The sequence below is a fragment of the Apium graveolens genome, chromosome 5, assembly GCF_009905375.1.
Source record: "Apium graveolens cultivar Ventura chromosome 5, ASM990537v1, whole genome shotgun sequence".
Taxonomy (NCBI): Eukaryota; Viridiplantae; Streptophyta; class Magnoliopsida; order Apiales; family Apiaceae; genus Apium; species Apium graveolens.
This window is the reverse complement of record NC_133651.1, coordinates 167,967,690-168,039,778: the sequence shown is the minus strand read 5'-3', so window position 1 is coordinate 168,039,778 and position 72,089 is coordinate 167,967,690.

Sequence of the window (72,089 nt, the reverse complement as noted above, 5' to 3'; positions counted from 1 at the left end):
ACTTGGGGCATGCATTTTGTCATCCTCTATTAACATTTAATCCTTGTTTCTTTGATCAATGAGTAAACTACTAAACAAATCAGTATTTGAGCACGACCATGCATTTTATAGTCTTACTCAATCAAGAGGCCTATAATATCACTCCTTTAAATATAGGAGGGCTAAATACTATTTAGATCATTCATATTTCTCATACGATTCATATTATAACAAATGTCTATTTTTATTATTACCCGGTCAAGGATAACTTTCAATATTATCAAAGTATATTAATTCTCGTATAGAAATATAATGATTTCAGGTCTATAGACCAATATAGCCATATCACTGTGAAATTAACTTATGACACTATAAACATGTAGTATCTCACAACGGGTCAATTCAGCATCATGTATCTAATACATGTTCCTGTGTTGTGATTTTAGTATCACCTTACTTATGATCAATGAGATGTGATCATCAGTCAACAAACACACTAGTCTCAACGTATTTATTATCTTCCCTTAACAATAGTACTTGATTAGGGACCTTTAGGAATTATCAATACTATTCTCATAATCTCATTTCTAAGTCGCGTACTTAGAGATATAGATTTACATATCATATTCCAAGGACATTTATTAATCTAACATTTTATCACTGAAAATAATGATATAATAAATTAGTAAAGAATAATCCATAGAATCATAATTAATAATCCAAATGTCTCGTAACATAAACATAATAGTGTTGTCTCTAGGGCACACACACTAACAATCTCCCACTTGCACTAGAGCCAATTACCCATGTATCTAATATCCATGGAACTAGTATGACCTTCGAGCTTTTTCTACGACAAAGCCTTAGTCAGTGGGTCTGCAACATTATCATCAATATACACTTTACATATATATATATATATATACCCTCTTTCGTTAATCTCTCGATGAAGGTGATATCTCTTAAGTATATGCTTTGTCCGGGAATGGGACCTTGGTTCTTTAGTCTGCGCGATGGCTCCATTATTACCACAATAAATATCAACTGGATCTATAATCGATTGAACTACACCAAGTCCCGTTATGAATTTATGCATCCAAACAGCCTCCTTGGCTGCTTCACTGGTAGCAATATACTCAGCTTCCATTATAGAATCTGTTAGTGTGTGTGTCCTAGAGATAAAACTATTATGTTTATGTTACGAGATATTTGGATTATTAATTATGATTCTATGGATTATTCTTTATTAATTTATTATATCTTTATTTTCTGCTATAAAATATTAGACTAATAAATGTCCTTGGAATATGCTATGTAAATCTATATCTCTAAGTACGTGACTTAGAAATGAGATTATGAGAATAATATTGATATTCTTAATGGTCCCTAGTCAAGTATTATTGTTAAGGGACGTTAATAAATTCATTGAGACTAGTGTGTTTGTTGACTGATGATCACATCTCATTAGTCAGAGGTATGGTGATACTAAAGTCAAAAAATAGGCACATGTATTAGATACATGGTGCTGGATTGACCCGTTGTGAGATACTACATGTTAATAGTGTCATAAGTTAATCTCACAGTGATAATGATGTATTGATCCTTAGACCTGAAGTCATTATATTTGTATACGAGAATTAATATACTTTGATACTATTGAAAGTTATCCTTGACCGGGTAATAATAAAAGTAGACATTGGGTATATTATGAATCGTATGAGAAATATGAACGATCTAGATGGCATTTAGCCCTCTTATATTAAAAGAGTGATATTATTGGCCTTCTGATTGAGTAAGACTATAAAATGCATGGTCATGCTCAAATACTAATTTATTTAATAGTTTACCCATTGATCAAGGAAACAAGAATTAAACGCTAACAGAGGATGACACAATGCATGCCTCAAGTTTGATCTATAATATAAGGCTAACGGGATTATATTACATTATACATTATTCACGAATGGTTTAATTGAATCGCAAATTATTATTACTTGGGTAGCATAGATGTATTACTAGATGCCACTCGTTTATAATTTTATTATTGCCAATGCAATAATAACCTAAAGGGTCACATACAAAAAATGTTTAAACGGAGTGTTATTTAAATTATGAATTTAAATATTTTATTATTATTAATTCAAATTTAAATATTAAATTAATTAAGTGAGAATTGATTAATTATATTAGAATTCAAATTTAATAGTAATAAATAAAACCCGAAAATAGAATGGGTTATTTTCAGAAGCCCATTAGGTTTAGGGTTATGCCTTAATCCTCTCTCCCCTATATATACATTAAGATGTATATTTTTAGGGTTAGAAGTTATGTAACATTTTTTAAAAATCCCTAGCAGCTCTACATCTTAGAGAGGCTAGAGAGAATGAGAGAGAGGAAGAGGCAACAAAAATTGGCTAGTATCGGCTCGGGTGATTGTTGGACGATTGGACGTTCGTGTGGATACCTTGGAGAGCAAATCTTTGCAAGGAGGGCTGCGGTGATTCATCAAGATCAGAACTTCCATTACATTCATACAGAAAGCTTTATTTAATGTTAAAATCTAATCTCCGAATTAAATGTCTTATTTCGCATGGATCCTGTGTTTGGGGTTTCATTTTACATATTTATTTTTTATTTTTCCGTTGCATTTGTGCCATGAATCCCAACGGAATCAACTACTGTCTCTTGCTTTGAACTCTTCCGGCTTACAGCACCTCCATTAAGGCAAAATACAAAACCTGACAGAGATACTGAATCATCTCTATCTGACTGGAAGCTAGCATCAGTGTAACCTTTTACAACCAGCTTTTGATTGGCATTTATGACACTTTATAATGCTCCATTAAGCTTTGCATTGGTATATTTGTACTGAAGTTATTGGTATTTTAATGTGTTTTCTGGTTTTTTGTATTTCAGGCATTAATTCGGAAATCAAGTGAATTAGCATTGTTTTTATGCTAATATGGTGTTAGGATGGTGTCCATAGAATAAAGCTCGGGAAACCAACTCATTGCAGCATGAATTGAAGAAAAGCAGAATTTTCTCCAGGAGCACGGCGCGCCCGCGCTGATGAAGCGTGCGGCCGCGCTAGGTCGGACGCGCAGGGTCGGCCGCGCTGGGTCGGTCGTGCTTATAAGATGTTTTTCAAGAGAGATCCATAACAGAGCTTAAGGAGAAGATGACAAGAAGACCTATAGCACAATTCAACGAAGGCGAAAAAGATCTAGTTTATTCTTGTGATTCTTTGTTCTAAGTTGTAATCTTGGATGCTCGTTTCTTGTTTTGTTGAACCTAATACTCTGGATTTCGTACTTTGTTTATTATTCGTTTATGAAGACTACATTTATTATACCATGCTTTCATCAGAACCCACGTTGATGATGAGTCTGATTATGGGCTAATCGTTATCGTGGGGTTCTAGCGGATTTATTTATGGATTTCTTTAGTTGATTTATCTCGATGCCTTAGTGTGTGGTGATTGTATGATAACCTGGTATTGGTTGTGCTTATTCGTCTTATGAGAATCATGAACTTATAAGATATCGTGTTAATTCTTAATGAAGTGAAAGTGAATTTAAGTATTTAGAACTTGCCATGCTAGCATAGGTTCATGTGTTATTGTTATGCATGATTCGTACGTAATTTTAACCATCTTACTTGCCCTATGTAATCACGATAGATAACTCGTGCATTAAACGTTGTGTTGTCAAATTCTATAGACATATAGGGTCTCAATATAATTTGTTTCTATTCAGCTTCTATCTCTTTTGTGAATGTCTGGTAGTATGGTATTCGTGCAACGAAAGTTGGTATTTATCAGTTTCGTGTTATCTGATTAGTGTCATCACCATTAAATGTTAAGGTTGAGAACGAAAAGGCTATTGAATGAAGTACTTAATGAAGTTAGAATCCCATATTTGTGTCATATATTATTCAACTCTCTTTACTCTCTTTAGTTAATGTTCTCTAGTATAATTCTCAATAGTTAATTATAGTATAATCAAACCCCAAATTGTTATTCGTCTTAGCATTGAATAATAGCCATATCATGGTTGCATAAGTGCATAAATCACAAAGTTAATCTTAGCCTGTCCCTGTGGGAACGAACTAGAAATAATTCTATATTACTTGCAAACGTGTATACTTACGTGAATTTTAGAGCGTGTTTAGCGACTAACAAGTTTTTGGTGCCGCTGCCGGGGACTGCAGTGTTAACTTTTAGCTTATGTGTTTCTCATCAGTGATCGGTAAAGGTCATTGACTCCGACATTGTTACTTACTTACTTTTTTCCTTGTCGTGTTTCAGGTACTCTAGCGAGCGTGTATGCATACGCGTTCGCGGGCTCGTAAAAGAAATCTGGATGAAGCCGAGGAAGAAGATGTAGTGATTCGAAGGGAAGTTTTTGAGGATGAAGAGAAAGTAGAAGAAGAAGAGAAAATCGAGGAACCAGCTTTAGTATTGATGGGAGATCAAGCAGAAAATCCTAAGTCTCTGATGGACTATTCTCAGTCTAAGATCAATGATATTCAGTCGAGCATCATCAGACCATCCATCTCGGCTAACACTTTTGAGATCAAGTCGAGCACGATTCAGATGATATAGAACTCAGTTCAGTTTGGGGGTTCTCCTACAGAAGACCCCAACATGCACATCAGGGATTTCATCAAGATCTGCGACACTTTCAAGTTCTATGGGGTAACTGAAGATGCTATCAAGCTACGGCTCTTCCCATTCTCTCTAAGGGATAAAGAAAAGTGCTGGTTACATTCTCTACCACCAGGGTCTATCACCAAATGGGAGGATCTAGCTCAAAAGTTTCTCACTAAATTCTTTCCTATGGTGAAGACTGCTGTGATTAGGAATGGTCTTACTCAGTTTGCTCTCATGAAGCTTATAAGTTGATTGAGCTCATGAGTTGATTGAGCTCATGGCATCTAATGAATACCAGAATCCTACGCAAAGAATGTTGCAAGGGAAGGTCGTAGGAATTCTGGAAATGGATACAACTACTACTATAGTTGCTCGACTTCAAGCTTTGATGATGAAAGTGGACTCTTTGGTGAATTATGGAGTTAATCAAATCACTAGTGTTTGTGAGCTTTGTACGAGGGTGCATGAATCTGAGCAGTGCGCTATTTCTAGCGAATCGGCTCAATTTGTGAGCAACTTTCAGAGATCACAGCAACAAGCTCCAGCCACTTATCATCCAAATAACTTCAATCATCCTAACTTCAGCTGGAGTAACAATCGGAATGCGGTGCATCAATCTTATTAGCCATACACAGCAAAGCAGTATAACCCTCCTGGTTTTCAGCAACCAAAATATACCCCTAGGAAATAACTTCAACTTCACCAGTTATCGCAAGCTAATGAAAAATCTGAATTGGAGTTATTGAGCTCATGTGCAAGAGCCAGGCTGTGTCTATCAAGACCTTGGAAAATCAGATTGGGCAAATTGCTAATGCATTACTGAATCGTCAACCTGGCATGCTTCCGAGCAATATTGAAGTGCCAGGCAAGAAGGAAGCTAAGGAGCATGTGAAGGCAATTACATTGAGGTCTGGTAAGGTTGCAAATCCTGAAAAAGCTAAGTCTTCACAATCTGAAGTTGAGGCTAAAGAAGAAGAAGTGTAGAAGGAAGCAAAAGTGGAATCAAGGAAGACTACTGTTGAGCACACTCCTCCTGAGGGTAATACAGGGGAGAAACAGATATATCCTGCACCTCATTTTTCTAAGAGACTGTAGAAGAAAAAGCTGGATAAGCAGTTTGAGAAGTTTCTGGAGGTGTTCAAGAAACTTCACATCAACATACCTTTCACTGAAGCTCTTGAAGAAATGCCTAGTTACGCGAAGTTCATGAAAGGTATTCTCTCTAAGAAGGTGAAGCTTGATGACTTAAAGACCATTGCTCTCACGGAGGAATGCAATGCTGTGCTGCAACAGAAGTTGCCTCCGAAGCTTAAAGATCCTGGAAGCTTCACTATTCCTTGCACCATTAGAAATGTGTCATTTGACATGTGTCTATGTGACTTGGGAGCTAGCATCAATCTGATGCCCTTGTCAATCTTCAAGAAGTTGAACTTTCCTGATCCAAAGCCTACTTATATGACTTTGCAGTTGGCCGGCCTTTCTATTACATATCCGCGAGGTATTTTGGAGAATGTCTTGGTCAAGGTGGATAAACTCATCTTCCCAACTGATTTTGTTATTCTTGATTTCGAGGAGGATAAGAAGATTCCATAATCTTGGGAAGACCTTTGTTGGCTACAGGCTGAACCTTGATAGATGTGCCAAAAAGGTGAGCTCACCATGCGAGTGATGGATCAGGATGTAACTTTTAATGTGTTCAATTCCATGAAGTTCCCTACTAAATGAGGAGTGCTTAAAAGTGGAGTTGGTTGATTCTGTGGTTACTTCAGAACTTGATTAATTGCTAAGGTCTGATGCCTTAGAGAAGGCCTTATTTAGGAATTCCGATAGTGAAGATGGTGAAGGGAATGAGCATTTGCAATTTCTGAATGCTTCTCCCTGGAAGAAGAAGATTGATATGCCTTTTGAATCTCTGGGAATGGAGGAGTTGAACAAAGCTCCTAAGCACCTCAAGCCATCTATTGAGGAAGCTCCTACTCTTGAGCTTAAGCCTTTACCTAAACATTTGAGGTATGCGTTTTTCGGTGATGCATCTACTTTTCCTGTTATTATTGCATCTGACCTTTCAGGTAGCGACGAGTAGAAGCTTTTGAGAATTCTTAGAGAATTCAAATCGGCAATTGATTGAACTATAGCAGATATCAAGGGAATCAGCCCCTCTTATTGTATGCCTAAAATTCTGCTAGAGGAAGGTAGCAAGCCTACTGTTGAGCAATAAAGAAGGTTAAACCCTATCATGAAGAAAGTTGCAAAGAAGGAAATCCTTAAGTGGATGGATTCAGGAATCATCTATCCAATTTCTAACAATTATTGGGTGAGTCCGGTTCAGTGTGTACCATAGAAGGGAGGTATCACAGTCGTTGCTAATGAGTTGAATAAGCTCATTCCTACTTGAACAGTCACGGAGTGGAGAGTTTGCATGGATTACAGGAAGCTGAACAAGGCCATAAGAAAAGATCACTTCCCTCTGCCGTTTATTGATCAGATGCTCGACAGATTGGCTGGGCATGAGTACTACCATCTTCTGGATGGTTATTATGGCTATAATCAAATTTGCATTACTCCAGAAGATAAGGAGAAGAATACTTTCACGTGTCATTTTGGTACTTTCACCTTTCGAAGAGTTTCTTTTGGGTTATGTGGAGCACCGGCCACATTTCAGAGATGCATGATGGCTATCTTCTCTAATATGATTGGTCAGAATGTGGAGGCGTTCATGGATGATTTCTCTGTGTTTGGTGATTCATTTGATGAGTGCTTGCAGAATCTAGGCGACATTCTCAAGAGGTCTATTGAGACCAATCTGGTTCTCAATTGGGAGAAATATCATTTTATGGTGCGACGGGGCATTATTCTTGGGCACAAGGTCTCTAGCAAGGGTCTTGAGTTGGACAAAGACAAAGTGGGGGTCATCAAAAATCTTCCCCGACCAATTTCTGTTAAGGGAGTTCACGGTTTTCTTGTCCATGCGAGCTTCTACAGGCGGTTCATCAAGGACTTCTTAAAGACTTCTAAACCTTTGTGCAATCTTCTGGAGAAGGATGGCCCGTTTCAGTTTGATGACGAGTGTGTGGCTACTTTCAAGTTCTTAAAGAAGAGTTTATGTAATAAACCAAATATGGGGTCAAGATTTGGTGTCACGAAACAATCTTTACATAAAATAAAAGAATATTCAATTAACCCCTTGAATCCGGATCATTTACAGGTTATGGTATGAAACAAGAATCTAACCTTCTACAACTTACAATAATTAGAATACAAGTGGAAATACCTTTGACCTAATGCTCTTGCCATATTCTTCTAACTTCTTCAACCTCCCGCAGCGGAGATTTCTCTAACTTCTGCTGTCTATCAAAGCTATTCACTTTTATCCTTATCTGTTTCTGGCAGAAATAAGAATTTACAAAGCAAGAGTGAGCCAAAAATGCCCAGCAAGTATATAATTTGAGTTTCAAGTATTTCAAACGATTTCAAACAATTATATTTATTTGAGTGAGTTGAGCGAATAAACGTTGGTTGTCATCAGCCTTTGATTATAAATCCAAAAGTGACAAGCGATTCCCAGATTCATCTCCTGAATCAGGGTTTTTCCTGGTTTTGGAATCATAAAACCTTTCGAGAGAGAATTCCGTTAATGGCGATCAACAACAAATTAGACTGGACACTAGTTCACACTTATATCCTGCTGATCAGTCAGGATACAGTGTAGATCTATACCCAACCGTATAGATCCATTCAGGTACCTAGGCTCTATTGCCCAAGGGTCCGGTCCATCCCCGACCCATAGGATCCAGCTCATCACTGGCATTTACAGTAAACATCCAGCCCGTAGAGTGTTTTGATGTCAAATCATTTTGAATTCAAAACATCCCAATTAAGGGTTCGCAAATAACCCGAAAGAATGGATATTTTCTCAAGAGAGCAATCGAATTATAGGAACAATAATGAAAGGAACATGCATAATAAGAGTAATTGTAGCGAAATATAAAACAGTTAACTATTCTGAACTTGGAATAGGAACGAAGAAATAATTGCAGTATTTTAAAAGAAGGTTCAGGAATACTTGCCTCAATAAGCTTTAATCGCTATTACTAGTTGACTTTGGTTCGACTTGAACGTTCAGCCTTATTGTCAAACTATTATCCCATTCTGGATACAATCCCAACACTCAGGCCCTTTGATTGGGACTTCGTTAATCTCGACATCAAATCGCTAGATCACTCCTAGTCCAACGTCAAATCTCGGGTCTTCTGACTAGGACCTACAGGGTTAAAATACCCTAATTCAGATAATAGCTTCGCTTAACATCACATCACTATCCCATTCTACTCGTACGATTTCATAATCCAACTTATATTTATATGTATTATTTAAATACACATAACACTTATGGTTCACATCTTCGAAACTCGGTTCGGTGTTTGTTTTCGGAAAGTACGTATATTCGTTGTTTGAAAATAATAGGGTAATGGATTATAAAATATTTTTATAACAACACACAACTAGGTTCGTATGATATAATTATTTACTTTCGTTCGACGTCTCCGATAATTATAAGTTACATTCCCGTATTTTCGGAATTAATTTCCCGAAAATCGGGCAGCGTCACCTTTGTTTATCGGCCTAGCCGTCGAAACAATTCGACGTCAATCCACAACAACAATCCAATCACAACAACAACAATCAACCACCATTCGCAATCCCAATCAATGATACAATTCAGTTATTAATTATTTTTATTCATATTTTTATTCGTATTTTTTATGTTTTTATTCGTATTTTTCATTTTGCATTTCATTTTATCAACTAATTATATTTAATTATAATTTAGGACTCATAATTAATCATCATTGTCCACCGTCGGCTCGACGAGGCTGATCGCCGACGGCGGTAAAATTCACGGGTACCCGATTAAATTCAGGTTTCCTGGCGCGAATTCCACCAATTAATTAAAAATCTAACCGCACGGAAACATTTATTTCATAAGTATTTATCAATCCAGCAATAACCAGGTCAAATAAACAACAATACAGTACAAGACAACATAGGAGCATGCGCGAACGTGCAGCACAAAGCTCCGGCCGCCTCATCGGAAAAAGGACCGGCGGCAACCAGAAATGTAATAAGCCAGAAAAATAAAAGAGGGCAGCAAGACAGGAAACAACACCATCTAACCCCAACTGACATACACAAATATATGCGTGTATATATATATATATATCTATATTAAACCAGTAAAAAAATATAATCGAGACAAGTCACCGGCAACGAACCGGAGGCCGGCGCGGTGGCGATACAGCAGAGAAAAGGAGGCGAGGAAGCAGGGGAGAGAGAGTAAAGAGGGAAAGAAAGAGATAGAGGGATAAGAGAAAATCAAAGGGCAGAGAGAGTCGGTGGGGAGAGATGAGCGCAGAGAGGAAGAGATCGAGAGAGAGAGGAGGTGGGGGGTGCAGGGGTGTGGTGTGTGTTTTTATTATAATTTTTTTCTTTTTTATTCGATCCCGCTCCCGTTATTATCAAATCTCAACAAATTGATATATGTTGCGTGCGAGAACTCGTCAAATAATATCAAAATAATTTTTAAATCTTATAAATATTCTGAAGCAATTAAATCATTAATTTCAAACTTTTTGTTTAAAATATTTTTGAAATACGTAACATTTTTGCAATTAATGATTTAACGAATGAACTCGCGTGTACTTAAAGGTTATAAAATTGCCGGAATAATTTTAAAATCTCAGAAATAATTAAAAAGTAATAAAATAAATTTTCATAATTTTGAAGAATTCTGAAATTAAATACTCAATTAAATGCAATCAGAAATTCATTTAAAGATAAATAATTAATAAAATATTAATTTATGAATTTTATAAACTATTAAAAATAAACATTGAAATTATAAAAGCATAAATATAATTTTTGAAACAATTTTAACATTTATGAGAATAATTATTCAATAAAATCACTTTAAAATGAATTAAATTCATACAGCTCGATAATTAATTAAAAATTAATCTCCGCATTCAACAAATCACAAACAATTAATATTACAACGACACATTGCTGACAGAACCATTACATATTTTATTTGCTTAATAATTGCATAATTACATTTACATATCGGATCCGAAAATAGGTTACTTAGCCGCTAAGTAACTACAAAGAAGATATGATTTTAATACCAAACTTGGGTAATTATCAAAAGGGAACTTCCTATAAAACATTTTATACGAAAACAAGGTAGTAATATCTCGCCTTCTGAGGATACGAATTTTTATCGGGCTATAAAATGATTTGCGTATCGAAAATTTCACGCCGGGACTCGTACAGGTCAAACCGTACCCCGGATCGAAAAAGTCAAAACATGAAAAGTGTTCAGAATTACCAGATTAGGTTAGGAAGGAGTTTTCGGAAGAGTTTCGGGTTGTAAAAACGCAAAAACGATTGAAGTGGGACGATTTCTGGTTCTAAAAAGTAATTTTACAATTACGTGAAATAATCATTATTAATTCTATAAATCCTTATAAAATCATATGATAATCTAAAAATTACCAGAAAAATATCAAAACACTCTATATTTTATTCTGGATAATTAAAGATTAAAATATCTAAATTTTATCAGAAATAAACAACCAAAATATTAATATCAATCATCAAATAATTCACCAAAATTCAAATAAATCACATAGTAATTATTTATTGATAATATAATTACATAATATTTTTCAGACGTTACATCCTCCCCCCCCCCAAAAGGATTCTGTCCTCAGAATCATGCTAAGGAACATACCATGATGTTTTCCAAGTATCTTTCTTATAATTTCTCAGTTCTAATCACCTTAATCACAACTCAATGGCCTCTTACCGTCATCAATTCTATCAGTTACTCACGCAATCTGACTTAAACCTTCATTTTATACATATGGAGCTAAATTACTCTTTTTAGTCATATACATTTAAACATCTTATGAACTCGTTATGCACGTAACAACAAGGCCAACTCATTCACAATCACTCTATTTATCTCACTGTTTCAAAGGGACTAACTTAATTTACACTAACCTTCTTTTCTTTCCAATTTTAATAGTTCGTGTTCATGAAATTTTTATTTTCACTGACTGTTCTACTTTACTTTTCATGTCTCCCTCTGTTCGAATAATATGGCCTATGCTCATTTTCTAATCAAATTCGAGAATCTTTAATCGGTCTCTTGCACTTTCCATCCGTCTGCGCCCGATATACTGAGCTCGTGGCGTCTGACGCTTCAAAATGTTCTAAATCTATTCAAAAACTAAAAATAAAGGAAAATCTTGGCAATTGAATTTAACTCATCAGTTTGTAGTATATCTCAATTTTTTTTAATCACTGTCAAGTTTATTCATCAAGCGAGAATCTTTTACTATCTGAAAGGAAAGATATTAATTTGGAACGGAATGAACCAGAACTTTATTTAAAATCCAGTCTCTTGGTACTAATACTTATTTTGTTGTCATATCAAATTAGATATCAATACGAACTTTGATGCTCACAAGGTCCCATACTGAAGTCAACATCAATCATCTGTATTAATACCACCTTTGATATTTAACAACAAAGTAAGTATCAGCATAACCCAGAAGACGTATCAAAATCTATTCTTCAATTTCTAACTTTTCCAATTCCTTTATCCACTTTCCATCAATCTTAGTAACATTCACTCTTTCTTTTCTACTCTAGACATCTGTCTCTAAATGGACCTTTCCTGGTTGGTAGTTAACCAGGCTATCATAGCTCATACTCAATTATAACCAGAATTTATACCTTTGAAGCTAAGAATGCGGTTGCTATTTTTCAACTCTTCATAGGCATATCTTCAGCCGTTCAACTTGGTCTTCCTTAGTCCTTGAATTAGTGAGGATGTTATCAATAAATACAATCACACTATCCAAATACTCCTGGTACATTATGTTCACTTAATCTTCAAACTTACAATTTCTGATAATCGACGCGTAACTTTGTACCTTTATTTTCTTTTTCCATGGCCATTTTTGTGCACAACTGATAGGGGATAAATAAATCCTGATTACGTAATTAAATATTGCATTGATTACATATGATTTGGGTTACAAGGACCAATAAGAAAATGTATGACATTCAGACCAAAAAGGTTAACGCATTGATCAGGCCTGATGGACCAGATCAGGCCTGATGGAACAAAGAAGGCCCAAAACCCTGAATATTAATTAATTTCGTAATTAATTAATAAGGGAAAAATCAGCTATTAAAAAGAGTCCTGATAAGGACATAAATCCTAGTGGATTAGCCTCCAAGGGACCTAGAAGGATAAGAAATCAGTTTCCTACCATTTAGGACTCCAAAGTCCATTCTAATTTTGAGACTTGACCACCAAGTCTCCTACACCAAGTCCAATTCAAGGACTCTCAACATTTATATAAGGGGCCTCACCCCACAAATCAGAACTACGTTTTTTTGACTTGATTCTGGCAATCAGCAAGGTACGTAGGCATCTTGTTAAGGCAGATTGAGTCACGAAACACAAGAGCAGTCAAATCGAGCCTCGAAGCTCACGTTCCCTAGTAATAAATACAACAATTATTATACCTTAGTTTTTAATCCATAACATTTGGCGCCGTCTGTGGGAAAGCACAACAACAACCATGGCGAGAACACGGAGAACAGTTAGAGCCCTTGAAGGAGGAACACCAGCGGTGATAACCCAAGTGATTTCGTCAACCGTGGAGGTACCTCCTCATTCAACTTATGCAACCACACAAGGAGAACCCCAGATAGGGGCAACTGAACCTTAGCCACAAGGGACGATTCCCTCGGCTACTCAAGGTATGAATCCCCAAGTTCAACAACTACATGCACCTATGAATTCTCGACCCATTGGGTATGAGTATTCAACTATTGTCACTACTAACCCCCATATGGGATGCCCCTTTAGCCCAAGGTTGGAGGAAGCGGACATGCTGGGCGGAGTGAAGCACGAGGGCGATCGCCCCTATATATAATGTTTGGCTCCAATCCCTGAGGATCAGGAATTTTCTGGTCCTTACACTGAGAGAGACTCTGAATCTTCAGATGATGAAGTGACCCCACGAAGGAGGCGTGCTGGAAAAGAGCCGATGACGGATGGTCGTCAACATCCCAAGAGCACCCAAGGGATGAATTCTGAAGAAGTGCAGGAAAGGATCAGGGCTCATGAGGCTGAGATTCAAAGGCTGAAGCGTGACTTGGAGTCACACCAGAACATTAGACCCCCATTACCCCCAAGGGGGAGGAATCCTCCCCCTATCATAGACCTGGATGGTCCGATACAGAGAAGGGCTATTGTCCCAAGGGTTGATCCAAGCAATCTTCTCCCTCTTGGAGATCCTGATGATCCTACCCCACCATTCACTGAAGAAATAATGAATGCCCATATCTCAAGGAAGTTCAAGATGCCCACTATCAAAGCTTATGATGGCACTGGAGATCCCGCCAATCATGTCAGGACATTCTCTAATGCAATGTTGCTATAGCCCGTGAATGACGCAATTAAGTGGCGGGCCTTTCCTCAAACCCTGTCGGGTATGGCTCAAAGGTGGTATAGTCGTTTACCCACAAACTCTATTGGGTCCTTCAGAGAATTAAGTCAGGCTTTTATTAAGCAATTCATCAGTGGGAGAGTGCATGAGAAAAGTTCAGCATCCCTCATGAGCATTGTGCAGGGGGCGAAGGAATCCTTAAGAGACTACCTGAATCATTTCACAAAGGAAGCTTTAAGTCCCGGACCTTGATGACAGGGTAGCCATGATAGCACTACAACAGGGAATTAGGGATGAGTTTTTCAAGATGTCCTTGTCCAAACGCCCCCTGAAAGGATGTTGCAGCTCCAAGATAGGGAAGGGAAGTACATCAAGGTGGAAGAGAGTATGAGGAAGACAGTCGTGAGCAACGAGCCCGCTGGAGGCAAGAAATGGAAGACCGATCTGGAATACATCGCTAAGGACAAGTATCCCAAAACTGAGCAAAACCCTGACTCAACTCCGAAGAGAGGAGGACCTGGACAAAAATTCACTGAGTATGCTAAGCTGAATGCTCGAAGGAGCCAAATTTTAATTGAAATCGAGAAAGATCGAGATATTCGTTGGCCTAAGCCCTTGAAGGCCGATCCTGCCAAGCTAGATAAGAGCAAGTATTGTAGATTTCACAAGGATGTTGGTCATGACACCGATGAGTGTAGGCAACTGAAAGATGAAATTGAGTTCCTTATTAGAAAAGGGAGATTGAACAAATACATTGGAGATGGAGGAGATGGGAGCAATAACGTGAGAAAAAACTTTGATGATCGAAGGAGAGATCAAGAAGATTTGGGGCGAAATCCCCAACCTAGGGGACCGGTGATAAATACAATCTTCGGAGGACCGCGACCCCGAGGGCCTGTGATAAACACAATTTTTGGAGGACCAACTGCTGCTGGATTATCCAAGAACTCCAGGAAAACGTATGCCCGGGATGTTATGCATATTGTTGGGGAAGCCCCGAAGAGGGCCAGGACAGGAGTAACAATGTCTTTTGATGATTCTGATATGGAGGGTGTGAAATTTCCCCATGACGACCCGCTGGTCATAACCCCGATAATAGGGAACATCCCTGTGTGAAGGGTCCTTGTGGATAATGGTGCTTCAGTGGATATCTTGCTCCATGACACCTTTTTAAGGATGGGATATAATGACTCCCAATTGACCCCAACCGACATGCCGATATATGGATTTACGGGAGTAGAGTGCCCCATAGAAGGGATAATCAAGTTGCCAACAACCATAGGACAGGAACCAAGGCAAGCAACTCAGATGTTGGACTTTGTGGTGGTGAAGGCTAGTTCGACTTACAACGTTATCATGGGAAGGACAGGGATACACACCTTGAAGGCAGTCCCTTCTTCCTACCATTCAATTATGAAGTTTCCCACTTGGGATGGGATCGGAGAAGAGAGACGAGATCAAAAAATGTCTAGAAGTTATTATGTGGCCTCTTTGAGGGCAGATGGAGTTGGGGGGCAGGTTCTTCCTATTGAAGATCTGGATATCCGAGAGAATGATGAGAAAAGAGGAAAGCCAGCAGAAGACTTGGTTTTGATTCCTTTAGCCCCCGAGGATCCTGAGAAGGTGACTTTTATTGGAGCCACACTCGAGGAGCCCCTTAGAGGGAAGTTGGTGAAATTTTTGCAAGAAAATAGTGACGTATTTGCACGGTCAGCAGCTGATATGATAGGCATAGACCCAGAACTGATTACTCACAAGCTGAATGTGGACCCAAATCGGAAGACAGTGAAGCAAAAAAAAGAAGTTTTGCTCCAGAGAGGCAAGAAGCTATAAAACAGGAAGTAGAGAAGCTCTTGGAGGCTGGTTTCATTGAGGAGATTCAATTTCCGGAATTGGTTAGCAAACCCTGTAATGGTGAAGAAGGCCAATGGAAAATGGAGGATGTGAGTGGACTTCACTGATCTGAATGATTCCTGTCCTAAGGACTGTTTCCCGTTACCAAGGATCGATACTTTGATAGATGCCACTGCTGGGCATGAGATGTTGAGCTTTATGGATGGGTTTAGTGGATACAATCAAATCAAGATGCACATGGATGACATTCCAAAGGTATCATTCATCACTGACTTTGGTGTTTATTGTTATCTTGTTATGGCATTTGGTCTCAAGAATGCAGGAGCCACCTATCAAAGGTTGGTAAATAAAATTTTTAAGGATCTTATTGGCAAGACCATGAAAGTCTATGTTGATGACATGTTAGTCAAGAGTCTAGTAAAGACTAACCATATAACCCATTTGAGGGAAGCTTTTGAGGTCCTGAGATATCATAAGATGATGTTAAATCCTATGAAGTGTGCTTTTGGAGTAGGGTCTAGAAAGTTTTTAGGATTAATGGTCTCCAAGAGAGGAATCGAGGCCAATACCGATAAAATAAAGGCAATCCTAGACATGGAACCATAAAAAACTATCAAAGATGTTCAGAAGCTCACATGAAGGGTTGTTGCACTGGGACGATTCATCTCCAAGTTAGGGGACAAGTGCTTGTCATTCTTCAAGTCCTTAAAGAAGGTCAAAGATTTTGAATGGAGTGAGGAAAGCCAGAAGGCATTTTAGGAATTAAAGAAATATTTGGCTCAGACCCCGTTGTTGGCCCAGCCAACTTTGAATGAAGATTTATACTTATACCTGGCCGTTTCAGAGAATGCCTTGAGCGCTGTATTGGTTAAGAAGGAACTGAAAATCCAGAAACCCGTATACTATATTAGTAAATTTCTTCATGGAGCTGAGTTGAATTATTCAACCATTGAGAAGTTTGCTTTAGCCTTGGTAATAGCTTCGATAAAGTTGCGTCCTTACTTTCAAGCTCATAAGATTGAAGTTCTAACAAATCAGCCCTTGAGAAATATTATTCACAGTCCCAAGGCTAGTGGGAGGTTGATCAAGTGGGCAATATAGCTGGGAGAATTCGATATCAAGTATAAACCACGAACGGCAATAAAAGCCCAGGCGTTAGCTGACTTCGTGGTGGAATGTACCATACCCAACCAAGAAGTCGAGGGGCAGGGAGATACCTTACCTCAAGACAAGGAAGTTGATAAGGGGGATAAAGAACAGGATGATAAGGAGAAAGAATATTGGGTGGTCTATTTTGATGGAGCATCAAAAACAAATTCAAGTGGAGCAGGTTTGTTCTACAAAGCCCTGATGGGTTCTTGATTGAGTATGCCATGAAGTTAGACTTCCCAACCACAAACAATGAGGCAGAATATGAAGCTCTGATAGCTGGGCTTGGCTTAGCAGGGACACTTAGAGTCAAGAACTTAAAAGTCCGTGGAGACTCAAAGCTGGTCATATCCCAGGTAAAAGGAGAATTTGAGGCAAGGGATGATACGATGGCTAAGTATGTCTGCCTAGTAAGGGCTGTGATGACCCAATTCGATGAATGCCATGTTGAGCATATTCTGATGGAGGAAAATGCTAAAGCAGATGCATTATCAAAGTTTGCTTCATCTGAGATAGAGGAAAGCTCAGGAAGTGTATACTTCCGCGTTCGGAAGACACGGAGCACTGATGTTAAGCTTATAGCTCCTATAGGTCTGGGGACGTCATGGATAGATCACATTAAGACTCATATTCAAACGGGATGGTTGCCAAACGATTCTACTGAAGCACAGAAGTTGGTTGTTCAAGCGCTAAGGTACTCTTTAATAGATGGGATTTTGTATAAAAGATCTTTTGTGGTTCCCTACTTAAGGTGTCTCAGGCTCGATGAGGCACGCTTGGCTCTTGAAGAAGTACATGAAGGCATATGTGGGCAACACTTGGGGGGCAGAGCGCTAGCTTATAAGATGACCCGTTTAGGCTTCTATTGGTCAGAAATGATGGCTGATGCCAAAGAATATGTGAAGAAATGTGACCGCTGCCCGAAGCATGCACCTGTCATTAGACAACCCCCCAAGATGCTGACCTCCATCAACTCACCTATCCCATTTGCTATGTGGGGAATGGATATACTTGGACCTTTCCCAATGGCCAAAACACAAAGGAAGTTCCTGATTGTAGCCATTGATTATTTTACTAAGTGGATTGAAGCCAAGCCTTTGGCCAAAATCACAACTAAGCAGGTTGCACAATTCCTGTGGGAAAATATCATGTGCTGATATGGAATTCCCCACATCCTAGTCACTGACAATGGAACACAATTCAATAATGAGGAATTCAAAAAGTATTGTGAGGAGAATGAAATTGAATTACGATTCACCTCTGTGGCTCACCCACAAGCCAATGGGCAAGCGGAAGTTGTGAATCAGATAATCCTGGATGGACTAAAGAAGAGGATTGAGAAGTCAAGGAATAACTGGGTGGATGAAATACTCCCAATACTATGGGCCTATAGGACTACCTGTAGAATCACAATTGGAGCAACTCCCTTCATGTTAGCATATGGGGCAGAAGCAGTTGTTCCGGTGGAGATATCACATTCCTCCCCCGGGATTCAAGCTTTTAATGCTAAGGAAAATGAGGAAGAGCAAAGGTTATCCCTGGATCTAATTGATGAAGTGCGAGATGAGGCACATGCGAAGATACTGGAATATCAGAAAAAGGCTTCATTTTACTACAATCTGAGGGTTAAAGAAAGGTTCTTCAAACAGGGTGACTTAGTCTTAAGGAAGGTGGAAGCTTCTGGTGTAGGGCAGAAAGGGAAGCTTGCCCCAAATTGGGAAGGTCCATACAAGGTCAAGAGTGTTCAAGGTAGAGGAACCTACAAGCTTGAAACTATGGATGGTTTTGAAGTCCCGAGAACTTGGCATGCGAAAAACCTGAAGCTTTACTATGTGTAAAACAGTTAAAGCACGATTCTCACTTGTCAGAGTGACAAGTAGGTTTAAAAGCACCTTGAAGCTTTGCTTGCTTAGGATTTTTATAAAAGATATGTTTAGGAGTTATCAGGGTAGAACCCATCTCATGTAAGGTATCAAGAATACCGAGTTATAATAAAAAGCGTTCGGCTTATTCTAGCCTATTAGATTGATGCATTGTGAAGGATAAAACCAAGTTATAAACTTAAGTTTGAAAACTCGGAAAAAACACGATGATACTTGGACAATACAAATAAAAATAGTAAAAGTCAATTACAAAGTTCGATATTGTCTAAAAAAGAAAAAATACATAACAATGCAAAGAACTTAGGCCTTAGAAGGCTCAAATTCTTTAGAACCACTATCTGAAGTCTCCTCGGACGTCTCTTCAGTCGGTCCCTCGGAAGTCTCTTCAGAAGTTTCCGCAGAGGTTTCCTCGGATCTATCCTTGGACGCTTTGGATGCCACAGGAGATGCTGGTTTTGGAGGCTCTCCTACCCTGGCCTTCTTTATAATAGGCTCGGTCTCCTCCTTAGAAGAAGATTCCTCCTCTTTAGAGCTGGATTCAAGCTCCTTCCTTTTTTGGCTTTGGTCCTGGCTTCCTGATGGCGCTCTAACCGGGGACAGTGAAAGGCCATCCTTAATCAGATCGGCAAGCTTTTTTACAACGCCCCCAAGTGCTGGGACTTGCACAGGGCAAGGGAAGGAAGATTGTTCAAGGACCTCAGGAAACTCTTCCTGGATATCCTCCACAACAGCGTCCCAGCCTTCCTTGTAGCTGACTGGATGTAGGAGGGCATCATGCTCTACCATTAAGTCCTTGAATTCTTGAGTATCCATCAATCCATCAAAGGCCTTGTCCTTCTGGGCCTTGAGAATGACAATATCAGCACGGGCCGTTTCAAGGTCAGAAGTTGATGAGGCGAGTTGGGCTTGAAGAGCCTCTATCCTCTGGATGGCTTCCTCCAGCTTCTTGTTTGCATCTTCTAGGCCAACTTTCCAAGCCTTGGCTTGATGAATTGCCCCTTGAAAATGGACATTCACCTACAAGATACAAAGCGAAAATGGGAAAGAAGAAAAATTACGGCAGAAAACTATGAATGCTAAAAGAAAAAGATGTACCATCGCCAAAGCCTGAGCTCCGAAAAGCTCGTTAGCCTCCAAGTCCTGTTGAAGGACAAGGTCATGATAGTCTACAGGAGAAATGGAATGCATAGACCATTCCTTGGCAAGCGCTGTATTGCCAACAATCGAATCCTTTCCCCGGATTCCCCAAGCGGGTTGGAAGAAAGCCCCTGGTTTTTGTTTTGTACGTTAAGGTTGGGTGGGGCCTTCCTCGCCTGCTTCCTTCGCCTGGAGTGGAACTCTGGGAACCGATCCCCGAGGCGCGAGTCTTTGAAGACTTTTCCAGCGCGTTTCATCCTGGTCGTTTCCAGGTCTTTAGGCTTTGTAGCCTCTTCGATCTTCTCAGCCACTGCAACAAATAAGATAAGTGAATTGAGAAATTAGCAAATTAAAAAGTGGGAGAAACGAAGACAACTAGAGAAGGAAGGAAACATACTCTTTTTAAGAACGGGAGAAAGGCCACGTTCTACAAGAACGGTCTCCCTGATAAGATCCCAAGAGTGGGAAGTCCCATTATCTTGAGTAAGGAGGTTGAAGGCTCTGGTCTCCTCCTCAGATAAAACTATATCATTAGGGCTCCCATCCACAGCTAGCCCAAAAGACGAACGAAAGAGGGTGTAGCGCCCTCCAAACCCGGGTCAGAAGTTTGGGGTCCACAACACATACAAAATATATATAAACCTGTATATGAAATATTATTTGCCAGACCCTGCTTTACATAACCACGGATCGCAACAGGTTAAAGTATGAAAACAAGCCACAACCATAACTTTTATCCCAACTAATTTAACTTACAACTGATAATGAAATTATTCTTACAATATTATTATCTAACTACCATATGAAGCTCCTGCTAGCTCGATCCAACTCAAACAGGAATCCTAGCTCGCACTTTGGATGGAGGGACTTCACTATCATCCATATCCTTTTTAATTGTAAATAAAAAAAATTCACAAGAGTAAGCTAACTAGCTCAGCAAGTCATAATATCGATAACTGAGGTTAAACAATGATCAAACGAGATGATTCAGAGGAATCAAGTTTCTTTTTAACTAATCATTAGAATTGGATATTCATTTTAAATTTTAAAACCAAGGTTAGGCTGCTGATCAGTCATGCACTAACCCCGAGCAAGGCACAAAGCTCTGCTCTACGAAATGGATCCAAGGCACACATTGACCTAATTCGACCACGAATCAGGTCTGACCATGAATCTGGTCCACAAAAAGAAAACTATCCAATTCTAAAGTAGTTCAATAGGATAAACAATATAACTCAATAAATAAAGATCATAATTAACAGCAATAAAACATTTGTATAAGAGCATGATGAAAATTCATGGGTACCACGAGGGTATGTCAAGGTATATAAAAGAAATGGCCTTCAACCTGTAGGAGAATCGGGTATTAGAGGAACAATGATTTTATAAGGTTTAGTTCTTTGATATCACGAGGTATGGTTAAGTATAAAAGTTTATGTAAGTTCAAACAATTTTGTTCCAGTGTTTGGTATATGATGGGTATATATATTTGTAGAGTAGTATCATATTTGTGTTATTTAGTATTTGGTAAACCAACAAGATATGGTTCACAAAGAATGAGGTTTATGGCTCAAAAATCAAATGATGTGGCTCAGGTTCAAGGCTGAAGGATTCAAAGTACTTACAATATAAAACAGAGCTATTTGAATACTTAACAATATGTCATGAGAGAATTTAGAAATATTTACATTATATCTCAAAAAAAGTTTAGAAGTACTTGCCTTGCAGGGGTTTACAACTATTACTGATCGACTCTGAGCTGATTCTGACGCTCAGGCTTTAACGTCCAACCACTAGATCAAATTGGATTCAACTTCGACACTCAGGTTTTTCAGTTGAAACTCTATTGAGCTCGTCGACTGACTACTAGGTCATCTTTAGTCCAACGTCCACTTTCGGTTTCCCAACTAGAACCTACAGGGTCAAAATACCCTATGTTAGACGTCCGGGTATGCTTGACATATCCTCAATACCAACCCTACCCAAACAACAACAATCCCGACTCGTACTCAGGTACATTACTATAGTTTACGCAACATACATGATTCACATACTCAAATCTCGATTCAATATTCGTTTTCGGAAAACACATATACTCGTCGTTTTAGGAAATAAATTTTCCATTATATTTTACGGAATATTTATTTAGAACTATATAACTATTTACATTCGACTGGTAGTTTCGATATGTTACAGGGTACGTTCCCAAAAATCAGGCAGCGCTTCCTTTTCTTATCGGACTACCCGTCGAATATAATCGACGTCAAACCAATCCACCACAATCGCAACAACCATCCGAATACAACCCCCAACCACTGCTTCAAACCAATAATATCAATCAAAATCCATACATTTTTAAATTCCAACCCAATCATAATTATTAATTATTACTCGTATTTTATTCTCATTTATTTATTTTCAAAATATTAGGACTCAGAATTAATCATCACAGTCCACCGTCGGCTCACCAAGGCTCATCGCCGACGACGGTAAAATTCGCGGGGACCCGATTAGTTTCGGGTTTCCAACGCGTATTTCACCGATTATGAAATTAATTTCCCGAAAGCAATTATTTATTTCAAAAAATTTAAACAATTAATTCCTGCAAAATCAAATTAAAATATCAAAACCAGCTACACACAATCAGCCTTAACATTAGTGGCCCAGACAGCAAGGCCCAATTAACAGGCCCAATAACACAGTCCAACAGAGAAACAGGGGAGCACAGGGACACGGCCAACAAACATGGGAAACAAACAGGGCCACCGCCGCACACACAACATACACTAACACACGTATACAACACACACACTTCACATGCACATACAACATATATATAACCAAACGAAAGCCACCAAGCCTCACCAGAATCGGGCGGCGGCTGATCACCGGAAATAGAAACAGGCGACAGGAACCGAAGAGAAACAGGGGAGGGAAGACTGAACAGAGCACCGGGATGGAAACGCAGAGAAAAGAAAAGAATGAGACGAGAGAGAGATTTCGAGGAGAGAAAGGAGAGATTCCAGGGAGATGCGAACGAGAGAGATACAAAGAGCTGGGATGTTTATCCCCAAAACAAATAAACTGACACAACCTCCTATTAACCAAAACAAAACACGTGTCCTTGTATCGCATTTTATAATTTCTAATTCGTTTCTCTGATAATTTAACGAATCAACGGTACTTTTAAAATTTATCAAAAAAATTGAAATTTTAATACCAAAAATCTCTAAATATTCAAAAGTTATTAAATTAAAATTTTCATAATTTTTAAACCATTTTTGAATTGCACTTTGTACCCGCATTTCACAATTAACGAACCGAGTTGCACTTAAAACAGATTCAAAATATCACGAAAATAGTCTTAAAATGTTACAAATATCTTGAAGTTTATAAAAACATAAATTTCGTAATTTTAATATAATTCCTGAAACATAATTTATACCCGCTTTTAACAATTAAACGAATCAACGCGCGGGTGAAATTAATCCTAAAAATTTCCAAAATAATTTTAAAACTCTCGGAATATTCCAAACTTCAATAAATATGAGTTTCATTATTTTTGAAGAATTCTAGAATTAAATATGGATTTTACAAATAATAGTAATCAGAAAATCATTTAAAGATAAATAATTAATAAAATATTGATTTCTCAATTTCATAAATTTCTAAAAATAATTATTGTAATTATAAAACCATAAAAACAATTTTTAGAGACATTCCAAGTATTTATGCGAATAAATTGGCATTAAATCCACTTTTTAAAAGTGAAACAATTCAATACCACTCCATAATTAACTACGCGAATAACCCATTACACAATAAATCACACATAGATAATAATCAAACAACACATAGCGGTCAAAACCAATACACATATTTTATTTATTTAATACTTCCATAATTACATATTTAAATAATTCAAAAATACACGAGTCGTTATATCCTTCCCCCCTTAAAAAGATTATGTCCTCAGAATCTGATCTAACTAAACAAGTGAGGATACTTGTCAAGCATATCTGACTCTAATTCCCAAGTAGACTCTTCTACTCGAGGATTTCAAACATACTCACAATAGATATACATTCATTTTCAAGGACTCGCCTTTAACGATCAAGAATTTGGATCGATCACTATATGCAGAACAAACTTGGACAAGAGCCCATTGGTTCCTAATCAATCACTTGATTCGAATCAGATACTTATCGCATTAACATTGACACGCAGAATACATTATATGTGTACACTGTTGTGACGGTAACATCAACTCATGAACAACTTTATCTATATTTATCAATACCTTGAATGGTTCACTAATTTTAGGACTTAACCTGTCCCTTCTACTCAGACTTGTCCAGTCTCCTTCAAGATGAAACTTATACTAACACTACTGGTCCTATTTCTATACTCATACTCTCTCTCGATACAATTTCGCCTTCTTTCTTTGTCTACTCCGAGCTGCTTTAATCAATATTACTATGCCCTTGGTGTGCTGAATCAACTTAGAATTTGACAACTTCCTTTCTCCCATTTTATTTCAATAAAGTGGGGACCTACACTTGTGTCCATATAAGGCTTGGTAAAGTGGCATTCTAAAGCTGAGATTGATGATAAATGATCATCCCAGTTTTCCTTAAAATTCAACCTCTCAACATACCTTATATTTCCTGAATCGCTTCCTCACTCTGACCCTTTGTTTAAGGATGATAGGCGGTGCTCAATTTCAACTTAGTTTCCAAACATTTAAACATATCTTATTCATTTCTATCAGTTAAGGCTGAAAAGTAATCTCATATATTCACTTCTTATCACCTTTAGGTACTTGAACTTCATACTCCACTTTTTTTCTAGTTCTTTTATTAACTCCTCAGGGGTCTTAATTACATCCAATCCTTTCTTTCTGCATAAGGCATCTGTTACCATACGGCTTTGTTTAGGTAGTTGTTAACGGATTAATCAGAATCTTTTATTAACCTCTGTCAAAATTTCATACTTGAAAACTCAACGTATAGCTACTTTCCTTCTAATCTTTGGGGAAAAATCGTTGGGCATCTCACACAGACTCTCTTATTCTCTGAATAGCTGAAGATGTTATCAATAAATACAATTCCCTTATCCGAGTACTCTTTATACAACATGTTCCCTAATTCCCTATAGGTAACTGATACACTTGTTATTTCATATAATATCACCAAAGCTTGCAATGCTCATAACTCACTTTAATCGTAATCTTTGTTATATTCTCAGGTCGGATCTTAAGTTATTCCTCGAGACATAACACACTTCTTGAATTAGGTCTCATAAGTAATCAATTCTTCATAGAGTCTCCCTTCTTTTTATTTGTTGTTTTGTTAAATTCCCGATAATCAGTACATACTCTTATAATTTCATTCCTTTTCTCCCTTAACATCACTGGTACACTTCACGATTCACTTCTTGTAAAACCACTCCCTGGGTCTGCCTATTCACTAGGCCTCCAATATTTTGCCTTAATTCTTTGACATGTCCAACACTTCCTAATCCATCTTGAAATTTCCTTCTTATACCTGGTTATCACTATTTTTCTTTAAATTTCCGTATATCTTGGCATTTTTTCAACAAATTAAATACTTTATATTGTGAATTCCCTGTGGGATCTCATTTCTTAATCCTTCTACTTGTATCATCCAAGTGCTAGAAGAAAACCTGTGGATATCGTGATCGTTCTCCTGGGCACATAAATTTCCTCGTACTAACTACTAACATCGTGATCCATTATCTTCTATTGACATCTTATCTTTCCCTTCACAACTTTGACTGAAAGGTCATACTATCCATCCTTGTTCCTTTTAAATTATGAACTTTAACTTCCAATTCCAACTTCTAAAATTCCATAGTTAATTCTTTTGGTGCAGTCTCCATGTTCGTTCTTTCCTTTTTGCTTATCGCTTGCCACTGCATTTGCTTTTCCTCGTGAATACATACTTCAAACTCTTATGGTCCGTATAGATCTTACACCTTTCTCCATACATATCATGTTTCCCAATCTTTTAAAATAAATATTATTACTGTTAGTCCCAATTATGAGTAGGATACTTCTGCTCATAAGGTTTCGGTTTTCTGGGTGCACATACAATAACTTTATTGTGCTGCATCAACATACATCCTACTCCCTTATGAGAAGCATCACTATAAACTACCAAATCTCCTTGATACTTTCAAAGTCATAAAGCAGGTGTTGTAACCATTCTCTCTTTTAAATTCCACAAAACTCTCTTCACACTTTCCCTTTCATCTAAACTCCTCGCTATTCCTAGTAAGCTTCGTCAAAGGTAGTGCAATTTTCAAGAAATCTTGCACAAATTTTCAATAGTAACCAGTCCATGGTGAAACTTCTTACTTTTGTTGGTGTTTTTGTTCGTTCTTTATTCATAGTAACTTTAATTTCTACTGGATCTCCTTTGGTCTCCTCCTCACTGACTATTTATGCTTTCTACCATCAAAACTTTCACCATGTAAATTTTTCATACAACTTCTTTCTTCTTCGACTTCCCAGCTATCATTAAATACTTGCATGGTCCTCCTTTGGTTTTAAGTAACATAAATACAACTTATTCGGATCTTCCTTCAAGATTCAGTTCATCAAGTTTAAATATTACTAGTATATCGGTTAATCCAAATGACAATACTAGAATTTTATAGCAGCAATACTTAGTTTTGAAAATTATCCTTGATATGTCCATAGATTCAATCTCCAATTGATAACATCCAAAGCATAAATTATCTTAGAAAATACTCTGCTTCTTTAATCTGATCAAATAAATCATTAGTTCGAGGTAACGGATACTTGCTCTTGATAGTAAACTTGTTGAGCTTTCACTAGTCGACACATAATCTCCTACTTCCATATAACAAATAATAGCAGTGCACCTTATGGGATACAATGGGTCTAATCGCTTCTTCTTCTAACATGTCTTGCATCTGCCTTGCTAACTTCCTCATTTTAACTAGTGCCATTTTGTGTAAGGCCTTGGTCACTGGCTTCATCTCAGGTGCTAAGTCAATCGCAAGCTTCATTTCTCTATCTGGAGGAAATGTTGATAACTCATCTGGAAACATATCTTGAAACTCCTTAATTGCTACAAAATCTTCAAATTTTGTTTGCTTCTGACTTTTATTTGTCTCATAATCACCATAATTCTCACATCTTGATCACCGTAATCATCGTTAACAAATTATTTACCCTCCTGCTTCCTTTATACCTCATCATATTCTCATTTGACGTCTTCAGGACTATCTTTTCATCACAACGGTTTGTCTGGGCATCACGCTTAAATAGTTAATCCATTCCTTAGAATAATGTCAAATCCTCTTATCTCAAATGATATCAATTCTTCACAACTTATTGCCAGAAATCTCAATTCCACCATTGGTACTTATTTATTCAACAATTACACGTTCTTGACTTGCTAATCCTTTAATCATAATCTTTTCAATTCAACAGGGTAATTCATCCTATCAATAAAACCTTGAGAGATAAACATTTAAGTTTCTCTCACATCTTTTAATACTTTAACGCGTAAGGTATCCACAATAATCATTCACGTCACCGCATCTATATTCTGAATAACATATTTCGCAGACAAATCATAAACTCTCGTTCTTGGATACGTATTCCTTATTGGAGTAGATTCCCTTGGCTCTTAGTGGATCCTTCACTGGGACTAGTGATTACAATCCTTGCCATATGCCCTGGTTTCCCTCCCATGCATAAGAGGTAGCTGGAACTTTGTCCGCTTGGTTCATAATACGTTAATTTCTATTTGAAAAACTCTTGCAAAGAATGATAGTACAACGAAAAAACTAGAAAGATTCACAGTTCAACAAAAATTAGAGTTGAAAAGAAAGAAAAAGTAAGGATTTGAATATGAATGAGACAACCATATTGGTACTTAAGATGGCCATTCTTTCATACCATATGGCATACAACACATGATTAGGTGGCGTCCCACCCGACTCTTCATCATCCCGACAAAGCGTCTCACCATAACACTGTTTGTCCCAATCAGAGAGCAAAACTTGAGGGGAACAATTAAATTTGAAAGGAATGCAATATCCTCCTTTTTGATATCATCATAAGGAGTTTATAAAAAAAATTCATACATGTTTAGGAATTAAAAAGGAATATACGCTGTAATATTGAAGACAAGAACGATACCATTGGTCACTGTAATAACCCCAAAAAATTTGGACTTTTTGTAACCCTTATGAATAGTGATTTTGTTGATTATGCTGAATGAGAAAACTTTTCATGCCACACTATGTAGGGGTTCTTTTATTGATATTCTGAGATCTTATTAGTACTCTATATGGTATATAAGTGTTTGTAAAGATCGTTAGAATCCAAATTCGAACACTTTGATTTTTCCCGAAAATCCACCAGATACTGAAAGAATTGAGTATAATGTAACAGGATAAAAAGGATTTAAATTCAAGGATTATAAGAGAGGATCATAAAAGGAATATGATGTATTGAGAAAGGTTAAGGAAACCCATGTAATAAGATCCCGGGTATGATCCCTCAAACGATAAACGAGAACGAAAGTTAAGCGAACCGTATAACAGATCAGCGGTCATTAGCCAAGTAATTAAGAGCTAATTAAAGAGGTTAGTGATGATGATGTCACCACACCAACAAGAAGATGACAAGTGTGGGAAGATGACATAGGAGGATGACATAAGCATGGCCAAAGGGAAGGTATTATTGGTTGATTTCAAGCCACACAAATTTTACCATGGTTAAAAGGTAATTAACAAAACAAAAGGATATCAACCAAGCCTTTTATGCACAAAGATCAATAAAAAAAAGCAAGCTTCTCTCCCCCCCTTTTCATCTTCTTCATTTCGAATTTTTCACCAAAATGGTGAATTAGAAATTCAAAACACAAGCTATACTCCATGAAAAATTATAAGGTTTGTTTCTTTGGATCCTATATTTCATAACTAAGAAGAGCAAGTAGTATGAGTGCTTGAATCAAAGGTTTTCTATCTCAAACAAATCATGTTAGTTTAGGGTGAATAGTAACTTTCAAGAACAAATTTTTGATTCTTGATTTTATTTGCAAGGTCAAGGTAGCTTAAGCATATATTAAGGCTTCCATGGACATTCCAAGGATCTTTCATTGATTAAAAGCTTCAAGGAAGGTGTAACTCTTCATGATCTTAGTATTAAGATTGTTTGATATAAATGATTATGAAGATGGAATGATAGATTAAGTGTAGTAGTTGTTTTGTCATGTTGAGATCTTAGTTGTTAAGTGCTTTTGTTGATTTTGGGAGTTAAGAGTAGCACTAGTTGTTCTTGATGGTTCATGGTATGATTTGGGCTTTGTTTAAATGGTTTAAAGTGGTGGATGAGTGATATTGTCATATGGTTGTATTGGGATTGATTGATGGTGGTTTGGTGTTGAATGGATTTGATAAAATTTTGGGAATCGCTAAGTTATAGCCGTCGTAATGCCGAATTTTCCTTAGACTGTTTTTGTTCCTAACTTCAGGACCCGTGAAATCACTGTTAGGTTTTGACCATTGCCATGTTTAGATAGTTCATGTTACGAGCTTCGTTTTGATATGTGGTACGCTTGAATCCGATGTACGGTTTAGGAGAAATGACCGTTTTAAGTAACGGCATTTCGCGACCGAACCATTACCCCTCGCCTTACGTTGAAACCTTGGTTAAGGACTTAAATGACTAATTGGGGTATGAAACAATTATGTAAAATGGATTATGCAGTTGGTAAGGTACTCGCGAAAGAATCGCCTTAAAACCCTTAATGGTTAATTTATTAAAAATGGTGGAGCCGAGGGTACTCGAGCGACTTAAGTAAATCGTTAAGCGCGAAAGCGAACGCTAGGACTCTAAATGGTTAAAGTCTAGTTTCTTAAGCGACCGGGGTTTAATTCCGACTTATATTTTTGTTCATAGGTTATCGGACCCACTCTAAGCTTAAGTCTATCCGGGAGCACTCAGGCAAGTTTTCTACCCGTATAACTGTTGTTGTGATGTATATGTGTATATGCATAATCTTGTGATAAATGCATATTTGTTATTAGCAAATTCTTGCGATATATTGTAGCATGTGATATGGTATATATGCATGCCTGTTCCGTATTCATGATTTATATATCTGTTGGTTCAAATGCTTATTAGTTGCATAATACCTATGCTAGAGATAAGCAGTAGTTGTGTATACCCTTAGTATAGGGGACCCAAAGGTGAACATTTTCTAAAACCGGGAGTCGATGTTCCCGAGTATATTATATATATATATATATTTATATTTATATATATATATACATATTGTTATAGTTTTCAAAACTATTAATCGAATAAGGTTTATTCGATAACTTTTATTTTATTTAATGAATATTACTTGAATATTCATCCGAGGACTTATGACTCCTTTTATTTTATTTAATGAATATTATTTCGAATATTCATTCGAGGACTTATGACTCCTTTTATTTTATTTAATGAATATTATTTCGAATATTCATTCGAGGGCTTATGACTCAGTTTATTTTATTATTTGAATATTATTTGAATATTCATTCGAGGGCTTATGACTCAGTTTATATTATTTAATGAATATTATTTGAATATTCATTTGAGGATCTATGACTCCGATTATTTACTGAAATATATTCTTTATTTTATTAAAGAATGAGGTGTCGATAATCAAACTTATTTTTGATTATTCAAATAAAGATAGTACTTTCGTATAAGTATATCTTTGGTTATTTAATACTCATTTCAAGTATAAGTTTTACAACTTCTACTTCAAGTTCTTTATATAGAGATTATCCTTATGGGAATATTATTTAATAATATTCAGATATTTTCTAATATATCGGGACTGATTTACTTTATTAAATCAGCATTACTCCAAACACTCTTTAAAGTGTTTTTGAGTCTTTAAAATGATTTTTAAAAGTTAGAGCGGATCCCAAAACTCATTTTTATATATTTAAGATCTTCCTTTTTAAAGGGGATTTAAATACTCGCTCAAAACCTGGGGAATCAGGCTCTGTGGTGTATTTTACATTCGCAACGTGGTTGCTGTTTTGAGAAAACAATTTGATTACTTGCCCAACGTTCGGGAAGTAAGTCCATCTAATTGAGTCGTCATAAGCGACAGGCCGGGGTACGGTCTATCAAAGTGTAAGTGGCTGGGTAGCAGTCCATCAACGCGTAAGAGGCCGGGTGGCGGTCCAGCACAAGGTCCTTAAGTGGCCAGGGTGATGACCGGTGGGGGATTCATCCATCTACTAGTAGAAAAGGTTACTTATTGGTATCTTTGCCTGATCAGCAAGATATCGGGTTTATGCAAAAATTATTTCCTTTCCAAATTTATTGGATATTGCAACTATGTTCATACTTTACATGACAGAGGTTTTCAGGAAATGTATGGGAGATATATATGAATATATTTATATATCGGGACTTAATGAAGCATCTCGTAACTTCATTATTTATAATGATATTTCAAGGATTAAATCTATTCAAGTCTTATCTTGTAGTCTCATCTGGATGATGAACTTTAAAACTGATTATAACTTGAACGGTGGTAGTTCAAGTAGTATTCGGATATAAGTATATTGGAGTATCTTGTAACTTTATCTTTTAAACTTATATCTAGTAAATGATTATCTTGTGCATGTCAAAGATTTTCGGAAAAACTTTGAGACAAGGTTAGATATATGAGATCACCTTGCAACGATATTTTTATACAGATATAAACTGGAACTCTGTGTATATTATACATGTCAGAGGATTTCAAAGATTGTGAAAAGTATATATGTATATATACTGAATATTTTGCAACTTCATCGCATTAAGATATCAAACTTGGTTCATTTCTTTTGACAAAGACTTTCATGAGTACTATGAGAAGGCTCATATATTGTAAATCATTATACATATTATTTTGGTGGGCTTGCTGCTCACCCTTGCTTTCTTCTTTCATCACACAACAACAGATAGAAAAGATGAACAGGACCAAGCTCCCAATTCGCGAGCGGATAGGAAACGTTCCGCAGTTTCCTATAGACATTGATGTCACTGTAGCTGAGGTAGGAACTACCAATAGGCTAGGCTTCAACTTTTGATTTACCAGATTTATGTATATTTATGAATTGAAATAATGGCAAAGAAATGTAAATCTATTCAGAAACCCTTTTAAGGTGTAATGGCATATAATTTTGGAATAAAATGACTCACGTTATTTTTGGATATTCATCTCTGAGACTATAACTTGTGGTGTGTGTGTTTATTATGGGGTCACAGTACAGAGTAGTTGATTGTTTATTAAGATTGGGTGTTATTAAGGGAAATGGAACTCGTGACAACCCGGATCCCCGACCCCAGATTTGGGGGTGTTACAGAAGTGGTATCAGAGCTAAGCGTTATAAACCTCAGAGATGATGTGACGTTAAGATAATAAGTTCACTAAGAAAATAAGAACTCTTGCCAAGTTCATAGTCGAACTACCTAACGTAGTACGGACAATTAAAACCCTTACGGGAACCCTTATAAATATCGTGAGAGTAACATAGTTCGTTCTCGTATAGGGCAGCGGGGCACCGAACCCTGAGGTTCAGGAGCATCAGCATGAGGATGTTTTATTACAAGTTGGAGATCAAATTGTGAATCCGATAGAGTACCCTAATGAGAGACCGGATGAGATTCATATTGAGGATGTAGCGGTTGAGGATGTTGTCCTAGAAGGGATAGTTGCTGAGGAGGATCCCATGGAGGATCCTGACAAGAATGAATAAAGGACCACTGATGAATCGATGACCATGGTTAGGTCGACTACCAGAGGTAGGATTGGTCGGTCACTACTGGAGGTTCATTCAAGTTTGTAAAGATAGTCGCCCCCTTTAACGCGGCTTACTCGTAAGACTGAGAAGTTTGAATGGACAGAGAAATATGAGAACAACTTTCAAGAACTGAAGCAAAGATTGGTGACGGCCCCTATGATGGCGTTGCCGGATGGAAAAGGAGATTTTGTGATGTGTAGTGACGCTTCGCATAAGGAATTAGGGTGCTTCTTATACAGCACAACAAGGTAATCGCGTACGCGTTAAGACAATTAAGGGAATATAAAATTCGATATCCCCACCCATGAGCTTGGGCTCATGGCAATAGTTTTGCCCTAAATATTGGAGGCACTACTTGTATGGAGAGAAGTGCGAGATTTACACAAGCCATAAGTGCTCTAGTGCATTTTCATGCAGAAAGAGCTCAACATACGCCAGATGAGGCGGTTAGAGCTAATCAAGAATTATGATTGGGAGATTATTTATCATTTGGGGAAAGCCAATGTGGTGGCTGATGCCCTTAGTAAAAAGGAGAGACTCAAGATAATAATGTCTTTGGGAGAGTTTATAAGAGATTTTGAGAAAATAGAAATAGAAGTGAAGGTAACCGGAGCCGGTACCGAAAAACTGGTTGAGATTGCAATACAACCCGAATTATTGGAAAAGAACATATTGTGCCAGAAAAAGTGATGAATGAAGGCAGAAAGCCAACAAATAGATAAGAGATTAATACCGAGAAAGATGATAAGGGAATAATGAGGTATTCCTATAGAATTTGGGTTCCAAATGTTCAAGAGCTTAAAGAGGAGATCTTAGATGAAAGTCATAGTTCAAGGAATAAGATTTAGGGCAAACCCTGAATGTGATAGTCAGGGAGGACGCCATCAAGATAGAAGGAACCCATAACATAATGATGTGGAAAATGAGGATTTTAACGTATAAGATAACCCCAAGTATGGGAGAAGGATGAAACATTTCATACTAAGGAAACAGAAAGTCGAGTAAGGAAAGGAGACCCGAGACGGTACTCCTATACTGCAATTCATGGACCTGTCTAAAAAGAACTTAGACTATTATCCCCAACCACCACCTTGAGGAAATAATGCGGTAGGAAATTCTTTCGTGACCTTTAAATCGCTAAGCTCTCAGAGTTCCAAGGAACAGGTTGACCCAGTCGAGGCAAGAGCCTGGCTAAAGGAAATATAGGAATCATTTGAAATTCTAAATGATTAACGAATCATAAAAGACTATTTTGTCACTTACCCTCCTAAGAGAGAGGCCACCCGCTGGTGAAAGGCCAAGGAAGGCACAGAGCAAGAGATTATAATAAACTGATTTAAGTTCAGTCAATTGTTTTCAGGAAAGTACTTCCCAAGGTTATGGAGATAGTATAAAAGCTTTAGAGCCAGAACAAAGGCAGACGAGTATGATGAATTATGAATCTAAGTTGTAAAAGTTATCAAGGTTCGTTCTGAGGACACGAATCCAGAATGACGGGATGTTTAAAATCAATGCTTATGTTGTGTTGGTTCATGAAATAATGATAAGAAAAAGGAAAATAAAAAGAAACTGAAGTGGAAAGGAATATAAAGGCAATAGAGTTTGAGGTATGATAAGGGAGTTGGGTATGAGGAAACCCTAAAGACTCGTAGCAATAGAAATAAAAAATTATGTATTCGTCAGGATGAGGGTGATTCACCAGGAGTTAAAATTGATGGTTGAAGGCATAAGAGATACATATATTTTATCCCCTGTAAGTTGGGAGGATTCGAGGAAACCTTGAGATAATTCGAAGGATAAATAATGAGACGCGGATAGACTGAGGAGACAAGGAAGTAAGAAATTAGGAACATTGGATGAAGGAAGTGACCTTCAAGAATGTGAAGTGTAAGACCGGTGGCTCGATACCCAGAAAGGGAGACGCCAGGTATGAAAGATATCCCAACATTGAGGTGACTGTTGAGATAAACAACAAAAGTAAATAAGGAATTATTAAGAAGAGGTTCACGTTGAACATGACCAATATCTTCCAGAACATCCATGTTATCATTACCAAATCAGGAAAGAAAAGCGGATGACCATTGTTATCTTTTGGAGGCCATATGGATTGACCTCAATTTGAATAAGGATGCTATTATGAAATTAGGTATAGACTATCGAGGTGGGAATGATGAATAAGATAATCTATCAAGGATATATAACTTGATTAATCCATGGAAGGATGCAAGTACCTTTTTAAAGGTGGGATTAAGGATATAACTTCGATAACTTGAGATGAACCATAGGGAAATGCACGAAGGTTGGCATTTCACCCTTAATAGGGATAGTATGAGTTTTGACAGTATGAATTGGAAAGGATTAAGGTAATAACAACCTTTAAGAATCAGTGGAGAATTTTTTTTCAGAAGTATATAGACAATGATTCTGGTATTAATAAATGGTATCTTGATATGCCCTGTATCTAGGGAATACAGGAGGAACGATTCAAGGATAACCTTAGAGGTTTTACAAGGAGAAAGGTAATATTCAAAATTCTCAAGAATAAAAATGTTGATAAAGGAAATGTGACGTAATTATAACGATGCCAAGTGGGGCACGTGTTAAACCACGAGAAAGTATGGATCGGACCAGTAATGGTCGAAATTGTTCAGGGCAATTAGGACTTAAGATAAAAGATGTTCTAAGTATGATTGAGAGTCAGTCGTGACAGTGATTAACCTCTAAAGACTGAGGCAATAACTTATGGAAAAATGGTGATATTTTTTTTACTCATCAGATTTTAAGGAAAACATCTTCACATAAGCTGTGATTGAAATGAGGTAGAAAATTTATTTGGAGGTGGTTAAAATGACATTGACTGTAAGGAAATTTTACTATCAGGAAAGGCCAAAGAGGTGGCCGACACTTTAAAGGTAAGAGGATAATTATAGGCGCTTGTGCCAAAGGAATACAGTGATGATGGTTAAAGCTATGAAGGTTGTATTATGGTTTGGAAGATTGACATTCCTTCTGATGACTGTGCAATACCCAACCGTAATAGTAATTGGTAAAGGTTTAATTCATGTAATCGCCATGAGCGGGCTATCTATCTCAGAAGATACTATCTTGAGATAAGCCAGGACCATGTTTCAAAAAGGACTAGATGAACCTTTGAGTTAAGTCTTCTATTGAAGGCATATGATTAAGAATGGTATTAACCTGCTATCGTTGCTTTGATTGAAACTCTTCTGCAATTTTATCTGCTTCATGTCATGAATGTACGTCAGGATCAGGAGTATTCTTCATGAATCATGAATGGTGATTATGTTACCTCCTTAGAAGAATTTGATACGACATGTATGGACTCTGTATGGTTAGCTATTAAGATTTCGAGGAAAATGAATGACTATAGTAGGTCAGTGGTGGACTATGGTAATACATCAACGATTCTTTGAATAATGAGCCGATTACAACCGTGATAGTTGTATTGTAATGGATATTGAGATTGAGTACCACTAATCGGGTCGCGGTGGTGTATAAGTTATCATTGATAGACTAATTAAGTCGATTATCTACCTATTGAATACTTATTCCTTCTTATCAATAGAGAGTCGTATTACTATATGAGGAAGGTTGTTATGCAAGCATAGAATTCTAGTAACGATGATGTTTAGAATGAAATCCAGATTCGATGTCGAGGGAGTTTCAAAGGTGATTGTGTATAAGCTCGTGCAAGAGCATGGGTCCATAGAATGATGGACGGAATAGCAAAAATATTTAGGCATGTGAAATATGATGCTATAATACCTGATGTTGATATATATACATATATGTTTTGTTCTCCTATGACAAACCTCTATAGTTCAGAGGTAGATTCCAAGCCATATATTTTATGGCAGTATATTTTATATATATATATATATAATTCTCTTCAATTCGTTCTTTTCTCTCCTTTTCATTTCATGTAAGCTGAGAAGAACAACCCTTCCAGAAGGGGAGGTATTGCCGAATGACTATCTATTTGTGTGTTAGAAGCCTAGTAGGATACCACATGTTGTTTAATTGCTTGTCAAGTACTAAAGGCTGGCCACCTTCTGTACTAACTATGCGATATAACAAGTGTTCATGATCATAGTGATCTCTCAATAAATTCTTTTACTTCTATATGATGGATCAAGCTTTCAAAGATAGAAGCAGCTAGAAAGGAGTAGTATCAGTGCGGTGGTATTCTGAATCTAACATGTTCGTGATACTAAGGTTGACGTGGTTATTAAAAGGTTATAGAATGCTAACGAGCAAAAGTGTAACCAGTATAGTATTATGTACGGAAGATAGTAATGACTACGAACTGGAAAAGAATGGGTATTGAGAAGCAAAAGCTCTAATGCTAAAAGCTATAATGAGAGTCTGTGCAATAGACTTGAAAGAAAATGGAATGATCACTTAACACGGATTGAGTTTTCTTATGACAATAGATCATATGTCATTATCGAGTTGTCGCCATATGAGATCCTTGAGGGAAGACAATGTCGATCTCCCTTATGTTAGGATGAAGTTGTAGAGCGCAAGATGCTCGGACCCGCAGTAGTCCAAAGGACCAGGGATATAATAGATCTAATCAGAGGACGACTGGTAGTAACCCAAGATGGACATAAGAGGTATGCTGATTTGACTCGAAAGGACAAAGAGTATGAAATAGGGGACCTAGTGATGTTAAAGGTATCCCTTGGAAAGGATTGATGAGGTTCGGAAAGAAAGGAAAGCTAAGTCCACAAATTGTTGGACCCTTGGAGATATTAAGACATATTGGGAAGTTAGCATATGAGCTAGCCCTACCCCCGAACCTGTAGCAAGTTCATAACGTGTTCCACGTATCAATGTTAAGGAAGTGTAATCTGGATGCCAGACAAATAGGGGCATATGAGCGCATAGGCATGCAACCAAACGTAACCTATATGGAGCAACCAGGAAGGGTTATAGATTGAAAAGGAACAAGTACTTAGGAGAAGGGTTATAAAACTAGTCAGAGTTGGTGGTAGAACTATAATGTGGGAAAATTGACTTGAGAGTTAGAAGGCCCAATGCTAGAAAAGCATCCCCAACTGTTTTCTATCTGATTCCGGGATGGAATCCTTTTAAGGAGGGGAGACTGTAATAACCCCAAAAATTTGGACTTTTTGTAACCCTTATGAATAGTGATTTTGCTGATTATGCTGAATGAGAAAACTTTTCATGCCACACTATGTAGGGGTTCTTTTATTGATATTCTGAGATCTTATTAATACTCTATATGGTATATAAGTGTATGTAAAGATCGTCAGAATCCAAATTCGAACACTTTGATTTTTCCCGAAAATCCACCAGATACCGAAAGAATTGAGTATAATGTAACAGGATAAAAAGGATTTAAATTCAAGGATTATAAGAGAGGATCATAAAAGGAGTATGATGTATTGAGAAAGGTTAAGGAAACCCAAGTAATAAGATCCCGGGTATGATCCCTCAAACGATAAACGAGAACGAAAGTTAAGCGAACCGTATAACAGATCAGCGGTCATTAGCCAAGTAATTAAGAGCTAATCAAAGAGGTTAATGATGATGATGTCACCACACCAACAAGAAGATGACAAGTGTAGGAAGATGACATAGGAGGATGACATAAGCATGACCAAAGGGAAGGTATTGTGGTTGATTTCAAGCCACACAAATTTTACCATGGTTAAAAGGTAATTAACAAAACAAAAGGATATCAACCAAGCCTTTTATGCACAAAGATCAATAAAACATAGCAAGCTTCTCTCCCCCCCCCCTTTTCATCTTCTTCATTTCGAATTTTTCACCAAAATGGTGAATTAGAAATTCAAAACACAAGTTATACTTTATGGAAAATTATTAGGTTTGTTTCTTTGGATCCTATATTTCATAACTAAGAAGAGCAAGTAGTATGAGTGCTTGAATCAAAGGTTTTCTATCTCAAACAAATCATTTTAGTTTAGGGTGAATAGTAACTTTCAAGAACAAATTTTTGATTCTTGATTTTATTTGCAAGGTCAAGGTAGCTTAAGCATATATTAAGGCTTCCATGGACATTCCAAGGATCTTTCATTGATTAAAAGCTTCAAGGAAGGTATAACTCTTCATGATCTTAGTATTAAGATTGTTTGATATAAATGATTATGATGATGGAATGATAGATTAAGTGTAGTAGTTGTTTTGTCATGTTGAGATCTTAGTTGTTAAGTGCTTTTGTTGATTTTGGGAGTTAAGAGTAGCACTAGTTGTTCTTGATGGTTCATGGCATGATTTGGGCTTTGTTTAAATGGTTTAAAGTGGTGGATGAGTGATATTGTCATATGGTTGTATTGGGATTGATTGATGGTGGTTTGGTGTTGAATGGATTTGATAAAATTTTGGGAATCGCTAAGTTATAGCCGTCGTAATGCCCAATTTTCCTTAGACTGTTTTTGTTCCTAACTTCAGGACCCGTGAAATCACTGTTAGGTTTTGACCATTGCCATTTTTAGATATTTCATGTTACGAACTTCGTTTTGATATGTGGTACGCTTGAATCCGATGTACGGTTTAGGAGAAACGACCGTTTTAAGTAACGACGTTTCGCGACCGAACCATTACCCCTCGCCTTACATTGAAACCTTGGTTAAGGATTTAAATGACTAATTGGGGTATGAAACAATTATTTAAAGTGGATTAGGCAGTTGGTAAGGTACTCGCGAAAGAATCGCCTTAAAACCCTTAATGGTTAATTTATTAAAAATGGTGGAGCCGAGGGTACTCGAGCGACTTAAGTAAATCGTTAAGCGCGAAAGCGAACGTTAGGACTCTAAATGGTTAAAGTCTAGTTTCTTAAGCGACCGGGGTTTAATTCCGACTTATGTTGTTGTTCATAGGTTATCGGACCCACTCTAAGCTTAAGTCTATCCGGGAGCACTCAGGCAAGTTTTCTACCCGTATAACTGTTGTTGTGATGTATATGTGTATATGCATGATCTTGTGATAAATGCATATTTGTTATTAGCAAATTCTTGCGATATATTGTAGCATGTGATATGGTATATATGCATGCATGTTCCGTATTCATGATTTATATATCTGTTGGTTCAAATGCTTATTATTTGCATAATACCTATGCTAGAGATAAGCAGTAGTTGTGTATACCCTTAGTATAGGGGACCCAAAGGTGAACATTTTCTAAAACCGGGAGTCGATGTTCCCGAGTATATTATATATATATATATATTTAAATATATATATATATATTTAAATATATATATATCTATACATATTGTTATAGTTTTCAAAACTATTAATCGAATAAGGTTTATTCGATAACTTTTATTTTATTTAATGAATATTACTTGAATATTCTTCTGAGGACTTATGACTCCTTTAATTTTATTTAATGAATATTATTTCGAATATTCATTCGAGTACTTATGACTCCTTTTATTTGATTTAATGAATATTATTTTGAATATTCATTCGAGGGCTTATGACTCAGTTTATTTTATTATTTGAATATTATTTGAATATTCATTCGAGGGCTTATGACTCAGTTTATATTATTTAATGAATATTATTTGAATATTCATTTGAGGATCTATGACTCCGATTATTTACTGAAATATATTCTTTATTTTATTAAAGAATGAGGTGTCGATAATCAAACTTATTTTTGATTATTCAAATAAAGATAGTACTTTCGTATAAGTATATCTTTGGTTATTTAATACTCATTTCAAGTATAAGTTTTACAACTTCTACTTCAAGTTATTTATATAGAGATTATCCTTATGGGAATATTATTTAATAATATTCAGATATTTTCTAATATATCGGGACTGATTTACTTTATTAAATCAACATTATTCCAAACACTCTTTAAAGTGTTTTCGAGTCTTTAAAATGATTTTTAAAAGTTAGAGCGGATCCCAAAACTCATTTTTATATATTTAAGATCTTCCTTTTTAAAGGGGATTTAAATACTCGCTCAAAACCTGGGGAATCCGGCTCTGTGGTGTATTTTACATTCGCAATGTGGTTGCTATTTTGAGAAAACAATTTGATTACTTGCCCAACGTTCGGGAAGTAAGTCCATCTAATTGAGTCGGCATAAGCGACAGGCGAGGGTACGGTCTATCAAAGTGTAAGTGGCTGGGTGGCAGTCCATCAACGCGTAAGAGGCCGGGTGGCGGTCCAGCACAAGGTCCTTATGTGGCCAGGGTGATGACCGGTGGGGGATTCATCCATCTACTAGTAGAAAAGGTTACTTATTGGTATCTTTGCCTGATCAGCAAGATATCGGGTTTATGCCAAAATTATTTCCTTTCCAAATTTATTGGATATTGCAACTATGTTCATACTTTACATGACAAAGATTTTCAGGAAATGTATGGGAGATATATATGAATATATTTATATATCGGGACTTAATGAAGCATCTCATAACTTCATTATTTATAATGATATTTCAAGGATTGAATCTATTCAAGTCTTATCTTGTAGTCTCATCTGGGTGATGAACTTTTGAAACTGATTATAACTTGAACGGTGGTAGTTAAAGTAGTATTCGGATATAAGTATATTGGAGTATCTTGTAACTTCATCTTTTAAACTTATATCTAGTAAATGATTATCTTGTGCATGTCAAAGATTTTCGGAAAAACATTGAGACAAGGTTAAATATATGAGATCACCTTGCAACGATATTTTTATACAGATATAAACTGGAACTCTGTGTATATTATACATGTCAGGGGATTTCAAAGATTGTGAAAAGTATATATATATATATACTGAATATTTTGCGACTTCATCGTATTAAGATATCAAACTTGGTTCATTTCTTTTGACCAAGACTTTCATGAGTACTATGAGAAGGCTCATATATTGTAAATCATTATACATATTATTTTGGTGGGCTTGCTGCTCACCCTTGCTTTCTTCTTTCATCACACAACAACAGATAGAAAAGATGAATAGGACCAAGCTCCCAATTCGCGAGTGGATAGAAAACGTTCCGCAGTTTCCTATAGGCATTGATGTCACTGTAGCTGAGGTAGGAACTACCAATAGGCTAGGCTTCAACTTTTGATGTACCAGATTTATATATATTTATGAATTGTAATAATGGCAAAGAAATGTAAATCTATTCAGAAACCCTTTTAAGGTGTAATGGCATATAATTTTGGAATAAAATGACTCGCGTTATTTTTGGATATTCATCTCTGAGACTATAACTTGTGGTGTGTGTATTTATTGTGGGGTCACAGTACAGAGTAGTTGATTGTTTATTAAGATTGGGTGTTATTAAGGGAAATGGAACTCGTGACAACCCGGATCCCCGACCCCGGATTTGGGGGTGTTACAGTCACAATCCACATTTCACTAGTATTCATCTTTCGAGCTTGTTCGATCATATCCCAATTGTGTCATATATCAACTTTAGAAAGTATGCTGAAATGCCTTCACAAATTAAGCATTATGGTATATTCTTACTTGTTAGGTCTTGCGTCTTTAATATCACACATACACGTATAATACTTTAACAATTCGATCATAATGACGTTCCTACCAGATAACTTCGAGTTTCCTCTTTTTAATTTAGAATAACCATGAATCATTCAACATAAAGATCCTTTTGTTAATAATATTCTTCTTTTAGAAAAGTCTGGAAATCTTCCCAATCTTCTTTGATCACGCACAGGCTCCTTTTAAATCAATGAATTCTTTAAACTTTAATGGTCTCTGCAACTGGATGAATAATTACTCCGTACGCGGATTCTGTTATTAACCTTGTCAAACAATATTTGCACCTTACCGTTAGGAATAATCAACTTCTTCATAATCACGGGTTACTTTGTTCTCTGAATTAACAATACTAAGTCTTAAACAAGCATCCTTCCAGGTGATCCAGGTCTTTTAGCAAACAAGAAACTCAAGTAGTAACTTGACAACCAATGTTTAAAACTCATTTTATTCAAAAAGGCTTTTAGGAATTTTGTAAGGAAAATTCTTTTTCGAAAACTTGTTTAAAATTTTTGAAAATCACAAATCTGGTTGTCCTTACTATATGAGTTGGTTGTTACCCTTCCTACCTATCACAAGGTACTAAATTAAAGAAACAATCACATAAAGGTCCATTCACTTCAATCTACCTTTTTTTCCTTTATCGTGTCCATTTGCCTTCCTTAATCGACGAAAACTTCAATTGTCATTGCATGTTATCTTATTCGTAGCTTCACATCAAGGCTTTCATACTGGTAATACTCTCGTTATCAACTTTGTAATCATTAAGTGGAACAGACTATCCAATAGTCAAGAAGTCGGCTAATGTCACATGACCTTGTTACTATAGAAATATCATATCATCATAACACCACTATCTAACTTCAAGAAAACTTTGGATCCATAATATCCTCTAACTCTCTCTTTTCAATACTTATCTAATCCATTCCACAAGCTAGTTATGGGTGGCCTAATTACTAATGGCTTCTTTTAACCTGATAACAGCTATCCTCCGGAACACTTGAATCTTCTTTCTAAAATTCTTCTCACCTTTATTTATATCTCAAGTACTCACCATTTATAGTAACCCTCGAATCCATCCTCGTAGGTACTGTTGCTTCATAGGACAAGTTTTAATCTGAGGGTATAGAACAGGATGTAGGGTAAACTAAAGAGATACACTCACAACCGAATGTCCAGTAAAATAAGAATAAACAGATGGAGGTTCTTAAATAGGTAGTTTCGTATCAAGAGATAGTAGAATAGTGTAGAATAGCTTGAAAGGGTAAAGCTATTATAGCAGAAGGTAATACCAGTAATACAGATGAAAAAAAACAAGGTGCGAATCAAATCTGGGAGAAAATGATGATCCTTGAACAGAAGGCTCTGAATGATCATATGATACATGGAAAACAGGATCTGCCATTGCCGTTATCTGGAAATCATGTCACAAGCTAAGAATCCCAAATCGCAACACAAACCGTGCTGGAGACATACTACACAGTCACACTCAACCTCACAACATCTTATCTTTCTATTTCCTATTCTTAATCCTAACCCTCTACCCAATCCCGACAATCTAGGCTTGTTTCAGTGACTTATAACCTGTAACTCTGATACCAACCTGTGGCGCAACACATACATAATATATATAAACCTGTATATATGAAATATTATTTTCCAGACCCTGCTTTACATAACCACGGATCGCAACAGGTTAAAGTATGAAAAAAAGCCACAACCTTAACTTTTATTACACGTACCAAATCCCAACTAATTTAACTTACAATTTACGATCTTATTATCTCACTACCATATGAAGCTCCTGCTAGCTCGATCCAACTCAAACTGGAATCCTAGCTCGCACTTTGGACTGAGGGACTTCACTATCATCCATATCCTTTTTAACTGTATAATATAAAAAAATTAAAAAATTCGCAAGAGTGAGCTAACTAGCTCAGCAAGTCATAATATCGATAACTGAGGTTAAACAATGATCAAACGAGATGATTCAGAGGAATCAAGTTTCTTTTTAACTAATCATTAGAATTGGATATTCATTTTAAATTTTAAAACCAAGGTTATGCTGTTGATCAGTTACACACTAACCCCGAGTAAGGCACACAGCTCTACTCTACGAACTGGATCCAAGGCACACATTGGCCTAATTCGACCACGAATCTGGTCTGACCACGAATCTGGTCCACATAAAGAAAACTATCAAATTCTAAAGCAGTTCAATAGGATAAATAATATAACTCAATAAATAAAGATCATAATTAACAACAATAAAACATTTGTATAAGAGTATGGTGAAAATTCATGGGTACCACGAGGGTATGTCAAGGTATATAAAAGAAATAGCCTTCAGCCTGTAGGATAATCGGGTATTAGAGGAACAATGATTTTATAAGGTTTAGTTCTTTGATTTCACGACGTATGGTTGAGTATAAAAGTTTATGTAGGTTCAAACAATTATGTTCCAGTATTTGCTATATGATGGGTATATATATTTGTGGAGTAGTATCGTATATGTGTGGTTTAGTATCTGGTAAACCAACAAGATATGGTTCACAATGAATGAGGTTTACGGCTCAAAAATCAAATGATGTGGCTCAGGTTCAAGGCTGAAGGATTCAAAGCACTTTCGATATAAAACAGAGCTATTTGAATACTTAATAATATGTCACGAGAGAATTTAGAAATATTTACATTACATCTCAAACAAAGTTTAGAAGTACTTGTCTTGCAGGGCTTTACAACTATTACTGATCGACTTTGAGCTGATTCTAACGCTCAGGCTTTAACGTCAAACCACTAGATCATATTGGATTCGCCTTCGACACTCAGGTTTTTCTGTTGAAACTCTACTGAGCTCGTCGACTGACTACTAGGTCATCTTTAGTCCAACGTCTACTTTCGGTTTTTCGACTAGAACCTACAGGGTCAAAATAACCTATGTTAGATGTGACGCCCTCCAACCCGGGTCAGAAGTTTGGGGTTCACAACACACACACACAATATATAAATACATGCTTATGAAAGTAATATATGCAAAGACCCTTCTTACCATAACCATGGATCGCAACAGGTTAAAGTATGAAAACAAGCCACATCCTTAACTTTTATTACATCATACCAAATCCCAACTAGTTCCGCTTACAACTGATAATGACATCATTCTTACAATCTTACATATCTCATCTACATTATAAAACTCCTGCTAACTCGGTCCTTCTTATCCTGGAATCCTAGCTCGCACACTGGACTGGGAATACTCGTTACTAATAATTTCCTTTTAAACTGTAAAATAACATAAACAGATTTGCAAGAGTGAGCTAACTAGCTCAGCAAGTCATAATAGCAATAACTGAGGTTCAACAATGATCAGTTGAGACGATTCATAAGAATCAAGTTTCTAAATAAGCAATGAATAGAATTGGATATCCTTTTCATTTTTAAAAACCAAGGTTAGGCTGCTGATCAGATAGGCACTAACCCCGAGCAAGGCTCCCGACTTTGCTCTATATACGGGATCCAAGGCATGCATTGGCCTAATATGACCACGAATCTGGTCTGACCACGAATATGGTCCATATTTATAAAACCATCCAATTCTAAAACAGTTCAATAGGATAACCATTGCAATTCAATAAAACAGAATCATAATCAACATTGATAAAGCATTTATCTCAGAGCATAAAACATTTCACAGGTATCACTAGGGTATATCAAGGTGTAAGTATAAAGAACGGCTTCAAGCCTGATGAAGAATCAAGTATCGGAAGAACAATGGTTCAATGGTAAAATAGGGTGTTGATCTTTGATGTGTTAGGGTATTCTAGGGTGTATAAGTTTTTGCGTGCTCAGGAAATTCTGTTGAAACACTTGGTTTATGGTGTATATGTATTTGTGGAGTAGTATAGTATATATCTGGCTCGTATCTGAGAATTCAACAATCAATGGTTTATGAAGAATACGGCTTATGGGCCAAGATCAATAAGAATCAGGGTTCAAGGTTGAATAGTTTAAAGCGCTTGTAATATAAAACAAGATTTATTTTAAATAATAGCAACATGTTATGAGAAAGTTCAGAAATAATCGCATTATATCTCGAAGAAAGGTTCAGAAAGACTTGAATTATCATAGATGATTTCCAACTTTACTTGTACTCCTCTAACAGTTTTACTCATCAATCACTTTTCTTCTTTTTCTATGCCTTGCTTCTATTCGTCAATCACTTGCCTTCTCTTTCTATGCTTCAATTCTACGGACCATTGACTTTCTCTTTTTAGGCCTCGCTTACTCTGCTAGGCATCACAATCATCTATCAATACTCCATCTCATACTATTCTAATCGTCACACAACTGTCATAAGCTTTTATCTACCCTTCGTTTTACCCAAATCCGATTAACGGATTGAAAGTAACAGCAAAAAACAGTCAAACAATGCACAAACAATCATTTTATACAGCAATCAGGTCACATATAACACATAGCACGTAAGGTATTAAATCGAAATAATTTTTCAAAGAAGATTCGGTGTCAAAATGATTTTCCACGTATTTAATACGAATTTTAAACATTTTTCGGAATTAAAATTGGACTCCGAATCATTTATTAATTAAATAATAGGGTTCGAACACCCAAATTTGACTTTAATATCATTTATAATAATTATCGAGTCTTGAAAATAATTTAAAATAATATTTTAAAGCTCCAAACTATTTTTCGGAAATTTTAAATCAATTTTAAATAATTAAATATAATTATTAAATTAATTAAAATCAATTAATAATTAATTAAATTAATCAATCAATTAATATTAAATTAATTGATTAATTAAATAATTAAAAACTAATTAAAATTAATTAATAAAATAAATCAGATTTATTTTTGAATAAATAAATAATTAAAAACAATTTTGAAATTAAAATAAATAAATAAACATTTTTCTGATTTTTAAAATAATAAACAAATCATTTTTAAAATAATTTTAAATAACAGGGGCTAAAATGAAAACATGTAAAAGGTTAAGGTTCAAAATGAAAAAAAAATTAAAGAAGTCGGTGACCAAACTGAAGTTTGGCATCTTCTCCTTCGTCTCTTGCCGGACGACCGTCATTGCCGGCGAGCCAAGCTATTCCAGCAAGATTATTTGGTTCCCAAGATTTCACCGAATAGCCCTCTTTTTAGCAGGAACTCGATGGTGGCCTTGCAATTTCCAGAAACACAACCAAATGGCCAGAAAACGGGGGTAAAGTTTCGCCGCCGGCGAGCTTCCCCAGATTTCGGTGATTCCTTCCGGCATCCCCCATTAACACGGACACCACCATTCGAATCCCCTTGACACGATCTATCCATTGATATAAATTACATATTCCCAGATTTAATGAATTAAAAGTCCGGCCAAAAACATGAGTTTTCCGGTGGATTTCTTCAAGAACACCAAGAACACTCAAATTCAAAGTTCAAACCAATTTTTCCAAATGTTATTGAACTTGATTTTTAACATATAATATACCAAATTGAACAGGAAGAAAAGATCTACATGATTATGCCATCAAATCATATCAAAAACATCAAGAACAAAAATTCATAATTTAATTCATAATTAATTCGAATTCAAATAATTAAATCAGAAAAATATCTTGATTTTTGGGCAAAAACAGATGGTGGATTGAGAAAGAGGATTTCGAGAGCTTCGTTTTAATATATAGCACGCCCGAATCGGAGTTCGATAACACCTTCGAATCGCGGTTTAATTATGAAGAACACGAAGAACACTTACTACTTTCTCTGGATAATTATATTTTACTGGTGAAATAATTATATGCGCGAAATAAAACTACAAAAAGGGCTATTTATAGAGCAAATCTTGGAAAATATTCCTTGAATATACTTTGGAATATTCCTTGAATATACTTTTGGATATAATATTCCTTGAATATGCTTTGGAATATTCCTTGAATATACTTTTGGATAGAATACTCCCTGAATATGCTTTGGAATATTCCTTTAATATACTTTGTACGAAGATAATGTTATCGAAAAAAGTTATCGTATCGAAAATATCGCGTCGGGACGCGCACGGGTCAAACCGTAATCCGGATCGAAAAAGTCAAAACATGGAAAATGTTTGGAATTACCAGATTAGGTTAGGAAGGAGTTTTCGGAAGAGTTTCGCGTTGTAAAAATGTAAAAACGGTTAAGGTTGGACGATTCCCGGCTTTAGAAAATGATTTTGTAATTATTCATAAAATAATTAATAAATTCATAAATCAATATAAAATCAGATAACACTCCAAAAATTACTAGAAAAATACCTTAATTCTCTATATTTTATTCTTGACATAATAAAATTAACATACCTAGACTTTACCACATATGAACATTCAAATAATATCACCAATCATCAAATAATTCACCAAAAAATCACATAATGATCACATAATAATCATTTATTGATAAAAAATAATAACACGTCATGTCCCGGATATTACATCCCCCCCTAAAAGGATTATGTTCTCAGAATCGCACTAAGTATCAAATAATGATATATTCCAGTATCTCACTTCCTTTTTCTCAAGTTGACCTCTCAACCTTACAACTTTTCATAAAACTTTTACTCGCAGTATTACCCATTACTCAACACCCTCTTGCTGACCTCATATTCTGTTAGTTGCTCCTATAACTTAACTCAAGTCTCCATTTTATATATAATGGGGCTTAATTACTTTTCGTGATTATACACATATAAACACCCTATGAACCATGTATACATGTGGCAGTGAAGCCAACTAACTTACACTTATCTTCTCTATTTTACTGTTACCAAAAGGACCAGCATAACATCTATTAATTTTCTTTTCATCTAATTCTAGAAATTCGTGCTCAAGAATTTTTCCAATAGTTACTGGTAGCTGAATCTCATTCCCACATGTTTCTCTATTTAATTCACCTAGTTTGTAATCGCTTCCAACCGTATCTGAGGCTCTTTAATCGTTCTCTTAATCTTCTCGTCCATCTGTGAACGATATACTAAAACCATGGCGTATTCGATTTATGACATTCTCAAAATTACATTAGAGTTAAAAATTAACGAGAAAATCTCGACTGGATACGATTGGCGCACAGCCGTAACATCATACCTTAATTTCCTTGAATCACAATCGAGTAGATTTGCCGAGCGAAATTCTCTTACTACTTAGAAGAAAGTATACTAATCTGGAGGCATCACCCGCTTATTCTAATCCATATTATCATTTTTGGTTTTAGGGAGTTCTCATACGAACTGACTACAATGCTCTTCCTTGATGTCCAGTCACATATAACACTTATTCTTCCTTTATGCCATACTATCAGAAAGTCCTCTTTGACATCTATGTTTCGTATCATATTTTCGGAGTAGGTTGAATCCCTTGAGTTATCGTAGCCAAATTCCTATCTTTTAGTTATTCCTTACTTACTGTTTGTTCATCTAGGAGTGGTATATACTATTCTGGTTCGACATAATTTCATCGTATTCTGAATACTCCTGTCAAATCTCAAATCAAGTAATATCAATCGTTTACAATCAATTTCTGGATCTGACGACGTACCACCATCTCTTGAAGCAGCAACTAACCTACTTATTGAACAAACTTTGGTTCTCAGGTGACTTCACTATGACGTTTCCTGGAAAAAAATATATTCATCTAGTCTTTGATGCCCCGCCTTAACTCTTAGGTCGGCATAACATTCATTCACATATTTCCTCCCATTTCCTCTTCATGTCTAGTCACTAGATATCTTCTTTTAGCCTTCGGTACTTGATCGTTCTCCTGGGGTGCCTTCCCTATCTCAGTTTACCAATGTTTCCTAAATTTTTCACCTTACTTCTGTCCCTGATGTTACCCATATTTTACCTATAAAGTTTCTTTATCATCCTTTTGATTCCACTTTCCTTCCTATTTTTATTCTTCATTCTCATAGCTCATTCACAACTGAACTCCTGATATTATAACTCATTTTGATGTCATATCAAATTAGATATCAATATAAACTTTGATTCTCACAACATCCCATACTGAAGTAAACATCATTCATTTCTATTAATACCATTTTTGATATTTAACAACCTAAGTATCAATATCAATCAGAAACAACTAAAACTGTATCCCACCATTTATCCAGAACAGAAGTACTTGATAAATCATTTATTATATGATTATCAAAACAATTTAGAAATAAGACACCCTTTGATAAAATTTTATTGTAGATGATAGAATCTCTTTGATTGGCTAATAAAATCCATATTGTTGCAGGTACTACTTTCTTCTTTATTCCACCTCCCTTCTCCCTTTCCTTCCTTCCTTCTCTTTGCTATTTGCTCTATTTTAAATTTTCTATTCCTAAAAACATCCTTCTCTCCTGCCCATACAAATAACTTTCTATCTCTCTTATCCATTACTAAGGGCATATTCATCCAACTAAAGCCTTACACGCTTGCAGCAACTTCTGAACTCTACTGGTGTCCTTACCTCCCCCAAATTCCTCATTGCTTTGATTTCGGATTTGAAAGTCACATCAAAATTTGACTTAATCTAAATGGAATCGATTTCCATCTAACTGACCATTAATGTAAAATTAACCAATTAACTCATTTAATTGATCAATTGCACCAAGTGATGACTAGCTAAATTAAATCAAAGACCAATTATATATAGTCGGATTGGCTGTGACAACCTCTTTCAAGAACCGAGATCACAATCATTTGGAGTATTAGCATGAATATTGATAACACACGAAATATACTTTCTATCATTAAAAGTAGGATATTTTCTAAAAATTTGGGCAGCATCTCCTTTATATTATTGACTACCAGTCGGACTCAAACGGATACCAACAATCAATCAAACAACCAACAATCAACTCACAAGTAGACCAATCAACTTCCATCTTTTAAACTCACCATTTCACCATCACATAAAATACTAGCCAGTACAACTCATATTTTAGTTCAACTTAAGATTATAGCGAACAGTTCTTATTATATTATATCATTTCTCATATCCTTTGATTATAACCGAATGTCACTACTGAGTACTATTACCAATTATTCCAAAATTCATCTAGTTCATATTTCAATTCAAGCTTTCTCATTAACAATTCGTCTATCCTTGACAATATGCACTTATTCTTATTCGTTAACTCGTTCAACTTCTGTTAACCAACACATGGTCATAACCAACACTCTAATAATCTTTTGAATGAATTCATTTGGCTTAGAAGCATCATTCTTAAAAAAATCCTTTTAGTTGAATCACCATATCTTCATCTCCCCTTATGTCTTTTCTTACTGAACTTCTTTCACTGGCTCATTTACGAGCATCAGATTTACCACAACTCATTTACTTAAGTAGGAAAACCCAACCGTTCCTTGGAAAACACCTTTGAAGTTTATTCGTAACTAGAATTTCCTCGATCTTAAATCTTCATGACAATTATCTCCCAGATGCTTGACGTATGCTTCATCTTCACAATATTTTAATTGATTATCTGGTTACTACTAAATATTTCTCCATTCGCTTCTGCTGTCCAATTAATCATTTGCCTTATCCAATATACGCAACTTTACTTTCTTATTCCTCTAGTTAATTTTCTCATACGGTTCGCTAACTACTTCAAGTCACGCCAACATCTCATATTTGCAACGTATCATGTATACAAATTTTCGTCTCTGATTTGATGTCCTCGTAACAACCACGTCGTTGGTATAAGGGTTCTTCTCTACACGCAAATGTCCACCATTTATCGGCTTGCAATTGTCCACACTTATCATATAACTCCATCAGCTACACGGGTTCATTTCACTTTCCTTTTAAAACATTCAAGGAATAGACCTTACACAAGAAGGGAATTTATGTATATGATTCTGATTGGAAACTTTTGTAAGGGATAAGAGTGCAGGAAAACAATCGGAAGGATTCATAAATGAAGAAATCAAAATCGAAGAAGAAAGAATGAATGATGTCTTAGATATGAGTGAGACAACCATATTTGTACTCAAGATGGCCAGTCTTTCATACTATATGGCATACAACACATGATTAGGTGGCGTCCCACCAGACTCTTTATCATTTTGACAAAGCGTCACATCATAACACTGATTGTCTCAATCAGAAAACAAGACTTGAGAGGAAAAATAATTTTGACAGGATTACAAAAATTTTCTTATTACCTCATAGAGCTGATCATGAAAGAAATTCATACTTTATTCAAGATTCATAAGGATATCTATTGTTTTATAGAAAAGAATAATATCATTGGTTGTCATACACATTACACCTGTCTACAGTTTCAACGCTTATCCAACCAATAGGTCTCATTCCGAGTAATATATCATCAACTTAAAAAAAAATGTTCTTAGAAAGGCTTCCTTGAATTGATTATGAAGATAATTTCCCCTTTATTAGGTCTTGTATCTTTAGCGTCATGCTTCCACGTTTAACAGTCCTATAATTCGACCCTATTTGCATTCTTTACGAGATTCACAATCACAACTTCAAATTCCGCGTACACTGCGGATCATATCCACTCCCTTGCTAATACATTCTTTCTTTAAAAAGTCTGGAGATTTCCTTAATCTTCTTTGCTCGTACTCAACTTCTCGTGAATCGATATATTCTTCGAACTCTAATCGTCTCAGAACTTGAATAAACAGCTTTTCCGTACATTGGTCCTGTTGTTAAACTTATCGAACAATATTTGCACTCTTCTGCTAGGAACAATCAAATCTTCTCCATAATAGTGGGTCCACTCAGCCTACTAAATGTACCATACTAACTTCTAGGACAAGTATTCTCCTGGATAATCTGAATCTTATGACAAACGATAACTCAAGTAGTAGTTTGACAACCAAGTTTTAAAATTTGTTGGGTTCCAAGGACTTTTAGAAAAATATTGTTATGAAAATCTCTTTTTGAAAACGGTTTAAAATTTGAAAATCATACACCTGATTATCTTTATTATATGAGTTGGTTGTCATCCTTCACTACCAAGTATGAAATTAGGGAAACATTCAGATAACAGCCCATTCATTTCCATATACCCTCTACCCCTTATTGGGTCTATTTTACCTTCATTGATCGACAAAAACTCCAATTACTGTTACATACTATCTTATTCATAACTTCACTTCTGGTCTTTCATACTGGTAATATTCCCATCATCATCTCTTACAATTACTAAGTATAACAAATATATTCAGCGATCATCAGATTTATTTTATAACACAAGGTCGATTATATTACTTTTACACATATCATGCTTAGTCGTAACATCATCTAATTCCAAGAAAACTCGCAATCTCCAATCTTCTCAAATTTCTTTCGAAATCCATCTAGCTTACTTCATAAGATAATCATGGGTGGCATATTCATTAGCAGCTCCATATAACCTGGTAGCAGCTATCCTTCGGAATAACTAAATTCTCTCTCTAGGTTTCTTCTTACCCCTCTTAATATCTCGTGTATTCACCATATGATGTAGCTCTCGAATCCATCCTCATAGGTGCTATTACTTCATAGCCATGTCACATCCAGTTGGGGAATTCTCGAATAGGTAGTCTCGCATCAAGGGATGAGAAAAGAACTTGAAAAGGTGCAATCGCCCCAACTGGATGTGACATTGCTAACACCAGTGGACGAGCAGGGCATGGATTAGCTGACGGTCCTCCAACTGACGGCTCCGAGTGATCAGATGGTACCGAAATAAAAGAATCTGCCATTGCCGCTATCTGAAAAATCGCGTCGCTAGATAAGGATCTCGAATCTCATCACAAATCACCCTAAAACCTACTATTTATTCACACTCAAACTCTCAACGTTCTATTTCTCTATTTTATAATACTAACCTTAACCTTCTACCCATTCCCGAAAATCTAGGCTTGTTTTAGGGACTTATAACCTGTAGCTCTGATACCAAACCTGTGACGCCCTCCAAACCTGGTTCAGAAGTTTGGGGTTCACAACACATACACATAATATATAAATACATGCTTATGAAAGTAATATATGCAAAGACCCTTCTTACCATAACCATGGATCGCAACAGGTTAAAGTATGAAAACAAGCCACAGCCTTAACTTTTAGTACATCGTATCAAATCCCAACTAGTTCCGCTTACAACTGATAATGACTTTATTCTTACAATCTCACATATCTCATCTACATTATAAAACTCTTGCTATCTCGGTCCTTCTTATCCTGGAATCCTAGCTCGTACACTAGACTGGGAATCCTCGTTACCAATAATTTCCTTTTAAACTGTAAAATAACATAAACAGATTTGCAAGAGTGAGCTAACTAGCTCAGCAAGTCATAATAGCAATAACTGAGGTTCAACAATGATCAGTTGAGACGATTCATAAGAATCAAGTTTCTAAATAAGCAATGAATAGAATTGGATATCCTTTTCATTTTTAAAAACCAAGGTTAGGCTGCTGATCAGTCACGCACTAACCCCGAGCAAGGCTCTCGACTTTGCTGTATATACTGGATCCAAGGCACGCATTGGCCTAATATGACCACGAATCTGGTCTGACCACGAATCTGGTCTGACCACGAATCTGGTCTGACCACGAATCTGGTCCACATTTATAAAACCATCCAATTCTAAAACAGTTCAATAGGATAACCATTGCAATTCAATAAAACAGAATCATAATCAACATTGTTAAAACATTTATCTCAGATCATAAAACATTTCACAGGTATCACTAGGGTATATCAAGGTGTAAGTATAAAGAACGGCTTCAAGCCTGATGAAGAATCAAGTATCGGAAGAACAATGGTTCAATGGTAAAATAGGGTGTTGATCTTTGATGTGTTAGGGTATTCCAGGGTGTATAAGTTTTTGCGTGCTCAGGAAACTCTGTTGAAACACTTGGTTTATGGTGTATATGTATTTGTGGAGTAGTATAGTATATATATGGCTCGTATCTGAGAATTCAATAATCAATGGTTTATGAAGAATAAGGCTTATAGACCAAGATCAATAAGAATCAGGGTTCAAGGTTGAATAGTTTAAAGCGCTTGCAATATAAAACAAGATTTATTTTGAATAATAGCAACATGTTATGAGAAAGTTCAGAAATAATCGTATTATATCTCGAAGAAAGGTTCAGAAAGACTTGCCTTATCATAGATGATTTCCAACTTTACTTGTACTCCTCTAACAGTTTTACTCATCAATCACTTTTCTTCTTTTTCTATGCCTTGCTTTTATTCGTCAAACACTTGCCTGCTCTTTCTATGCTTCAATTCTATCTACGAACCATTGACTTTCTCTTTTTAGGCCTTGCTTACTCTGCTAGGCATCATAATCATCTATCAATACTTCATCTCATACTATTCTAATCGTCACACAGCCGTTATAAGGTTTTATCTACCCTTCGTTTTACCCAAATCCGATTAACGGATTGAAAGTAACATCAAAAATAGTCAAACAATGCACAAACAATCATTTTATACAGCAATCAGGTCACATATAACACATAGCATGTAAGGTATTAAATCCAAATAATTTTTCGAAGAAGATTCGGGGTCAAAATGATTTTCCACGTATTTAATACGAATTTTTAAACATTTTTCAGAATTAAAATTGGACTCTGAATCATTTATTAATTAAATAATAGGGTTCGAACACCCAAATTTGATTTTAAAACAATTTATAATAATTATCGAGCCTTGAAAATAATTTAAAATAATATTTTAAAGTTCCAAACTATTTTTCGGGAATTTTAAATTAATTTTAAATAATTAAATCCAATTATTAAATTAATTAAAATCAATTCATAATAAATTAAATTAATCAATCAATTAATATTAAATTAATTGATTAATTAAATAATTAAAAACCAATTAAAATTAATTAATAAAATAAATTAGATTTATTTTTGAATAAATAAATAATTAAAAACAATTTTGAAATTAAAATAAATAAATAAATATTTTTTTGATTTTTAAAATAATAAACAAATCATTTTTAAAATAATTTTAAATAACAGGGGCTAAAATGAAAACTTGGAAAAGGTTAAGGTTCAAAACGTAAAAAAAAAGTAAAGAAGTCGGTGACCAAACTGAAGTTTGGCACCTTCTCCTTCCTCTCTTGCCGGACGGCCGTCATTGCCGGCGAGCCAAGCTTTTTCAGCAAGATCATTTGGTTCCCAAGATTTCACCGAATAGCCCTCTTTTTTAGCAGGAACTCGATGGTGGCCTTGCAATTTCCAGAAACACAACCAAATGGCCAGAAAACGGGGGTGAAGCTTCGCCGCCGGCGAGCTTCCCCAGATTCCGGTGATTCCTTCCGGCATCCCCCATTAACACGGACGCCACCATTCGAATCCCCTTGACACGATCTATCCATTGATATAAATAACATATTCCCAGATTTAACGAATCAAAAGTCCGGCCAAAAACATGAGTTTTCCGGTGGATTTCTTCAAGAACACCAAGAACACTCAAATTCAAAGATCAAACCAACTTTTCTAAATGTTATTGAACTCGATTTTTAACATATAATATACCAAATTGACCAGGAAGAAAAGATCTACATGATTATGCCATCAAATCATATCAAAAACATCAAGAATAAAAATTCATAATTTAATTCATAATTAATTCGAATTTAAATAATTAAATCAGAAAAATACCTTGATTTTTTTGGCAAAAACAGATGGTGGATTGAGAAAGAGGATTTCGAGAGCTTCTTTTTGATATATTGCACGCCCGAATCGGAGTTCGATAACACCTTCGAATCGCGGTTTAATTATGAAGAACACGAAGAACACTTACTACTCTCTCTGGATAATTATATTTTACTGGTGAAATAAATATATGCGCGAAATAAAACTACAGAAAGGGCTATTTATAGAGGAAATTTTGGAAAATATTCCTTGAATATGCTTTGGAATATTCCTTGAATATACTTTTGGATATAATATTCCCTGAATATGCTTTGAAATATTCCTTGAATATACTTTTGGATAGAATATTCCCTGAATATGCTTTGAAATATTCCTTTAATATACTTTGTACGAAGATAATGTTATCGAAAAAAGTTATCGTATCGAAAATATCGCGTCGGGCCGCGCACGGGTGAAACCGTAATCCGGATCGAAAAAGTCAAAACATGGAAAATGTCTAGAATTACCAGATTAGGTTAGGAAGGAGATTTCGGAAGAGTTTCGGGTTGTAAAAACGTAAAAACGGTTAAGGTTGGACGATTCCCGGCTTTAGAAAATAATTTTGTAATTATTCATAAAAAAATTAATAAATTCATAAATCAATATAAAATCAGATAACACTCCAAAAATTAATAGAAAAATACCTTAATTCTCTATATTTTATTCTTGACATAATAAAACTAACATACCTAGACTTTACCACATATGAACATTCAAATAATATCGGCAATCATCAAATAATTCACCAAAAAATCACATAATGATCACATAATAATCATTTATTGATAAAAAATAATTACACGTCATGTCCCGGATATTACATCCTCCCCCCTTAAAAGGATTCTGTCCTCAGAATTGCACTAAGTATCAAATAATGATATATTCCAGTATCTCACTTCCCTTTTTTCAAGTTGACCTCTCAACCTTACAACTTTTCATAAAACTTTTACTCGCAGTATTACCCATTACTCAACACCCTCTTGCTGACCTCATATTCTGTTAGTTGCTCCTATAACTCAACTCAAGTCTCCATTTTATATATAATGGGGCTTAATTACTTTTCGTGATTATACACATATAAACACCCTATGAACCATGTATACGTGTGGCAGTGAAGCCAACTAACTTACACTTATCTTCTCTATTTTACTGTTACCAAAAGGACCTGCATAACATCTATTAATTTTCTTTTCATCTAATTCTTGAAATTCGTGCTCATGAATTTTTCCAATAGTTACTGGTTGTTGAATCTCATTCCCACATGTTTCTCTATTTAATTCACCTAGTTTGTAATCGCTTCCAACCGCATCCGAGACTCTTTAATCGTTCTCTTAATCTTCTCATCCATGTATGAATGATATACTGAAACCAGGGCGTATTCGATTTATGACGTTCTTGAAATTACATTAGAGTTAAAAATTAATGAGAAAATATCCACTGGATATGATTGGCGTACAACCGTAACATCATACCTTAATTTCCTTGAATCACAATCGAGTAGATTTGCCGAGCGAAATTCTCTTACTACTTAGAAGAAAGTATACTAATCTGGAGGCATCACCCGCTTATTCTAATCCATATTATCATTTTTGGTTTTATGGAGTTCTCATACGAACTGACTACAATGCTCTTCCTTGATGTCCAGTCACATATAACTCTTATTTTTCCTTTGTGCCATATTATCAGAAAGTCCTCTTTGACATCTATGTTTCGTATCATATTTTCGGAGTAGGTTGAATCCCTTGAGTTATCGTAGCCAAATTCCTATCTTTTACTTCTTCCTTACTTACTGTTTGTTCATCTATGAGTGGTATATACTATTCTGGTTTGACATAATTTCATCATATTCTGAATACTCCTGTCAAATCTCAAATCAAGTAATATCAATCGTTTACAATCAATTTCTGGATCTGACGACGTACCACCATCTCTTCAAGCAGCAACTAACCTACTTATTGGACAAACTTTGGTTCTCAGGTGACTTCACTACGACGTTTCCTGGAAAAAAATATATTCATCTAGTCTTTGGCGTCCCGCCTTAACTCTTAGGTCGGCATAACATTCATTCACATATTTCCTCCCATTTCCTCTTCATGTCTAGTCACTAGATATTTTCTTTTAGCCCTCGGTACTTGATCGTTCTCCTGGGGTGCCTTCCCTATCTCAGTTTACCAATATTTCCTAAATTTTTCACCTTACTTCTGTCCCTGATATAACCCATATTTTACCTATAAAGTTTCTTTATCATCCTTTTGATTCCACTTTCCTTCCTATTTTTATTTTTCATTCTAATAGCTCATTCACAACTGAACTCCTGATATTAATACTCATTTTGATGTCATATCAAATTAGATATCAATATGAACTTTGATGCTCACAACATCCCATATTGAAGTAAACATCAATCATTTATATTAATACCACTTTTGATATTTAACAACAACCTAAGTATCAATATCAATCAGAAACTGAATTAAAACTGTATCCCACCATTTATCGAGGACAGAAGTACTTGATAAATCATTTATTATATGATTATCAAAACAATTCAAAAATAAGACACCCTTTGATAAAATTTTATTGTAGATGATAGAATCTCTTTGATTAAAAATAAAATCCGTATTGGTGCAGGTACTACTTTCTTCTTTATTCCACCTCCCTTCTCCCTTTCCTCCCTTCCTTCTCTTTGCTCCTTGCTCTATTTTAAATTTTCTATTCCTAAAAACATCCTTCTCTCCTACCCATACAAATAACTTTCTATCTCTCTTATCCATTACCAAGGGCATATTCATCCAACTAAAGCCTTACACACTTGCAACAACTTCTTAACTCTACTGGTGTCCTTACCTCCCCCAAATTCCTCATTGCTTTGATTTTGGATTTGAAAGTCACATCAAAATTTGACTTAATCTAAATGGAATCGATTTCCATCTAACTGACCATTAATTGGTAAAATTAACCAATTAACTCATTTAATTGATCAGTTGCACCAAGTGATGACTAGCTAAACTAAATCAAAGACCAATTATATATAGCCGGATTGGCTGTGACAACCTCTTTCAAGAACCGAGATCACAATCATTTGGAGTATTAGCATAAATATTGATAACACACGAGATATACTTTCTATCATTAAAAGTAGGGTATTTTCTGAAAATTTGGGCATCATCTCCTTTATATTATTGACTACCAGCCGGACTTAATCCGATACCAACAATCAATCAAAAAACCAACAATCAACTCACAAGTAGACCAATCAACTTCCATCTTTTAAACTCACCATTTCACCATCACATATAATACTAGCCAGTACAACTCATATTTCAGTTCAACTTAAGATTATAGCGAACAGTTCTTATTATATTGTATCCTCTCTCATATCCTTTGATTATAACCGAATGTCACTACTGAGTACTATTACCAATTATTCCAAAATTCTTCTAGTTCATATTTCAATTTAAGCTTTCTCATTAACAATTCGTCTATCCTTGACAATATACACTTATTCTTATTAGTTAACTCGTTCAACTTCTGATAACCAATACATGGTCTCAACCAACACTCTCATAATCTTGTGAATGAATTCCTTTGGCTTAAAAGCATCACTTCTTAAAAATTCCTTTTAGTTGAATCACCATATCTTCATCTCCCCTTACATATTTTCTTACTGAACTTCTTTCACTGGCTCATTTACGAGTATCAGATTTACCATAACTCATTTACTTAAGTAGGAAAACCCAACTGTTCCTTGGAGAACACCTTTGAAGTTTATTCGTAACTAGAATTTCCTCGATCTTAAATCTTCATGACAATTATCTCCCTCAAGCTTGATGTATGCTTCATCTTCACAATATTTTAATTGATTATCTGGTTACTACTAAAAATTTCTCCATTCGCTTCTGCTGTCCAATCAATCATTTGCCTTATCCAATATAGGCAACTTTACTTTCTTATTCCTCTAGTTAATTTTCTCATACGGTTCGCTAACTACTTCAAGTCACGCCAACATCTCATATTTGCAACGTATCATGTATACAGATTTCCGTCTCTGATTTGATATCCTCGTAACAACCACGTCGTTGGTACAAGGGTTCTTCTCTACACGCAAATGTCCACCATTTATCGGCTTGCAATTGTCCACACTTATCATATAACTCCATCGGCTACACGGGTTCATTTCACTTTCCTTTTAAAACATTCAAGGAATAGACCTTACACAAGAAGGGAATTTATGTATATGATTCTAATTGGAAACTTTTGTAAGGGATAAGTGTGCAGGGAAACAATCGGAAGGATTCATAAATCAAGAAATCAAAATCGAAGAAGAAAGAATGAATGATGTCTTAGATATGAGTGAGACAACCATATTTGTACTCAAGATGACCAGTCTTTCATACTATATGGCATATAGCACATGATTAGGTGGCGTCCCACCAAACTCTTTATCATTTCGACAAAGCGTCACATCATAACACTACTTGTCTCAATCAGAAAACAAGACTTGAGAGGAAAAATGATTTTGACAGGATTACAACAATTTTCTTATTACCTCATAGAGCTGATCATGAAAGAAATTCATACTTTATTCAAGATTCATAAGGATGTCTATGGTTTTATAGAAAAGAATGATATCATTGGTTGTCATACACATTACATCTGTCTACAGTTTCAACGCTTATCCCACCAACAGGTCTCATTCCGAGTAATATATCAACTTTAAAAAAAAGTTCTTCCCCTTTATTAGGTCTTGTATCTTGAGCGTCATGCTTCCACGTTTAACAGTCCTATAATTCGACCCTATTTGCATTCTTTACGAGATTTACAATCACAACTTCAAATTCCGCTTACACTACGGATCATATCCACTCCCTTGCTAATAACATTCTTCCTTTAAAAAGTATGGAGATTTCCTTATTCTTCTTTGCTCGTACTTGACTTCTCGTAAATCGATATATTCTTCGAACTCTAATCATCTCAGAACTTGAATAAACAGCTTTTCCGTACATTGGTCCTGTTGTTAAACTTATCGAACAATATTTGCACTCTTCTGCTAGGAACAATCAAATCTTCTTCATATTAGTGGAGCCACTTAGCCTTCTAAATGTACTATACTAACTTCTAGGACAAGTATTCTCCTGGATAATCTGAATCTTATGACAAACGACAACTCAAGTAGTAGTTTGACAACCAAGTTTTAAAATTTGTTGGGTTCCAAGGACTTTTAGAAAAATATTGTTATGAAAGTCTCTTTTTGAAAACTGTTTTAAATTTTGAAAATCATACACCTGATTGTCATTATTATATGAGTTGGTTGTCATCCTTCACTACCAAGTATGAAATTAGGGAAACATTCAGATAACAGCCCATTCATTTTCATATACCCTCAACCCCTTATTGGGTCCATTTTACCTTCATTGATCGACAAAAACTCCAATTACTGTTGCATACTATCTTAATCATAACTTCACTTCTGGTCTTTTATACTGGTAATATTCCCATCATCATCTCTTACAATTACTAAGTATAACAAATATATTCAGTGATCATCAGATTTATTTTATAACACAAGGCAGATTACATTACTTTTACACATATCATGCTTAGTTATAACATCATCTAATTCCAAGAAAACTCTCAATCTCCAATCTTCTCAAATTTCTTTCGAAATCCATCTAGCTTACTTCACAAGATAATCATGGGTGGCATATTCATTAGCAGCTCCATATAACCTGGTAGCAGCTATCCTTCGGAATAACTAAATTCTCTCTCTAGGTTTTTTCTTACCCCTCTTAATATCTCATGTATTCACCATATGCTATAGCTCTCGAATCCATCCTTATAGGTGCTATTACTTCATAAGACGGGTTTTAAAACTAATGGTATAGAACAAGGTATAAGGGAGACAGAAAAGATGCACCCACAGTTGAATATCCGGTAAAACCAGAATTAGCATGTGGGGAATTCTCGAATAGGTTATCTCGCATCAAGGGATGAGATAAGAACTTGAAAAGGTGCAATCACCCCAACAGGATGTGACATGGCCAACACTAGTGGACGAGCAGGGCAGGGATCAGCTAACGGTCCTCTAACTGACGGTTCCGAGTGATCAGATGGTACCGAAATAAAAGAATCTGCCATTGCCGCTATCTGAAAAATCACGTCGCTAGATAAGGATCTCGAATCTCATCACAGATCACCCTAAAACCTATTATTTATTCACACTCAAATTCTCGACATTCTATTTTTCTATTTTATAATACTAATCTTAACCCTCTACCCATTCCCGACAATCTAGGCATGTTTCAGGGACTTATAACCTGTAGCTCTGATACCAAACCTGTGACGCCCTCCAAACCCGGGTCAGGAGTTTGGGGTTCACAACACACACACACAATATATAAATACATTCTTAAGAAAGTAATATATGCAAAGACCCTTCTTACCATAACCATGGATGGCAACAGGTTAAAGTATGAAAACAAGCCACAGCCTTAACTTTTATTACATCGTACCAAATCCCAACTAGTTTCGCTTACAACTGATTATAAAACTCCTGCTAACTCATTCTTACATCATTCTTACAATCTTACATATCTCATCTACATTATAAAACTCCTGCTAACTCGGTCCTTCTTATCATGGAATCCTAGCTCGCACACTGGACTGGGAATCCTCGTTACCAATAATTTCCTTTTAAACTGTAAAATAACGTAAACAGATTTGCAAGAGTGAGCTAACTAGCTCAGCAAGTCATAATAGCAAACACTGAGGTTCAACAATGATCAGTTGAGACGATTCATAAGAATCAAGTTTCTAAATAAGCAATGAATAGAATTGGATATCCTTTTTATTTTTAAAAACCAAGGTTAGGCTGCTGATCAGTCACGCACTAACCCCGAGCAAGGCTCCCGACTTTGCTCTATATACTGTATCCAAAGCACGCATTGGCCTAATATGACCACGAATCTGGTCTGACCACGAATCTGGTTCACATTTATTAAACCATCCAATTCTAAAACAGTTCAATAGGATAACCATTGTAATTCAATAAAATAGAATCATAATCAACATTGATAAAACATTTATCTCAATGTATAAAACATTTCACATGTATCACTAGGGTATATCAAGGTGTAAGTATAAAGAACGGCTTCAAGCCTGATGAAGAATCAAGTACCGGAAGAACAATGGTTCAATGGTAAAATAGGGTGTTGATCTTTGATGTGTTAGGGTATTCCAGGGTGTATAAGTTTTTGCGTGCTCAGGAAATTCTGTTGAAACACTTGGTTTATGGTGTGTATGTATTTGTGGAGTAGTTTAGTATATATCTGGCTCGTATCTGAGAATTCAACAATCAATGGTTTATGAAGAATAAGGCTTATGGACCAAGATCAATAAGAATCAGGGTTCAAGGTTGAATAGTTTAAAGCACTTGCAATATAAAATAAGATTTATTTTGAATAATAGCAACATGTTATGAGAAAGTTCAGAAATAATCGCATTATATCTCTAAGAAAGGTTCAAAAAGACTTGCCTTATCATAGATGATTTCCAACTTTACTTGTACTCCTCTAACAGTTTTACTCATCAATCACTTTTCTTCTTTTTCTATGCCTTGCTTCTATTTGTCAATCACTTGCCTTCTCTTTCTATGCTTCAATTCTATCTACGGACCATTAACTTTCTCTTTTTAGGCCTCGCTTACTCTGCTAGGCATCACAATCATCTATCAATACTCCATCTCATATTATTGTAATCGTCACACAACCGTTATAAGCTTTTATCTACCCTTCGTTTACCCAAATCCGATTAACGGATTGAAAGTAACATAAAAACAGTCAAAAAATGCACAAACAATCATTTTATACAGCAATCAGGTCATATATAACACATAGCATGTAAGGTTGTTATTCCCAGTGGACTAACAAGAGATTTACAGAAGGGGGGGTTGAATGTAGATCTCAAAACTTTTTCAAGTTTTGAGCAGTTTTTAAGGCTAAGTGGTTTTGAGAACAAGTGTGTGAATTGCTTGAAGCTAATACAGACAGATATATATTCAAACACAAATGTAAAGAACACAAAGAACTTAAAAACTTTTCTGGTGGATTTGTTGTTCCACCAGAGATGTGTTATTTCAGAAAATCTGTGATTCAAAGAATTAAATCACAGCTGCTTCCTAGTACAAACTAGATGATTTTCTCTCTGGAAATTTCTAAACAGCTCTGGAAAATTCTTTTCTAATTACTAGCTGCTACTTGGTTTATATATCACCAAGTTTACAAGTGAAGACAAAACTGTAAAATACAATTAAAAAGATTCTTCACATGTTTCTTCTTCATTTCTCTATCCAATGCAATCTAGGATAATCTGTGAATCTTTGAATACTCCCTTGTTTGCATCATAATGGAAATGCTGCATTTTCTTGATTCCTCCTAGAGGCTTCCACATTCCAGTTTGTCTCTGTCAACCCATGTGCCTCTGTCAGCTTGTAAATTGTCACTATCAACTGCTAATGAACTAAGCATCCGTTGAAGCTTTCATCCGTTGATGCCTTATCCGTTGAGGCTTTATCCGTTAAAGCTTTATCCGTTGATGCATTATTAGTTGAAGTCTTTATCCGTTGAAGCATTTATCCGTTGAAGCATTAGAGACATCCGTTGAAGCTTTGTTTCTTATCCGTTGAAGGTCTTCAATATCCGTTGATACTTCTTCACTTATACAAAATTACAAGGCATAAAATATTTACAATTAGCCCTCCTATTTGCATATCCATTAGTAGTCAACATCACTGATAATTTCCTACAACATCTAAGAATTACAACTTGAATCCAGAGAATGAAATGTGCTACAATCCTAAACTTATTGCTAAGTAAAGCTACTCCTTCAACGGATAGCCAAGATGGTCTTATCCGTTGAGGCTACAAACACTAGATTTCTACTTAAGTGTTTTGTTTAACTTATCATCAAACTAACACACATATTCCTAACAATCTCCCCCTATTTATGTCTACTAGAACTGTAGGCATAAATTTAGGTTTAGCTTGATGATAACAAAACACTTGATAAATATATAAACTGTAATAAAGCAGAAGTTCATAAGTGCTACAAAAATGTGTATGCTGAGATGGAATTGAAGAGTTACATTGTTTCCAAGGGTGCTCCTTTAGCCTGAGCAGATTAGTTTCTTTTCCTTTGATTCCTTGTTTTCTTTCCTAGCCTCCTGTCATTCTCCTCTATTTGAAGTTGAAGTTGTCTGTAGAATTCAACTTCATCTTTTTCATTGATGTCTAACTTAGATTGCATATCCTTGAGAGTTTCATTACTGGCAATCTTGAGCTGATCTTCAATTCTGAAAAATCTTCTGACTCCTTTGTTGTCTCTGAACTCCATCAACCAATGAGGTGATTTGTGAATTGTAATTCCTCTTTCTTGAATGAGTAATGTTCTAGGCAAAGCATTGGGCTTCCTCCAAGTTTTCCTTATGTTGGCAATCTTGTTGAGAATCTCAGTCTTGGCAGTCCTGGTAAAGCCAGAATCCCTTTGTATGGCTAAGTAGACTCTAATCAAGGTAGAGTAGCCTTCATTCAGAATTCTGTAAAGAGGCCAGGTTCTTTCCCCATCTCCTTTGTATTTGAACACTAGTCTTTCTGGTAGCTTTCTGTAGACAGCTATTCCCCTTACTTCCTCCAGCTCATCCAGATAGAGTTCAATGTCTGAGAATTCTTTTATGTCACAGATGTGAACATAATCATCCTTAGAGGCTTGAGGCTTAGGCTTAGGCTTCTATGTGAATTTGATTGAGGATTTAGAGGGTATTGATTTGATTCTTCTTTTTTGCTTCTTTAATAGTGGAGAAGAGGTTAGGAAGGTGGGCAATTTGATGGTGTCCCAATCAATTGGTTCCTCCTTGGGAATGATTGTTTCACCATGAATGTTCATGAAGGGGTCAGGCACAATGGGTTCAGGAATAGAGGGTAGTGGTTTGGATATTGATTGGGTTTCTTCAGTCTCATCTACCATCTTTCTCTTTGCATTGACCTTCTTTCTGTTCCCTTTTTGCCATTCTTCTCTTCCCTTACTTCTTTCCTCCATATCAGTATCAACCATGTCCCCCATAGCTTCATCTTCACTTTTGTCTTCAATTTCTTTCTGTTCTTCAGCCTGACTTGACTTTAGCTGTTTTTCAAGCTTTGCTTGTGCTCTTTTGTCAGCCTTTAGCTGTTTGGCTTCTTCCTTCAACCTTCTGGTTTCTTCCCTCTTGGCTATTGAGAATTTGGGATGTCCTTGCATCACACATATGCTCTTTCCCTCTCTGAACATAATAGCTATGTTCCTCCTTACAGCCACATCCATGGTCTCTTTGAGTTTTGAGATACTTCTACCCAAAAGCTTGTCCTCATCAGCCTTTGGAAGAGGAAAATCCACTTCTTTCAGAGGATTCTTTGTAGAGTCCTTATTGGATCTGTTGTTGGGCTTGAGAACCATATATTTCAGATCCTTGGAAGAAGTCTCTCCAACCTTATTCCTCCCTACTGGCTTGAGCTCCATGATAATTGATTCCACTTTTGTGCTATGCTTCACAGATTGTGATTGAGAAGTTGTAGAACCAAATATTTGTTGCATTTTTTCATCAATCTTTTTCCTTTGCTCTTTGACTTGTAATTCAGCTGCTGCTATCTGGATTAGATCAATTCCATCAAACTTTCCTTTGATTGGAATAATTGGAGAAGTGGTGATGACAGGAACTAGCACTTGAGAAATTTGAACTGTTGTTGATGGCTCTCCTTCCCCTTCCCTTTTATTCTCCCCCTTTTTGTTATCATCAAGGGTAGGGGTCAAGCCTTGTGCATTTGCCAGCTGCATGAGTAGATTTGTTTGAGTTTGTTGATTCTGAAGAATGGTGACCATAGAGTCTTCAATGATCTGAACTCTAGTTTCCAATCTGGCCAGTCTCTTGTCAGCATCAGATTCTTTCCTCAGTCTCCCCAACAAATCTTGCATGGTACCATAAGGTATGACTGAATCCAACTTCTCAGCATTGTAGGATTTTAGATCAGCAATATCCTGCTTGAGCTCATCCACACTTAGATTCTGTTTGAAATACTGCAACTGCAAGAGATGCAGAGATTCCAGATGAGCTTGAAGAATTGCCTTGGTACCAGCATCTGTAGTCTCCTGAAGGGCCTTCTGAATTGTCATGACTTGTCTGACCAAAGTGACACCAAACTCTCCTTGTGTTGATGCTTTTGCCCATGCCCATTCAGGAAGATCTGGAACAGAACTTGGGCCTGCTACTCCCCCTAAGTTCATGCTCTCATTCAAAGAATCAGAGTCATCATCATTAGAATTTACTCCAAATTCTTCAGATGGCTCACCAGCTTGAGAAGGCAACTTGTTAACAACAGCTTTATCTCTGAGAAGAGTTTCCGAAGTGTGTACAATGTTTAATGTCTGTTCTGCCTCCACATTGCCCTGAGCAGCCAATAATTGATAGGCTGAAACAGGATGAGTAAAAGTGTCAGCATCCAAGGAAATGTTATCAATTACAGCTTTGTAAGGTTGCTGAAATTGTCTTTCCTTTTTTGCATAATCAACTTTCATTGACTCACTAGCAATGGCTGGATCCACCCTTATAGCTTCTGTAACTGTCTTTCTCTCTTTTTCTCTATTTTCTTGCCTCAGGGGCTCCCCCTGGCTCACACACACCCTCACACCCTCACCCTCACCTTCTAAGGTGGCACTCCCCTCACTCACTTTTGCCATGCTGGAAGAAATAGCATGCATATGGTGACTCTCAACCTCTCATTTTTCCTGGGGGCAACCCAGCCTCTCACTCAAAAGATCACTCCCTTCCCTCAAACCTAAAAGTGATTATACAGTAGCCATGTCCTCTACAGTTGGAATTGTTTCTGTTATGTGTGTAGAGACCATCAATGGATAGGGAGTATCCGTTGAAGTGGAAACTGATGGTATCAACGGATAACTGCTGTTAAGCTTATCCGTTGAAGAACAACCACTTGTCAACGGATGAGAGATATCCGTTGAAGAAGGAAATGATGTAGATATAGAAAGTGACATAATTGTTGAATCTGTGTGAATTGATTTTAAGTGAGGTAACACAGATTCTTCAACTACATCTGAAAGAATTGGCTGATGATCCAACAAATCATCTAAAAGATGATGATCATCAGGTTTTGAGTGGGGCTCCTCCCTGAGTTTTAATGAGGGAGAATCAGGAATTAATGTGAATATCATATCCACATCCAGAGAGGGTGATGGAGAGTTTGATGATTGGTGTGTTTCTATTATGAGAGAATGGGGCTGTGACTCCACATTTGCTGGAATCACATCAAGCTGAATTTGTGAAGGCACAGATACAGGTGGATGTATCTGTGCTGTGTGTGCCCCTTGTGTGGAAACTAGGGTCTTGGCATTCTTCTTCCTTGAAAAGGCTTTAATTGGTGAATGTGTGGCTTTAGTGTCCCTCCCTCTTTTGGTCTGTGTCCCTGGTTGGGGACTATTTTCAATAGTTGCACCCTTTTGGGAGGATGCAACTAGGGATGTGTTAGACTCCTTTTGAACCACCACAGTCTTTTGAGAGACTGTGGCTTGGCTGGCTTGGGTACCACTCACCTCTCCCACCTTATCCTGGGGGGTTTCTTGATGTTCACCCCTCCCCTCACCACTCACACCCTGTTCACTCCCTTCAGGGTTTATGGTAGTTGTTACAACTGTTGTCTTTTGAGAAACAACAGAGGTTGTTTTCTTTGACTTGAGTTTTGAAACTTTAGTTTTGGTGGCTTTGGTAGGAACCTGTTTGGGCAAAGACACAGATCCCATTGCCACACTTGAAGGCAAAGAAACCATGGGGTTGGAGATAGTAGGAGTTATAGAAGTGTTTACCTCACTTACCTGTGGTGCATTCATGATTGGCAAATATACCAATGGCACCTGGCTGTTGAGGTTCATTCTCAAAAGGTCTGCAAGGACCCTTTTCTCTTGTGCCCAGAATTTGAGTTTATTATTCTCATTTGATATGACCAATCCTTCAGCAACATGGTTAGCCAATAATATAAAGAATCTAGCATAGTAGATGTTATGTGGTCTATTAGCTTTGTTACCTAATCTGGAACATAATTCTAGCATGACACGGTTGCTAAAAATAAAGTACCTATCAGAAACTAGCATGTAGAGCATATTAACAAGAGATGAAGTTATGGCATCAAAATTGCTAATCTTCCCAGAGAAAACCTTGATAAAGGCATCTCCAAGAAAACTCCATTCTTTCCTAAGGCCTTTCCTTCTAATGCTACCTAAACTAGCAGAATCAAAAGCATAGCCTATGGAATCTAACATAGCAGATACATCTTTATCAGTGTGTGGTGTTATGGCATTATTCTCAGGCAACTTAAAGCAAGACTGTATATCATCACAGTTAATGCAATAATCCTTACCTTTGAGAGAGAAGGCAATAGTCATATTTGTGGAGTTGAACTCTGTAGTTGTCCAAATCTCCTCAATCACCTCACAGTAGATGGTTGGGGCTTCCCGCATTGCATAGCTTAGTTTGCAGTTTTTGATGAAGTCCATCATCTTGTGATAATCAGAATGGGCTTCATTCTTTTCAACCAAGGCTACGAAATTATTCTTTTCATAAACAAATCCTGTTTGAGACATAATTTTGACTACTGGTGCCATTGTTGTGAGTAGAGGTTGCAGAGAAAAACTTGAGAATTTTGGGAGGGAAGGAGAATAAGAATTGCAAGAAAGCGTAAAGTGAAAATAAGAGTTCAATTGGGCTTTTATACTTTCTTGAATTAAAATGAAAATAAAATAATTAAATGATACTTTTAAATAAATTACAGCCGTTCAAGAATAAATAAAACTGTAGAAATTCTAAACTGCCTTTAAAATAAATACATACAACAGTGTATATCTGTATCAACGGTTAAGTAAAGAAATCAATGGCTGTGACTTACTGAAAGTAACTGATATGACACTTCAACGGATAAGGTAAATAGTTATCCGTTGATGACCAACACTATTTTATCCGTTGAGGGATAAAATTACCAGAAATGTATTTGTCTTTCAACGGATAATGAACATCCGTTGATAGAACAATTTTGGCTTTCAACGGATAGGTAATATCCGTTGATAGGACAAGTCTTACTTAATGCCAACTTTGTTCTTGCAGCAAATTCATTTCAGGCTTCAAGACAGATTATATAGAGAACATAAATTATGAATAATTAAGCATATCTAGCTCACTTACTAATCTTGTGAATGTTGATTCATCAAGTGGCTTGGTAAATATGTCTGCAATCTGCTTTTCACTTGGAACAAAATGAAGTTCCACTGTACCTTTCATCACATGTTCCCTAATGAAATGGTACTTGATGTCAATGTGTTTGGTTCTTAAGTGTTGCACTGGATTTTCAGTAATGGCAATGGCACTTGTATCGTAACAGAATATTGGAATTTTGTCAACAGTCAAACCATAGTCAAATAGTTGATTCCTCATCCATAGTATCTGTGCACAGCAACTACCAGCAGCAATGTACTCAGCTTCAGCTGTTGATGTTGAAACAGAATTTTGCTTCTTGCTGAACCATGACACAAGCTTGTTCCCTAGAAATTGACAGGTGCCAGTTGTGCTTTTCCTCTCTATTTTATAGCCTGCATAATCTGCATCTGAGTAGCCAATTAGATCAAAACCAGACTCTCAAGGGTACCAAATTCCTAGATTTGGAGTCCCTTTGAGATATCTGAAGATTCTTTTAATAGCCACTAAGTGAGATTCTTTAGGGTCAGCT